The 71,080-nt window shown below is 45.9% G+C and overlaps 4 protein-coding genes across 6 annotated transcripts; 2 read left to right on the top strand and 2 right to left on the bottom strand.

The window, feature by feature from the left end:
• Window positions 1-30,358: 30,358 nt before the first annotated feature.
• On the bottom strand, window positions 30,359-31,723 carry LOC127344025 (uncharacterized). The gene has a single exon (XM_051370252.2). It carries the CDS (start codon window positions 31,489-31,491, stop codon window positions 30,664-30,666), a length of 828 nt encoding a protein of 275 aa, XP_051226212.1. The 5' UTR covers window positions 31,492-31,723; the 3' UTR covers window positions 30,359-30,663.
• A 15,960-nt stretch (window positions 31,724-47,683) lies between these two features.
• On the top strand, window positions 47,684-54,810 carry LOC127344026 (katanin p80 WD40 repeat-containing subunit B1 homolog KTN80.2). Of its 3 annotated transcripts, none has more exons than XM_051370254.2 (17): window positions 47,685-47,931; window positions 48,755-48,885; window positions 48,980-49,097; window positions 49,366-49,695; window positions 49,972-50,042; window positions 50,455-50,529; window positions 50,603-50,746; window positions 50,814-50,979; window positions 51,087-51,740; window positions 51,830-51,886; window positions 52,003-52,139; window positions 52,605-52,730; window positions 53,303-53,377; window positions 53,460-53,572; window positions 53,849-53,965; window positions 54,252-54,320; window positions 54,467-54,810. In XM_051370254.2, the coding sequence occupies exons 1-17, from the start codon at window positions 47,901-47,903 to the stop codon at window positions 54,534-54,536; spliced, it is 2,484 nt and encodes an 827-aa protein (XP_051226214.1). In that variant the 5' UTR covers window positions 47,685-47,900; the 3' UTR covers window positions 54,537-54,810. The 3 variants fall into 3 exon arrangements, with proteins under 3 accessions (XP_071684577.1, XP_051226214.1, XP_051226213.1); XM_051370253.2 differs by having other exon boundaries at window positions 47,686-47,931; window positions 51,827-51,886; XM_071828476.1 differs by lacking the exons at window positions 53,460-53,572; window positions 53,849-53,965; window positions 54,252-54,320; window positions 54,467-54,810 and having other exon boundaries at window positions 47,684-47,931; window positions 51,827-51,886; window positions 53,281-53,368.
• A 520-nt stretch (window positions 54,811-55,330) lies between these two features.
• On the top strand, window positions 55,331-61,397 carry LOC127344028 (secretory carrier-associated membrane protein 2). The gene is made up of 12 exons (XM_051370256.2): window positions 55,331-55,592; window positions 56,401-56,514; window positions 56,718-56,780; window positions 58,703-58,736; window positions 59,000-59,122; window positions 59,619-59,681; window positions 59,770-59,863; window positions 59,947-59,992; window positions 60,074-60,141; window positions 60,500-60,548; window positions 60,844-60,909; window positions 60,988-61,397. Exons 1-12 carry the CDS (start codon window positions 55,536-55,538, stop codon window positions 61,072-61,074), a joined length of 864 nt encoding a protein of 287 aa, XP_051226216.1. The 5' UTR covers window positions 55,331-55,535; the 3' UTR covers window positions 61,075-61,397.
• On the bottom strand, window positions 61,398-65,060 carry LOC127344027 (BTB/POZ domain-containing protein At5g03250). The gene is made up of 4 exons (XM_051370255.2): window positions 64,716-65,060; window positions 63,565-63,634; window positions 62,193-63,497; window positions 61,398-62,111 (listed from the first exon to the last, which is right to left on the bottom strand). The coding sequence occupies exons 1-4, from the start codon at window positions 64,772-64,774 to the stop codon at window positions 61,614-61,616; spliced, it is 1,932 nt and encodes a 643-aa protein (XP_051226215.1). The 5' UTR covers window positions 64,775-65,060; the 3' UTR covers window positions 61,398-61,613.
• Window positions 65,061-71,080: the final 6,020 nt, after the last annotated feature.

Genomic DNA, 71,080 nt, shown 5'->3' with positions numbered 1-71,080 from the left:
ATGATGATGCTCTATTTAGTGTAAAAGCGGTAGTCACTAAAGCATAATCCACAAAAATATAATAGCATCAATATTTTATCTCATCATTGACCCAACAAGGTTTGGATACATCTCTCGGATACTCCATCATCACTATGATACTCCAAGAAACGTGAGTTGTAGAACAATTTCATAACTCTCTTAGATGTTCGCTAAAACTCGTAATTCAAATATTTCCACTATGATCCAATCATAGATATTTGACTTTTCTATTACGATGATTTCCACCTCATGCTGAAATTTATTTGAATCCATTCAAATGTTTCAAACTTCTTCCTTATCGAATATATCCACATATATATACTCAATTCATTGTTGGAAGTTTTTATGAAGTAGCAGAATCTCCCGCACAACCTATGCCCAGTGAACCACATACATCATCATGTATTTTTCACTAAGTTAGTTGCCCGTTCAACTCTTGGCCTATGAACGGTATTTCAGTCATTCTCTTTAGAAAAGATTTGCAAGCGCCAAACGATTCAAAAATCGAATGACTCCAAAAATCCATTTGCATGGAGTTCCTTCATGCGTTCCTTTCTAATATGACCTAAATTGCGGTTCCATAAATAAGTGGAATTCAAATCATTTGCCTTATAGCATTTTAGCGTCAGTATTATGTATGTGTGTTTCACCATTAAGATTTATAATAACTTATCCATCGTACATGGAGTAATGTCATAATTTGAACAACTCATTGTTTTCATTTGACCAGAGCAAAATAACAATTATTAAGTTCTTTATTATAAATTCTAAGGGCTAGATAGGATGCCAATGACGAACATAATAACACTTTATTTTTGTTCCAGAAGTGCATTCCTATCATATTCCTTGTCAGTCACTTAGGCCATTGTATTCTTGTATTGCGTTGTTTTGTATGACATTTCATACCAACCAATATGGTACTAATACCCAAGAATTTCATTGTGTGACCAAACTAGGAATACAACCATAACATGTATATCATGTATATACACCTGAGCTAGACTTTCTAGTCTTCTCTTTTCTTTCTGCCAAAATATCTTTTGTAGTTTCTCTTTTAGCTTTCCTCATTATTCAGAAAATACTTCACCTTCAATAACTTCTAGGTTTGTTGGTCAAATACCAATAACCTTGAGGTTCTTACTTTGAAGTTGATCATCATATGACAAGTGTTTCAGATTTCACTATTAGTAACTTTGTAATATGATGAACAATTTCACTCATAATTTTATCCATCATATCATGACGACTTTTCCGAGACCATGTCTGTACATGCTAGGCTCGTAAAGTTTAACCTCAGTATTCGCATGTGCAAATCTGGCTTGCACCCGTTGTATGCACACGTAGAATCTATAACACCCGATCATCACGTGATGCTACGAAACGACGAGTCTTAGCAACGGTGCATACTAAGGACGATCACTTCATGGATATGCGAATATCGTTAGTGCCCCAATAGTTGGAGGATTGGGACGCCTTGCGTCTTCAACCTTCCTACATTCCCATAAAACTTATGAGTTTATGTAGTCTCACCAAATTATATTCTATCATCTTGCAATAAGGTCTTAGATATCACATATATCTCATACCTTGATTATTTCTGAAAACAAAAATTTCAGCTCCTTACTTTTCAAACAGATTTGAATTTCAAGTTTCACGGAGACAAGATAACTTTAGGTACTAATTGAAACCATAGCTCTTTGAATCAACAATGTGAGGTTTACTAAAAGTTTGCAATAGGACTTAATCATTTCTTGATTCTTTAACAATACGGTACCAGTCCGTAAAGTTTCTTGTCAGATTTTAACAGTATTTCTATCTCAATTATAAGACTAGCGCTTGGTAGAAAACGGATGCCAATACTACAAATTAATTCAAAATACTACTCAGACTATGTTTATGATAATTAGTTCATGTTTTAATCTAATTACTAATGAACTCCCACTTAATACAACATCCCTCATAGTTGTTAAGTGGTACACGATCCACATCCACTACACCAAAACCGATCATCACGTGAGATGATGTAGCTTCAATGGTGAACATCAACATGTTGATCATATCATCCATATGACTCGTGTTCAACCTTTCGGTTTCCGTAGTCCCGAGGCCATGTCTATACATGCCAGGCTCGTCAAGCAAACCCAAGTATTCCGCGTGTGCAACATGGCTTACACCCGTTGTATGTGAACGTTGAGTCTATCACATCCGATCATCACGAGATGCTTCGAAATGATGAACTGTGCAACGGTGCATACGAGGGGAGAACACTTTATTATCTTGATATTAATGTGAGGGATCATCTTATAATGCTACCGTCGCGATCTAAGCAAAATAAGATGCATAAAGGATTAACATCACATGCAATTCATATGTGATATGATATGGCCCTTTAGTCTTTGCGCCTTCGATCTTCATCTCCAAAGCACGGACATGATCTCCATCATCAACGTGCATGATCTCCATCATCGTCGGCGTAGCGTCAAGATCCATGGCGCCGTCTTCATGATTGTTCACCTCATGTAGCAACTATTACAACTACTTTGAAATACTACTAATCATGAAATTTAAAGACAACCATAAGGCTCCTGCCGGTTGCCACAATACAATAATGATCATCTCATACATATTCATCATCACATCATGGCCATATCACATCACCAAACCCTGCAAAAACAAGTTAGACGCCTCTAATTTGGTTTGCATATTTTACGTGGTTTAGGGTTTTCGAGTAAGATCTAATCTACCTACGAACATGAACCACAACGGTGATACTAGTGTTGTCAATAGAAAGAGTAAACTGAATCTTCACTATGGTGGGAGAGACAGACACCCGGAAAGCCACTTATGCAATACAAGTTGCATGTCGAACGTGGAGCAAGTCTCATGAACGCGGTCATGTAAAGTTAGCCCGAGCCGCTTCATCCCACCATGCCACAAAGATGCAAAGTACTCGAACTAAAGACAACATAAGCATCAACGCCCACAAAACAATTGTGTTCTACTCGTGCAACCATCTATGCATAGACACGGCTCTGATACCACTGTAGGGATTCGTAGCATAGAAAACAAAAATTTTCCTACCGCGAGAACGCAATCCAAGCCAAGATGCAATCTAGAAGATGGGAGCAACGAGGGGATGAACGAGACTTACCCTTGAAGATTTCCAAAGCCTACAAGAGGAGGCTCTCGTTGCTGCGGTAGACGATCACTTGCCGCTTTCAAAAGCGCGTAGAAGATCTTGACGGTGCCACAATTGGACAGCACCTCCGTACTCGGTCACACATTCGGTGTTGATGAAGACGACGTCCTTCTCCCCGTTCCAGCGGGCAGCGGAAGTAGTAGATCCTCCTCGGAATCCCGACAGCACGACGGCGTGGTGGCGGTGTCGATGGAGAACTCCGGCAGGTCTTCGCCTAAGCGTATGCGGGAGAAGTGGTGGAGGAGGAGAGGCTAGGGTTTGGGGAGAGGGGGTGGCTAGGGCGCCGGCCATGGGCAGCCCTAGGTGGTGCGGCCAAGAGTGGCTGCCCCCCTCCCTCTCCTCCTCATTATATAGGTGGAAATCCCCAAGAGTTGTAGTCCAAGTCTTCGAATAAGACCCCAACAACAAAACCTCCCATAAGTGGGAAACCTACTCAAGGGGGGAGTCCTACCCAAGGTGGGACTCCCACCTTTCCCTTAGGTGGGGTGGCCGGCCACCTATGGTGGAGTCCACCTGGGACTCCACCCTTTAGGGTTTGGCTGGCCATGCAAGGTGGAGTCCCTTCGGGACTCCACTTTCCATGGTGATTTCTTCCGGACTTTTCTAGATCCTTCCATAAATGCACCGGATCATTTCCAAACTTGGAATATGACTTCCTATATATGAATCTTATTCTCCGGACCATTCCGGACCTCCTCGTGATGTCCTGGATCCCATCCGAGACTCCGTACAAAACTTCGAACTCCATTCCTTATTCCATATCTACTTAAACGACATCAAACCTTAAGTGTGTCACCCTACGGTTCGCGAACTATGTAGACATGGTCGAGATCTCTCTCCGACCAATAACCAATAGCGGGATCTGGAGATCCATAATGGCTCCCACATATTCAACGATGACTTAGTGATCGAATGAACCATTCACATACGATACCAATTCCCTTTGTCACGCGATATTTTACTTGTCCGAGGTTTGATCATCGGTATCTCTATACCTTGTTCAACCTCGTCTCCTGACAAGTACTCTTTACTCGTACCGTGGTATGTTGTCTCTTATGAACCATTCATATGCTTGCAAGCTATTTAGACGACATTCCACCGAGAGGGCCCAGAGTATATCTATCCGTCATCGGGATGGACAAATCCCACTGTTGATCCATATGCCTCAACTCATACTTTCCGGATACTTAATCCCACCTTTATAACCACCCATTTACGCAGTGGCGTTTGATGTAATCAAAGTACCTTTCCAGCATAAGTGATTTACATGATCTCATGGTCATAAGGACTAGGTAACTATGTATCGAAAGCTTATAGCAAATAACTTAATGACGTGATCTTATGCTACGCTTAATTGGGTGTATCCATTACATCATTCACATAATGATATAACCTTGTTATTAATAACATCCAATGTTCATGATTATGAAACTAATCATCTATTAATCAACAAGCTAGTTAAGAGGCTTTACTAGGGACTCATTGTTGTTTACATAACACACATGTATTAATGTTTCGGTTAATACAATTATAGCATGGTATATAAACATTTATCATAAACATAAAGATATATAATAACCACTTTTATTATTGCCTCTTGGGCATGGGATAGAGCTGCGAAAGCTTTGGATGGCTCTGAACCAATGGAGACAACCGCCACGGTAGAAGAACTGCAAGCATATCAATATAGGCTCGCCAGAGCAGGAAGGGAATTGGAAAAACAGACAGCTGCTCTGAATAGAAGAAGGGAGGCAGCTTCCGCGTCAAGCAGGCGAAGAGCGGAGTTAAGTCGACAGTCAGGAACTTCGGGAGATAGCCACAGAGAAGCTCGGAGGAGAGCAAGATCTCGGCTGCAAAATATACCGGAGGCTGAAAGAGAGACTCTAATCCAAAACCTCGACATGTCCTTCATGTCAATCGACACGAGGGGGAATATTATCCCAAAAACACCGGAAGCAGGGTACATGGCGACACAAGCTTTCATCCTGGCGTCTAGACCACCTCCCGGAGATCCAAGAGAAGCGTTGTATAACATGGCCATGTCAGGATGTGGCGCCATGGGAGCAGCGTTCGCAGCTACACCTCCCGAAGGAACTGCAAGGCAAAATAGTCCGAGACCTACCGCAGCAGTGCAAGATCCACCGAGAGGGAGTGGAGCCAGAGACACAACGACTCAGGCCAGAGTGGATAGAGCGCGACAAGAAAGAAGGGAACGTCGGCATTCACCAGAACTTGCTGAAGAAGATATGTGTGGACTCCCGTGTTTCACACGACGGGTCCGAAAAACTCGAGTTCCATCAGGATTCAAGCTACCCGATAGTTTCAAGAAATTCGATGGCCTGCAAGATCCCGAGGATTGGCTAGTCGACTACCTCGAGACAGTAAAACTGATAGGTGGAACAAGAGCAACAGCCATGCAGAGCATTCAAATACATTTGAGCGGAGCCGCCAGATCGTGGATAAAGAAGCTTCCCCCAGGCTCCATCGACAGCTGGGAAAGTTTTGAGGATGTGTTTATCAAGAATTTCCGATCAACCTACAAGAAACCTGCGACATTAGAGGAGCTGAGGTCATGTCGACAAAAGCATGATGAATCAATGAGGAAATACATCCAAAGGTGGAACATCATCAAAAACTCGGCAGAAAATATATCTGACGAGAGAGCGATAGATGCGTTTGTAGCAGGAGTTCGACGAGGAGATTTCGTGGAGGACTTGGGAAGGACAAACCCAAGGACAGTATCAGCATTAATGGAAATAGCAAACAGATGGGCAGATGGTGAAGATGCAGTACATAACAAACGACATAGGTCCCCAGAGGAGGACCGCAGTCGAAATTTTCAAAATAGACGCCGATTTCCTCGACAATTCTCAAGTTACGACGCACCCGGCCAAATATCAGCTGGTTTTCGGGGAAACAATGGAGGAAACAATAGAGATGATTACCAAAGAAGTAATGCACAACAAGGCGACAATAGAGATAACAGGCAAAATAGCGGATCAAGGTTTCAGAGATCTTTCGTAGCTCCCGAAGATATGATGAACGGGCCATGCCAGATGCATTTTTATCTCGACAGCAATGGGAAAAGACAATCAGGACATCTGCAGAAAGACTGCCGCAATTTCCAAGCAATGCTGCGGGTTGCAGGGATGGCTAATGCTCACGCAGCAAATAGAAACCCCCAAGGGCCCAGGAGTGAGATCCACTTGCCACCTCCTCCCGCGATCACGGACGAAAATTGACATCAGCTCAGAATAGCGGCAGCACCACAACCACCTCCATATGTTGATCCGAACAATAATGGTGTGGTCTCGATGATTCAAAAAGCTAGGCCATCTAATAGGGCTCAGAAGGTAATCTCGCGGCAAGTGTTTATGGCAGAGAAGATGCCTCCACCAACGGTCGAGTACCTAAATTCGTCAGGGCAAGACATTGGCTTCACAATAGCGGATCACCCGCAGCAAGTTCCTCGACCAGGGAATCAGCACTTATCTTATCAGCAGTAATTGCAGGGTTCGACGTATCTCGAGTGTTCATAGATGGCGGCAGCAGTTTAAACCTTATGTACGCATATACGCTAAGGAAGATGAACATCTCCTTAGCAAATTTGAAACCAACCGACACACGTTTCCACGGCATCACACCAGAGAAGCCAAGTTACCCATTGGGGAGGATCAATCTCGACGTTCAGTTTGGGACCCGAGAAAATTACAGGATAGAAAGGTTGGAATTCGAAGTTGTCGATTTCCCGTCGCAGTATCACGCTTTGTTGGGACGCCCAGCGTATGCCAGGTTTATGGCGGTGCCACACTACACATACCTGCTTTGGAGGTTGCCTGGGCCCAAGGGACCAATCACAGTCAAAGGAAGCTTCGCGCTAGCCGATAAATGCGACAAGGACTTTCATCGACTATCAGAAACCTTCGGAATGCAAGCGGAGTATGCAGCGTCAAGGCTCATGGCTGATTATGATGTGCTGCCAGATGTAGGGAGACCCAACAAGGAATCAACTTTCAATACCGCAAAAGATTCTAAGGAAGTGCAGATCCACCCGACAGATCCGAAGAAAACAACGTCCATCGCAACAAACATGGACCTCGCATAGGAAAGCGCGCTCGTCGAGTTCCTCCGTGAGCACTGGAAAATCTTCGCATGGTGTCCAGCTGACATGCCAGGAGTACCCAGGGAACTTGCCGAGCACCACCTAAACTTGGATCCAATAGCAAGACCAATCAAACAACCTTTGCGGCATTTTTCGGAACCAAACCGCAAAGCCATGCTGTCAGAAATTGATCGACTCAGAGAAGCTGGTTTCATTAAAGAGATATCCACAGAGGCCACCTGGGTAGCTAACCCAGTGATGGTGCCGAAGAAAAACACGAAAGTCCTTCGCATGTGTGTCGACTTTACGTGCCTCAATAAACATTGTCCAAAGGATCACTTTCCCCTCCCAAGGATCGATCAAATTATCGACTCCACGGCAGGATGTGAACGTCTTTCCTTTTTGGACGCATATTCTGGTTATAACCATATCAGATTAAAAGAAGATGACGAAGCCAAGACAGCGTTTATTACACCGTATGGCGTATTTTGTTACAGGACAATGCCTTTCGGGTTGAAAAACGCGGGAGCAACATATCAACGGATGATGCAGAAGTGCTTAGCAACACAGATTGGGAAAAATGTACAAGTGTACATCGATGACGTCGTCATCACATCAAAAAAGGGGGCAATATTAATCGAGGACTTGAAGGAAACCTTCGACAACCTCGACAAATTTTGTCTCAAGTTGAATCCGACGAAGTGTTCTTTCGGCGTCCCTGCAGGAGAACTTCTCGGGTTCCTAGTATCAGCAAGAGGGATCGAAGCTAATCCCAAAAAAATCCAAGCTATCGTAACAATGAGGAAGCCAACAAAGTTGAAAGAAATACAACAGCTAACTGGGCGAGTCGCAGCTTTAAGCAGATTCGTCGCCAGGCTGGGAGAAAAGGCGCTACCGTTCTACGCTTTAATCAAACAAGGAGAGAAGTTCCAGTGGAACGAAGAGGCAGATAGGGCCTTCGAGGATCTCAAACGAAAAATTTCGACACCACCAATCTTAGTGGCGCCAAAAGAGAAGGAACCACTCCTGTTATACATTGCGGCTACACCTCAGGTGGTCAGCACGGCGCTAGTTGTCGAAAGAGAAGAAGAATGAAAACTCCATGGAGTGCAAAGACCGGTATACTTCATTAGCGAAGTTCTATCGCCTTCAAAACAGCGGTACCCGCAGTACCAGAAGCTAGCATACAGAGTGTTTACAACCGCAAGAAAATTGCGGCACTATTTTTCGGCGCATCCGATAATAGTGGTCAATGAGGTGCCTTTATCCAATATACTCAACAATCCAGAAGCTACATGCCGTGTCTCCCTTTGGGGAATAGAACTTTCTCCTCAGGACATCACGTATGAAAAAAGAAAGGCAATAAAGTCGCAAATTTTACCAGACTTCATCGCAGAGTGGATGGAGTTGCAAAACATAGGACCGCTGGATTTATCAAGAACCTGGACTATGAACTTCGACGGGTCCAAAAGTTTAGAAGGAGCTGCAGCAGGGGTGATACTCATATCACCTGAAGGCGACAAATTGAAATATGTCTTGCGGATGACGTTCCCAAACGCATCTAATAACGAGGCAGAATATGAAGCCCTTATACATGGGATGAAGATGGCAAAATCCTGCGGCGCAACTCGATTAAAAATATTTGGCGACTCACAATTGGTGGCTCAGCAAGTCATGAACCAATGCGATGCAGTCAATGATAGCATGGTGGCGTACAAAGAGATGTATAATGACCTGGAAAAGCTGTTTGATGGATGCGAAGTAAACCACATCACTAGGTTGAGCAATGATGAAGCCGACGTTCTTGCAAACATCGGGTCGCAGTGCCTCGCAATCCCTCCAGGTGTGTTCTGGGAGGAGATAACAGAAAGATCCACAAAGCCGAAGAAATCAGCAAAAAAGGAGAAGAACGAGAAACCCTCAGGGACTTCGAAAGAAACACTGGAAGAAGAAGAAGAGGAACAGGATCTAGTACTGATGGTGCAAATCCCATGGATGCAGGCGTACATATCATATATCCTAAGAAAAACAATACCCGACGATCCAGTTGAAGCAAGGCGAGTTATCAGACGATCCAAAGCTTTCACGGTGTTTAAAGGGGAGTTGTACAAACGAAGTATTTCGGGTGTGTTACAAAGGTGCGTCACACCCGAAGAAGGAAGGATAATTCTGAAGGACGTGCACGAAGGAGTATGTGGTCATCACGCAAGCAGTCGAGCTATTGCAGCCAAGGTTTTTCGAGCTGGATTTTACTGGTTGACAGCAATCGAGGACGCGAAAGAGATCGTGCGCACTTGCGATGCGTGCCAGAGATTTGCCGCAAAACCCCACTCTCCGGCGGCAGAATTGATGCCCATACCCTTATCTTGGCCTTTTGCTCAGTGGGGTCTCGACATGGTGGGAAAGTTACACAAAGCCTCGCCGAGAGGATACGAGTATATGCTCGTTGCGGTCGACAAATTTACCAAGTGGATAGAAGCAAAGCCGATAAATTCACCGGATGCAGCGTCAGCAATAAAATTCGTGAAGAGCATTGTCTTTCGGTTTGGAGTACCTCATAGCATCGTCACGGACAACGGCAGTAACTTCACATCCAAGGAATTCAAGGCGTACTGTGCAGAGGTAGGCATCAAATTGCACTTCGCCTCAGTTGCACATCCCCAAACCAATGGTCAAGTCGAGAAAGCCAACGGTATCATCTGTAATGGCATCAAGAAGCGTTTGTTAGGGCCACTGGAAAAAGCTCGACACACTTGGCCAGAAGAGCTGCCGAGCGTGTTATGGAGCATCCGAACAACGCCAAATACAGCGAAACAGGAGACTCCGTTTTTCTTGGTCCATGGGGCAGAGGCAGTGCTGCCGATAGAAATAGAGCACGACTCTCCGAGAGTCACGGAATACAATGAAGAAACTTCCAGAAGAGCATTGGAAGACGACATTGACGCACTCGACGAAGCTCGAGACGAAGTACTGTCAAGGGTCACTAAATATCAGCAAGACCTCAAAAATTACCACAGTCGACGTTTGCGACCAAGGTCCTTTCAGGTTGGAGACTTAGTTCTGCGACTCAATCAAGATCGCACTGAAAAACTCGAGTCGCCATGACTTGGCCCTTACGTCGTTACTGAAGTCACCGAAGGAGGAGCGTACAGGATTAAGGACAAGAAGACAGGGACTCCCGAGAAAAACCCCTGGAACGTGGCACAACTAAGGCGTTTTTACGCTTAGTGTCAAAATATAGTCCTCCTTGTAAAAATACAATGTACTGAAACGCCCGCGAGTTTTCAGACGCACTCTTTTCCTTTTTCGGGGCACCGAGTGGGGCCGGGAAAGGTTTTTAATGAGGCGGGCTCGCGGTGCTGCAATATAATAAAGATAGTGGAAATATATATCTGTTCTTCGACACGGTCGGGGGCTTATGCCTCGAAGTTACAATATAGATGAGTTTAATTGATAAAATTATCTCGCCTTGGTACCGAATACCTCGCCAGATAAAATGAAGTTAAAAGATATCAATCAAAGACAAAACACTCGGGGGCTAGTACCCGCAAATATAGTATAAAAACTTGGTTGCTTTGGTTTAAAACCTCGCATACACAATACAAGGATTCACCACCGAAACACTCGGGGGCTTGAAGGAAGAAAAATATATACAATTTACAATGTACATACAGCAAAGATATAGTTCTTATCGACAAACTGCAAACTCAGTTGCGACCCAACAAGTCGTCAATGTTTACTCTGGCTTCTTCGGGAGCAGCACCCAAAAAATCGGCATAATGGCCGTCTGAAAAAAGTCGACGTCCATCCGAAGAAGGTCATCAATTATTTCCTCAGCTATTGGGGTGATCCGTGCATTGATTTTATCAACACCTCTTCGCCGTTGCCTCAGCTTAGTATGAACAGTCTCCACCACCTTTGTCATATCAAGTTTGGGGTGGTAGATTTGAAGCATAATAAGGGTAACCTTGGCACCAACTATCAGTTAAGCTTTTACAAAGCCATGGATCTTCTGCACATCCTTAAATTTCTCCATCAGTTCAAGGAGAGATTTTGGTTGAACATTCCGAGGAAACATAGCATTGAAAATCATAGATAAAGTGCGGGAACAAAACTCAAGAAATCCCCGAACTTGACACGAGCGGTCTTGGAATCTTACAATTTGTCGGGTACGCTCAGGGGTGGCCCAGAAGAGCCGCCATGATCAAGACCTAAGTTAATAAGCAAATTTGATCTTGTATTCACTCTTTGATCCTCGGCCTCAGCATCAAAAAAGGGACCTACTTGGTGACAGTACATCAGTTAAAGGCAGAAAACAGGCAAAGTACAAAAAGGGAGAGAAGGATTAGCCCAAGAAGTATACCCGCCATTTCTGAGCTTGCCTCAATCATCAATTCAAGCAAGGTGTTCTCTCGAGAAGCAGCTTTCGCAGCTTCAGCTAGAGCAGTTTCTTTGGCAGCTATGGCATCTCGAGCCTGTTGAAGGGCAATTTTCTCCCTTTCGGATGACTTTTGGGACTGATCCATCATCATAAGTGTTTGTTTCTTCATGGACTGAAGTTGTTGGCGAAGTTCTTGCAAATCTTGCGGGGAGTGTTTACTTGAAGAACCTTCGACAAGGTCATCAGCGACAAGTATTTTCTTCGAGAAGGAGGAAGCAGGAAAAGTGTCGGCAGGTTGAGGATTTGCGGAGTAGTTATCAAATATCAACTGGAAAAGAAAATTTCAGTATCAATGATCACGCAAAATAGAATTCCATTGATCTTCGGGACATTTACACAGATATTACAGGAGGAATCTTCAAAAGAATTACTACAACAGTTATAGCTAAAGCTACTGTAGCGACAACTTCAGAAGGAACAAGAAAATAAAAAACAGAAAAAGATAAGGCATTCTACTAGACCTCCGGCTTTGACGAGCTAGGGGCAGGAGTAGGCTTGAATCCAAGATAAGCGAGGATCTTCTTTGTGTTTGGCTTCGCAGCCTTGATCAGCGATCGCCACTTCGTGGTCTCCATCTCTTGTGTGTCGCCAACTTTGGTCCAGTCGATGTTTTGCTGGCTGTCAGCAACCAGGGCGACAGTGCTTTCAACAGCGACCTTCATATTTTCTGGCGCAGCTTCAGTCCAAGATCTTCTGGTGGATTAAAGCACTTGGCAAGAGCAAGAAAAGTCGCGGGTTCCTCTTTCTTCGGGAAGAAGTAGGGGAAGAGCCGCGACAGTCCTTCCTTGGCCTGGTTAATGCTGTCGCGTGTTTCTGTTCCATGAAACTCAAGGAACGCAAGTGCATCAAGAAGAGGATCATTGTCGGGATCTTCAAGTTCAAATTCCTGAGATGTTGTATCTGTCGAGACAGAAATTTATTGATCAACAAACGAGTAAAGAAAAGCAAGTCCAAAGAATACAAAATGGTTCAGGTACTCACTGACAAAGCGACGGTTTTGCGACTTCAGACGTTTAATAATCGCCTCTTCGCGAGCAGATTGTGCGGTTATATGCTCGCTCAGCGAAGTCTCGGCGTCGTGAAGCCTCTTCCTAACTTCTTCGACACCAGCAGCGTCAGCTTTGGCCTTGTCAGCCTCTGCCCTAGCCTTACTAGCATCTGATTCAGCCTTCTTACGAGCCTCCTCACTTTGCTCTAATTTTTGAGCAAGTGTGTTGGCACGCTCGTTGGCCTCCGCCAGTTTTTCTGCCAAGATAGTTAAATCTAGTTAAAATCACGACAAGAAAGGAGTGAGAAGGCAAGGGTAAAGAGAAGCAGAAAGATATTACCTTCAGCTTTGCTAGCATAATCGCGGTACCCAACGAATTGGGCACCGAAGCGGATGAATTCCTTAATCAAAGGCTATTAAAAGAAAGATAGAGAAAGAAAGCGTCGGTAGGGGAAAAAGTGCGACAGCACAAAATCAAAAAGAAGCAAACAGAGAAAACATCAACAGCATCAGAAAGCAGTTGAGGACTTACATCATCCAAAAGAGGAGTCGACGAGCTACCCAATTGCAAGGTAGGCTCCGTGATTGTTTCAACCCTTGCCCTTTTTGGAGAAGGGACAAGAGGGCTTGCAGGAGGAGTAAGTGCGTCGGTGTTTTGTTGAGGAGGCGAAGATTCTTCTCCTTCAACTGGCACTTCAGAAACAACTAGAGTATGCGACGTACTCGTTCGAGCAGGCGCATCAATAGCTGGCATTTCTTCCTCGTCACCACTACAATTAAATTGCGGAAGTATAAGAAGCTAGATAGACGAAAACCTTCAAGAATTAAAACAGCGAGAGCCAAGGAGTAACTTACAAACTGACGAGGGCGTCAAGGTATGGATTGAAAGCCGCCTACTGACGTGAAGGAGCAGCTTCTTCGGCTTTAGAGGTGCCGGAATCTTCGACGTCTGTCCTCTTCCTTTTGTTCTTTGGAGAAACAGCAGGAGGAGGAGACTGTGCTGATGTGGTAGCTTCAGAGGCAGCCTCCTTTTCAGAGGATCCCGCAGATTTTCGAGAACCTGCGGGTTCATTCTCAAAAGAAGGAGCATCTTGGTTGTCATCAGTGACAACGGCTCGTTCTTCGAATTCTCCACCCTCAGGACGGGGGGGGGGGGGAGAGAGACAAGGTTTGGATGGTTCTATAAAAAAAATAAGCAAAAGGAGATGTCAATAAAAGAGTTATGAAAAATATGTCAAACAAATATGAGAAAATCGACAAAGGTTACCTTGGGAAGCGCATTGGTGGCGCTGTATGGTTTTACGCGACAAGAAGAAGGGACAGGATCTTTCTTGCTGAGGGAGGAGATTTTCCGGACAAGTTTTTCTAAATCCTTGACCGATAAATCCAACGACAAACGATCCACCTCATCGTCGCCAGTATACTTCCAGAGGGGATTTTTGCGAGCCTGCAGAGGCTGCACTCTGATTCTAAGGAAATATGCCGTGATCTGGATACCCGACAGTTCTTTGCCGCGGGTGTTTTGCAGATCGTGGATGCGGGTCATCAATGCCTCCGTCGCCATCTTTTCTTCGTCGGTAGCCTCTGCATCCCAGGAGCGGTGGCGGAAGATTTTCTCGGCACCATCAAAAGGAGGGATATTGTCTTCAGCACATCCATGGTTCTCCTCATGAATGTACAGCCATTTTTTGCGCCATCCTTGAACTGAGTCAGGGAATTTGACGTCGAAGTACTCGACATCAGGGCGAACGCAGATAACAACGCCGCCTATGTTATAGGCGACATTGGGAGAGCCATTGCGGCGACAGAAAAAGATACGCTTCCACAACGCCCAGTTAGGCTGGACGCCGAGGAAGGATTCGCAAAGGGTGATGAAGATGGAAATGTGGAGGATAGAGTTGGGTGTGAGGTGATGAAGTTGCAGTCCAAAAACAAAAAGCAACCCCCGAAGAAAAGGGTGAATGGGGGCAGAAAGGCCGCGGATAAGATGATCGACGAAACTAACCCGATACTCCATTGGAGGGGTTGGGTAGCTCTCTTCGCTGGGGAAGCACAGCACCTTCGGTTTCTTGCTGATCCCCAGTTTCTTCAGGAGGTTGATGTCTTGGGCGGAGATTTTGGATCTCTCCCACTCGGCGCTCCCCAGATCTGTGGAAGCCATCGCTGATTCCGGCGTGCTGTGCCTGTCAGTCTGCGTGGTGGCATCAACAATGGCGCAGGAGTGCAGCTCGAGAGAAGTTGAGCTCAAGGAAATGTGGGGCGCAAGAGGAGATTTTTGCAAGAGGAGAACAGGGGAGCGGCGCGAGCGAAAGTGCTGGAGGAAGAAGAAGGGGACCTTAAATAGAGGTGCGGCAAAGCGGCGTACCGTTGGAACAGGGATAAAAAAGTAATTTCACCCTGGGGGAGTTACAGTACGTGCGCCAGGAAAAGCGGAGGACGTGTGTCCCCCACTTGCACGACGTGTCAACGTGGTAAAACTTTGGGCCCATGAGACAGAGGAAGAGAAGTTCTCGCGTTTTCCTGATACAGTGATCATGGCTATCGTCAGCAATGATGTCACCTTGATAAGAGAAAATTTCGGCTACGAAGGGTTGTAAGAATGGCGACAGCAGAAGATTGTTGATTATTTCGAGAGCCTTTGATCAAATACAAGTTTTTGCTCAAATGCTCGGGGGCTACTTTGGAAAAAATGAAAAGTTTGAGAAAGACAAAATAGAAATGGTGTGAGCCTATGATCAAATACAAAATATTTGCTCATAGCCTCGGGGGCTACTCCCATCGGGAGCGCTGTTCGCGCACCCGAGAGATTTAAAAATTTCGGGAGCGAAAGAGAATATAGCGGCATAAAGCGTGGAGCCTACACCCAAGCACAAGTCCTTGGCTGTAGCCTCGGGGGCTACTCCCATCGGGAACGCTGTTCGCGTGCCCGATGAAATTATAAAAAAAGAAAGATAGAAGAACAAGAGAGTATATTTCGAGTTAAAGTAACTCTACATATACTCCCATCGGGAGAGCAATATAAGTCATCCGTTGACTCAATAAAATGTGCCATTCCAACAGCCGAATAAGCACTCGACAATATATTCTCAGAACGCCAAAGTTGCGAACAATTTCTGAATGCCGCAGAACTTTGCGAAGGTAAGACCCCAGATCCGTTCTGAGTGGCGTGGCGCCGTCTCTGACGTCGGTTTGCTACTTCTATCCGTATCAACAGATACGAAGAAAAATCCTAACGGACGCGTTAGGTACCCGATAAATATGACTGGGACTCGACAGAATGGTAAGACCTTAAGCGGCACCTGTCGAAGTTTACACCAGTATCCCGAGATCATGTCCGGGGACGTGATCTTGAAGTAGGTTTTTGCGGATTGCCACTAGAGCAGTTAACTAGTACCTGATCCGTCAGATGAACTAGCCCCAACTACCATTATCCATGTACAATATAGAAATTCATATGAAGAAATATAGAGAAGATTAAAGTTGTGGAGTAAATATAAACAGGGGAGATTTTCCCTGACTCTGCGATTCAAGCAAAATCTCGGGGGCTACTGACATAGGCATCCCCAATGGGCCTGCCGAAGATAGTACCAGGGGTTTACTGAAGGCCCATGACTCGAAGAATAAGAAGAATCGGAGGCTCAAGTTGTTATTAAGGAAAGCTAGAGTTGTATTAGGAGATGATGTTTGTAATCTTGCGGGATGAGTTGGAAACCCTCCCGGACTCTGTAACTTGTATAATACGAATCTCTCGGCTCCACCTCCTATATAAGGGGGAGTCGAGGGACAAAGAAAGCATCGAATCTACTGTCAACACAACCCTAGTTTTTACATCGTCGAGTACTTTTCGGCTGAAACCTTCGAGATCTACTTGCCCTCTACATCCAACGAAACCCTAGTCTACTATCTGTAGGCATTGACAAGTTAATACCTTGTCATGCGGGGAGCGGTGTGTTGTTGAGTACTGCTGCCCTGGCTGCTGCCCACTCCTCGTCCGCGATGGTGTAGTCGCTATCGTGGTTGCTGGCACTGTTTTCAAAACTTGCCCTTCTACTTGAACGGGGAGTATGGTCCCCATCTCCTCTGCGCCTTGTGCTTCCCGTGTTATTGGCGACATAAACCTGATGGTGTGCCGTTCTTCGGGTGGTTCCCTGGACGATGCTATCGATACTGTCCTCTCCCGATGAATACTGGGCATTGCAGATGAACGGTGTGTCACTCGATCCCAGCCCGTGCCTGGTGTCGCAGTTCAGGCAGTAATACGAAGTTAACTCCAAAGACGCGGGATCGTCGGATCCTACCGACATGGAAGACACGGAGCGTGGAGTCGAAGGCACGGGTGAACACGTCGATCCTGTCAGACCAGCCGATAGGTCGAGTGACGATGACGCGCTTGGACTCGTCGATCCGGAGGTGGGCGATTCCAGTAATCGAAGGATTCCTTCCGCGTTGACGTTGTAGTGGACGCTGCCGAAGGTCATCTCCATGTTTCCTTGTAGATCTGAGAAGTTTGAACGGGAGGAATCGCTGTGCGGAGTAAATTCGTAGGAGCCGAATCGAATCGGGCTTCCCAGGATTGGCGACGATGGTGTCGATGAAGTTGCTGATGAAGTTGCTGGTGAAGCCGCCGGTGTCATGATTAGATCTGCCGATGACCGATCTTGTGCCGATAGGGTTCCCACAGACGGCGCCAATTGTCGAGGGTGCTCCTCGGCAATGCCCTCCGATAGGGGCTTAGGGTTGATGGAATCCTGCAAGCTGACACGAGACATCGGTTCACAGACAAGCGGGGAGAGCGATTTACCCAGGTTCGGGGCCCTCGATGAGGTAAAACCCTTACGTCCTGCCTGTCTGTTCTTGATTATGATGATAATGGTTTACAATGGGGTGCCGAATAGTTCGGCTGAGATCTCGTCGAGATAGCTAAGTGCTAGGGTAACCTAGATCTAAACTTCTGTTGGCTAAGATCGCTAAGATTGATTGTGTCCCTCGATAGCCGCTCTCCTGGCCTTTATATAGGAGGCCAGGTCTCGAGAGGTCTAGTCGAGTACGACTAGGTTTACAGTAGATTTATCTCTAAACTTTCCTTGTTCGGCTCCTTCCGCGTCTTGTACTTCAAGGAACCTTCCGCCGCACCGTCCTAGTGGCCCATCTTGCCATCGAGTACCTTCATGGGCCTCCAGCTGGACCGTATAGGGTAGAGCGACATTGGTTACCCGAAGGGTAATGCACACATCACCGGACAATGGCAAATTGTGCTTGAAGCACACCAAATGCCCGCTCGACATCCTTCCTGCAAGCCTCCTGTCGCGTAGCAAAGTGAGAATTCTTCAGACCTGATGGATTCGAGATTGTTTTGACAAAAGTGACCCATTTTGGATATATACCATCAGCTAGATAATAGCCTTTGGTATATTGGTGGCCATTGATCTCATAGTTGCATGGTGGAGCATACCCTTCCACTAGTCTCTTGAACACCAGAGACTGCTGCAACACGTTGATGTCATTGTGTGATCCCGCCATGCTAAAAAAAGAATGCCAAATCCACATGTCATAATCTGCCATAGCTTCAAGCACCACACTACAATATCCATGACACCATTTGTATATACATTGCCAAACAAACGGGCAGTTCTTCCATGACCAGTGCATGCAATCGATGCTTCCAAGCATTCCAGAAAATCCTCTGGCAGCATTTTGTGTCATGATCCTTGCAGTCTCTTCCTCAGTTGGCCCTCTCAAGTAGTCGTTATGTGTATCGGCAGTAGACTCACTCATGCGAAGGTAGTCGTCCTGTGTATCGGCAGGTGCTCCGTATGCAAGCATCCTCATGGCGGCAGTGCACTTCTGAATCGACGAGAACCCGACAACGCATACAACGTCGAGCTTGAGATTGAAGTAGGGGTCGAACTCTCGAATGCCGTGGAGGATATTCATGAATAAACCCTTGCTCATCATGTACCGGCGCCGAAAATTGTCTTCATGTGTTGCACCATCTGCGAAGTAGTCGTTGTGCAGCATGGTATGCTCCTCCATCCTCTACCGGGGCTTGGACTTCTTTCTCCCCGGCCTTGATCCACCTCGGTGCGGCCTCTTCCTCTTCTCCGCCTCGGCGTCAAGCATGTTCTGGAGGGACGCGGTGATCAGCAAATGCTCCCGGTGGTCGTCGTCAAAGGCTTGCTCATCCTCCAGCAGTAGGGCAAGCATCTCGTCGTCGCTATCCATGTCTGAAGCAAAATCAATGGTTAAAATGTTGGAGATATGCCCAAGAGGCAATAATAAATTGGTTATTATATATCTTTGTGTTTATGATGAATGTTTATATACCATGCTATAATTGTATTAACCGAAACATTAATACATGTGTGTTATGTAAACAACAAGTAGTCCCTAGTAAGACTCTTGTATAACTAGCTTGTTGATTAATAGATGATCATCGTTTCATGATCATGAACATTGGATGTTATAAATAACAAGGTTATATCATTATGTGAATTATGTAATGGACACACCCAATTAAGCGTAGCATAAGATCACGTCATTAAGCTCATTTGCTATAAGCTTTCGATACATAGTTACCTAGTCCTTTCGACCATGAGATCATGTAAATCACTTATGCGGGAAGGGTACTTTGATTACATCAAACGCCACTGCGTAAATGGGTGGTTATAAAGGTGGGATTAAGTATCCGGAAAGTATGAGTTGAGGCATATGGGTCAACAGTGGGATTTGTCCATCCCGATGACGGATAGATATACTCTGGGCCCTCTCGGTGGAATGTCGTCTAATTAGTTTGCAAACATATGAATGGTTCATAAGAGACTACATACCACGGTACGAGTAAAGAGTACTTGTCAGAGACTAGGTTGAACAAGGTATCGTGATACCGATGATCAAACCTCGGACAAGTAAAATATCGCGTGACAAAGGGAACCGGTATCGTATGTAAATGGTTCATTCGATCGCTAAGTCATCGTTGAATATGTGGGAGCCATTATGGATCTCCAGATCCCGCTATTGCTTATTGGTCGGAGAGAAGTCTCAACCATGTCCGCATAGTTCGCGAACCGTAGGGTGACACACTTAAGTTTTGATGTCGTTTGAGTAGATATGGAATATGGAATGGAGTTCGAAGTTTTGTTCGGAGTCTCGGATGGGATCCAGGACATCACGAAGAGTTCCGGAATGGTCCGGAGAATAAGATTCATATATAGGAAGTCATATTCCAAGTTTGGAAATGATCCGGTGCATTTATGGAAGGTTCTAGAAGGTTCTAGAAAAGTCCGGAAGAAAGGCACTATGGAAGGCGGAGTCCCGGAGGGACTCCACAACCATGGCCGGCCAACCCTAGAGGGAGGAGTCCCAGGTGGACTCCACCTGTGGTGGCCGGCCACCCCCCCCCCCCCCACCAAGGAAAGGTGGGAGTCCCACCTTGAGTAGGACTCCCTCCTTGAGTAGGTTTCCCACCAAAGGTAGGTTTTCTTTTGGGGTCTTATTCGAAGACTTGGGATACAACTCTTGGGGGCTTCCACCTATTTAAGGAGGGGCAAGGGGAGGGGGCCGACCACCCCAAGACCACAAGCTGGCCGACCCCCTTTGGCCGGCGCCCAAACCCTAGCCGCCTCCCCAACCCTAGCCGCCTCCTCCTCCACCACAACTCCCGCATACGCTTAGGCGAAGCCCTGCCGGAGTTCTCCACCACCACCGCCACCACGCCGTCGTGCTGCCGGGATTCCGAGGAGGATCTACTACTTCTGCTGCCCACTGGAACGGGGAGAAGTACGTCGTCTTCATCAACACCGAACATGTGACCGAGTACGGAGGTGCTGCCCGATTGTGGCACCGTCGAGATCAAGATCTTCTACGCGCTTTTGCAAGCGGCAAGTGATCGTCTACATCCACCCCGAGATCTAATCTCGTTAAGCTTTGCGAATCTTCGAGGGTTAGTCTCATCATCTCCTCGTTGCTACCGTCTACTAGATTAGATCTTGGCTTGGTTTTCGTTCTTGCGGTAGGAAATTTTTTGTTTTCTATGCTACAAATCCCATCAGTGGTATCTGAGCCGTGTCTATGCATAGATTGGTTGCACGAGTAGAACACAATTGTTTGTGGGTGTTGATGCTTTGTTGTCTTTAGTTCGAGTACTTTGCATCTTTGTGGCATAGTGGGATGAAGCGGCTCGGGCTTACTTTACATGACCGCGTTCATGAGATTTGCTCCACGCTCGACATGCAACTTGTATTGCATAAGTGGCTTTGCGGGTGTCTGTCTCTCCTACTATAGTAAAGATCCAACTTACTCTTTCTATCGACAACACTAGTATCACCGTTGTGGTTCATGTTCGTAGGTAGATTGGATCTTATGCGAAAACCCTAAACCACGTAAAATATGCAAACCAAATTAGAACCGTCTAACTTGTTTTTGCAGGGTTTGGTGATGTGATATGGCCATAATGTGATGATGAATATGTATGAGATGATCATTATTGTATTGTGGCAACCGGCAGGAGCCTTATGGTTGTCTTTAAATTTCATGTTGAGTAGTATTTCAAAGTAGTTGTAATAGTTGCTACATGGAGGACAATCATGAAGACGGCGCCATTGACCTTGGTGCTACACCGACGATGATGGAGATCATGCCCGTTGATGATGGAGATCATGTCCGTGCTTTGGAGATGAAGATCAAAGGCGCAAAGACAAAAGGGCCATATCATATCACATATGAATTGCATGTGATGTTAATCCTTTTATGCATCTTATATTGCTTAGATCGCGACGGTAGTATTATAAGATGATCCCTCTCACTAAATATCAAGATAATAAAGTGTTCATCCTTAGTAGCACCGTTGCTAAGACTTGTCGTTTCGAAGCATCACGTGATGATCGGGTGTGATAGATTCTACATGTGCATACAACGGGTGCAAGCCAGATTGCACACGCGGATACTAAGGTTGCCTTGACGAGCCTAGCATGTACAAACATGGTCTCGGAACATGGGATACCGAAAGGTAGAGCATGAATCATATGATTGATATGATGAACACTTGGAGTGTTCGCCATTGAAATTACATCTTGTCTCGTGATGATCGGACTTGGTGTGGTGGATTTGGTTCGTGTGATCACTAAAGCAATGCGAGGGATATTGTTTTGAGTGGGAGTTCATCTAGTTTTTAATTTTGTTGAATTAAAATTTGAACTCAATTTGTCATAAACTTAGTCTAAACTATTGCAAATATGTTTTGTAGATCATGGCGTCCCCATCAATCAATTTTAACCAGTTCCTAGAGAAAAGAAAAGCTTAAAAGCAATGGTAGCAACTTCACCGACTGGTTCCGTCATGTGAGGATCTTCCTCAATGGCGGAAATCTGCAATATGTGCTTGATGCACCGCTAGGACCCCCACCACCTCCTGCAGTGTCCGAGGAAAAAAAGAAATGCTTTCGAGAATCAGACTAAAGTGTACTCTCAAGTTCAGTGTGCCATCCTGTGCAGCCTAGAGGCAGAGCTCCAAAAGCGTTTTGAGCTCCATGACCCTTGTGATATGATCAATGAGCTCAAAGTTATCTTTGAAACTCATGCGGCTGTGGAGAGCTATGAGGCCTCGAAACAGTTCTTTGGCTGTATGATGGAAGAGGGCAGCTCCGTTAGTGAGCACGTGTTCGCTATGTCCGGACACGCGAAGAAGCTCAGTGACTTGGGGATTATCATCCCTAACAAGCTGGGTATTCATCGTGTTCTCCAATCACTGCCACCAAGTTACAAGAACTTCGTGATGAACTACAATATGCAGAACATGAACAAGGAGTTACCTGAACTCTTCTCCATGCTAAAATCTGCTGAGGTTGAGATACAGAAAGAGCACCAAGTGTTGACGGTCAACAAGACCACCAAGTTCAAGAAGCAGGGCAAACCTAAGAAGGACCTCAAGAAGGGCGGCAAGAAAGCTGCCGCGCCTCCTCCTGAGAAGCCTAAGGGTGGCCCTAAACCTGATATTGACTGCTATTACTGCAATGGAAAGGGGCACTGGAAGCGTAATTGCCCCAAGTACTTGGCTGATCTGAAGAGCGGCCTTGTCAAGAAGAAGAAAGGTATATCTGATATACATGTTATAGATGTTTATCTCACTGGTTCTCGTACTAGTGCCTGTGTATTTGATACTGGTTCGGTTGCTCATATTTGTAACTCGAAAAAGGAACTACGGAATAAACGAAGCCTATCGAGGGATGAAGTGACGATGCGCTTTGGAAATGGATCCAAGGTCGATGTGATCGCTGTCGGAACGCTCCCTCTACATCTACCTTCGGGATTAGTTTTAAACCTCAATAATTGTTATTTAGTGCCTGCGTTGAGCATGAACATTATATCTGGATCTTGTTTAATGCAAGACGGTTATTCATTCAAGTCTGAGAATAATGGTTGTTCTATTTTTATGAATAATATCTTTTATGGTCATGCACCTGAGAAGAATAGTTTATTTCTATTAAGTCTCGATAGTAGTGATACACATGTTCATAACATTGATGCTAAGCGAATTAAATTGAATGATAATTCTACTTATATGTGGCACTGTCATCTTGGTCATATTGGAGTGAAACGCATGAAGAAACTCCATTCCGATGGACTACTTGAGTCACTTGACTTTGAGTCACTTGATAGATGCGAAGCATGTCTAATGGGAAAAATGACTAAGAATCCATTCTCTGGTATTATGGAGCGAGCTACAGACTTATTAGAAATCATACATACCGATGTGTGCGGACCAATGAGTGTAGCCTCGCGCGGTGGTTATCGTTATGTTCTAACCTTCACAGATGATCTGAGTAGATATGGGTATATCTATTTCATGAAACATAAATCCGAAACTTTCCAGAAGTTTAAGGAATTCCAAAGTGAAGTAGAAAATCAACGTAACAAGAAGATCAACTTTCTGCGTTCTGATCGCGGAGGCGAATATCTGAGTTATGAGTTTGGCATGCATTTAAAGAAATGCGGAATACTTTCACAGTTGACACCGCCGGGAACACCACAGCGCAATGGTGTGTCCGAACATCGTAATTGAACTCTCTTAGATATGGTTCGTTCTATGATATCTCTTACTGATTTGCCGTTATCGTTTTGGGGTTATGCATTAGAGACAGCTGCATTCACTTTAAATAGGGCACCATCTAAATTCGTTGCAACGACACCGTATGAATTGTGGTTTAATAAGAAACCTAAGCTGTCGTTCCTTAAAGTTTGGGGTTGCGAAGCCTATGTAAAAAAGTTACAACCGGACAAGCTAGAACCCAAAGCGGAGAAATGCGTCTTCATAGGATACCCTAAGGAAACTATTGGGTATACTTTCTATCACAGATCCAAAGGCAAAATATTTGTTGCCAAGAACGGAACCTTTCTTGAGAAAGAATTTCTCACTAAAGAAGTGACTGGAAGAAAAGTAGAACTCGACGAGGTTACTGAACCTTCTCTCGTTGATCAGAGTAGCGCAGTACCGGAAGATGTTCCTGTGCCGCCCGCACCGGTAACAGAGGAAGCTAATGATAATGATCATGAAACTTCGAACGAAGTAGCTACTGAACCTCGCAGATCGACAAGGGAACGTACCACTCCAGACTGGTATGATCCTTGTCTAAATGTCATGATTGTGGACAACAATGATGAGGACCCTGCGACGTATGAAGAAGCGATGATGAGCCCAGATTCCAACAAATGGCAAGAAGCCATGAAATCCGAAATGGGATCCATGTATGATAACAAAGTATGGACTTTGGTAGATCTACCTGATAGCCGCAAGGCTGTTGAGAATAAATGGATCTTCAAGAGAAAAACAGATGCTGACGGTAATGTTACTGTCTATAAAGCTCGACTTGTCGCAAAGGGCTTCCGACAAATTCAAGGTGTTGACTACGATGAGACTTTCTCACCTGTAGCGAAGCTAAAGTCTGTGAGGATTTTGTTAGCAATAGCTGCATTTTTCGATTATGAGATTTGGCAGATGGATGTCAAAATGGCGTTCCTTAATGGTGACATTGAGGAAGAGTTGTATATGGTACAACCCAAAGGTTTTGTCGATCCTAAAAATGCTAACATGGTATGCAAACTTTAGCGTTCCATTTATGGACTGAAGCAAGCATCCAGGAGTTGGAACCGACGCTTTGATAAGGTGATCAAAGACTTCGGGTTTATACAGTACCATGGAGAGGCCTGTATTTACAAGAAAGTGAGTGGGAGCTCTGTAGCATTCCTGATATTATATGTAGATGACATATTATTGATTGGGAATGATATAGAACTATTAAGCAGTGTAAAAGGTTATTTGAATAAGTGTTTTTCAATGAAGGACCTCGGTGAAGCAGCGTACATTTTAGGCATCAAGATTTATAGAGATAGATCAAGATGCCTAATAGGGCTTTCACAAAGTACATACCTGGACAAGATTCTAAAGAAGTTTAGAATGGATGAAAGTAAGAAAGGATTCTTACCGATGTTGCCAGGTAAGGTCTTGAGTAAGACTCAAGGTCCGGCTACGGCAGAAGAAAGAGAGAGGATGAATCAGATCCCCTATGCCTCGGCAGTAGGCTCTATCATGTATGCCATGCTGTGTACTAGACCGGATATAGAACATGTTGTTAGTTTGACTAGCAGATATCAAAGTGATCCAGGAATGGAACAGTGGACAGCGGTCAAGAATATCCCGAAGTACTTGAAAAGAACTAAGGATATGTTTCTTTGTCATGGCGGTGACCAAGAGCTCGTTGTAACCAGTTACACCGATGCAAGTTGGAACACTGATCCTGGTGACTCTAAGTCTCAGTCTGGTTATGTGTTTATATTGAATGGTGCTGCGGTAAGCTGGTGCAGCTCCAAGCAGTGCACGGTGGCAAAGTCTTCAACAGAATCAGAATATATAGCGGCTTCGGAGGCTTCATCGGAAGCGGTATGGATGAAGAGGTTCATTGTTGAGCTTGGTGTGGTTCCTAGTGCATTGGACCCACTAGTCATTTATTGTGACAACATGGGTGCCATCGCCAATGCACAAGAACCAAGGTCACACAAGAAGCTGAAGCATATCAAGCTGCGTTTTCATTCGATTCGCGAGTACATCGAAGATGGAGAAGTAAAGATTTGCAAAGTACACACTGATCTGAATGTAGCAGATCCGTTGACTAAAGCTCTCCCTAGGGCAAAGCATGACCAACACCAGAATGCCATGGGTGTTATGTACCTTACAATGTAATCTAGATTATTGACTCTAGTGCAAGTGGGAGACTGTTGGAGATATGCCCAAGAGGCAATAATAAATTGGTTATTATATATCTTTGTGTTTATGATGAATGTTTATATACCATGCTATAATTGTATTAACTGAAACATTAATACATGTGTGTTATGTAAACAACAAGTAGTCCCTAGTAAGCCTCTTGTATAACTAGCTTGTTGATTAATAGATGATCATCGTTTCATGATCATGAACATTGGATGTTATTAATAACAAGGTTATATCATTATGTGAATGATGTAATGGACACACCCAATTAAGCGTAGCATAAGATCACATCATTAAGTTCATTTGCTATAAGCTTTCGATACATAGTTACCTAGTCCTTTCGACCATGAGATCATGTAAATCACTTATGCGGGAAGGGTACTTTGATTACATCAAACACCACTGCGTAAATGGGTGGTTATAAAGGTGGGATTAAGTATCCGGAAAGTATGAGTTGAGGCATATGGATCAACAGTGGGATTTGTCCATCCCGATGACGGATAGATATACTCTGGGCCCTCTCGGTGAAATGTCGTCTAATTAGTTTGCAAACATATGAATGGTTCATAAGAGACTACATACCACGGTACGAGTAAAGAGTACTTGTCAGAGACGAGGTTGAACAAGGTATCGTGATACCGATGATCAAACCTCGGACAAGTAAAATATCGCGTGACAAAGGGAATTGGTATCGTATGTGAATGGTTCATTCGATCACTAAGTCATCGTTGAATATGTGGGAGCCATTATGGATCTCCAGATCCCGCTATTGGTTATTGGTCGGAGAGAAGTCTCAACCATGTCCGCATAGTTCGCGAACCGTAGGGTGACACACTTAAGGTTTGATGTCGTTTGAGTAGATATGGAATATGGAATGGAGTTCGAAGTTTTGTTCGGAGTCTCGGATGGGATCCAGGACATCACGAGGAGTTCCGGAATGGTCCGGAGAATGAGAATATTCCAAGTTTGGAAATGATCCGGTGCATTTATGGAAGGTTCTAGAAAAGTCCGGAAGAAAGGCACTATGGAAGGTGGAGTCCCGGAGGGACTCCACAACCATGGCCGGCCAACCCTAGAGGGAGGAGTCCCAGGTGGACTCCACCTGTGGTGGCCGGCCACCCCCCCACCAAGGAAAGGTGAGAGTCCCACCTTGAGTAGGACTCCCTCCTTGAGTAGGTTTCCCACCAAAGGTAGGTTTTCTTTTGGGGTCTTATTCAAAGACTTGGGATACAACTCGTGGGGGATCCACCTATATAAGGAGGGGCAAGGGGAGGGGGCCGGCCACCCCAAGACCACAAGCTGGCCGACCCCCTTTGGCCGGCGCCCAAACCCTAGCCGCCTCCCCAACCCTAGCCGCCTCCTCCTCCACCACAACTCCCGCATACGCTTAGGCGAAGCCCTGCCGGAGTTCTCCACCACCACCGCCATCACGCCGTCGTGCTGCCGGGATTCCGAGGAGGATCTACTACTTCCGCTGCCCGCTGGAACGGGGAGAAGGACGTCGTCTTCATCAACACCGAACGTGTGACCGAGTACGGAGGTGCTGCCCGATTGTGGCACCGTCGAGATCAAGATCTTCTACGCGCTTTTGCAAGCGGCAAGTGATCGTCTACATCCACCCCGAGATCTAATCTCGTTAAGCTTTGCGAATCTTCGAGGGTTAGTCTCATCATCTCCTCGTTGCTACCGTCTACTAGATTAGATCTTGGCTTGGTTTTCGTTCTTGCGGTAGGAAATTTTTTGTTTTATATGCTACGAATCCCATCATAAAATTGCGCCGAGGCAGACGACGCAACGAACAGCGGCCAATCATGCCTACCTGGCAAGTCGTCGAGCACCTTGTGTGCGTGGAGGACGGGCTCGGGGTGCCGGACACCGTATCGGGGGGCGCCGGACAAAAAAGGGCTTTGGGGGACGCGGCTGGAAGCGTTTTTTTGTCCGGCGTGCCCCAAATCGCTTTGGGGGACAGTTTGGGGGACGCGACTGGAGATGCTCTTAGGCTCCGTCCGGTCCGGTCGTCCTCATCGTTTGGTTGTTTGGTCGCGCGCGTTCGGCGCCCCTGCTCACGTCGGCACCCTCCTTCCTGTCTCGCCTCCGGCTCTCCACCTGCCGGCCGGCTGCCGGCCTTTCCTCTCCACCCGAGGCCTTAGTCCCCTCTGGCTTCACCGTCCCTTCCGGCCTTCCCTAGTTCCATTCCCCTAAACATTAGGAGGGGCAGGGGTCATGGAGGCCGCCGCCGCCCCTCAGGCCACAGGTCTGTTCTGGGCTCCTGGCTACCGGCTCTCATTCCGGCATGGCTCCGACACCGTGGAGAAGGCCAACAAACAGCCCGATTCGTCCTCATACTCTCCAAGCCGAGCTAGGTAATTTCAACTCAAAACTATATATGTTTTAGAGCTTATTTGAAACTTAAATATGATCAATTGTTTAGGATTGGATTGATGTCCAATGAATTGCAGCCAATTACTAAAATAGGTTGAATAAGTTTGATGTAGAATTTTTGAAGAATGAAGAGGACATGGCGTCAATGTCAAGGATCACGTCTCTTTTGGAGGGCAAATAAGGGCATGAGCAATGGAAGCAGCTGTCCAACTAGGCTTGGATAAAACTTTTGACATATGCATGCCATGTTATGGTCCCATTAATATGTCTTTCTCTCAAAAGCTGATTTGGGTTTTCTCTTTCTCTCTCACATTTTCACTCACCTTTTCACTTTATGGCTGAAGAGGCTGCCTCCTTATCCGAACCTAATTTGGACCACCCGAACCAAGATAAAGCCCCTGGGGCTATGCATTGGCCATGCCCTAAGAGGTCAGGCCGTTCGGATGCATGCTTTCAACATGTCACATTATTTTGCAATAAATAAACATTTCAAATCCTGCGATGGAGGATGATTATGTGCCTTATGGAAGATGATCTCGGTTTCCTAGACGTCAAACAAATTATGTGTTAAACTATATGCTATTATTTTGATATTGACCTATTTGTGTCAAAGAAATTGATGACTAACCACCCTGCTTCAGAATCCTAGATCCGCGACCACCGCCATAGTTGCTTGGATGCTACCAAACAACCAACATTGCATCGTTATACTTCCTCCTTCCCAATAGAGGCGCAAGCATTTTTCAAGATTTAAGTTTAATGATTGATTTAATGAACCAAACATGAATCATATGCTTTGCATATTATACCATTAAATTCATATTTTAATAAAATTTCGAATGATATAATTTTCATAATAATCGACAAATGTTTGAATGGTCAAATTAGTGGTCAAAGTTTGGACCAGCAAAACAAGGGCGTCATCTGCATTGCACGGAGTATGCATCTTTTTTATGCAGAATTCCGATTCTCAACCTCCTTTTATATACTAAAAAAAACTCCATGTACCTGGTCGGCTGGTGCTCGGCGACGATCGCAATCTACACTGTTTGCCGCTGGTGGCAAAGATAGGCGCAAGTCAATCTGATTGGCTGAAGAAATTGTCGTGGGGCTGGCTATATAGAGAAACAGAGAAAAATGGGTCAAACAGCTCGATTCTGGTTTCGCGGCTTGGATCAACCGAGCACTGCAGTGGGACGTTGAGACGCGAACCAACAGTCCAGCGCAGTCGTGGCTGACGGCTGCAAGGTGCAAGCAACAGTGCAGTACAGACAATGCGGGACGCGAGCAGAGCAGTTCAAGACAAGAGGCCCGCGCTGCCTAGCGAGCAGGCTGCCTGCGCCGAAACGTCAATTCTGCTCTGGTCTTCTTTACCAGCAAGCAACAGGTATAGGACGGTGCAGCAGCGGAAGAAAACAAGGCGAGATCCCGTGATCTCTCTCATATGGCGCGCGCGCACGCCCCGTTTTCGCGCCACCCACGCGACGCATGAGACACCTCTCGTGGCCAAATATTTTAACACCGGCGCATCATCATGCTCATCACATCGGATGGCGATGCAACGCAACGCATGGGGACGGGGGGCAATGCGCTTTGCAGATCTGTTTTTTCTGCCTAGGTTGATGTGTGCTTTGCAGATCTGATTCCTTCTGATTACATCAGAAAGCTGCGTGGATGTTCGTCAGACCATTGCTCGATGTCGATGACACCCTCCATCCACAGTGGGAAAGCATCCGATGTCTGAACTCTCAGGACTGATGCACTTGTTGAGCAACCAAGGTCATCAGGCCGACATCTCAAAAAAAAAAGGTCATCAGGCCGAGGCATGCACACTGGTTCAATTGGACCAAAGCCAAAGTGCTTCTTGCAATGTCTGAGACAGTATAGCTCTGAGGCACAGCCGAGTTTTCTTTGAAATTTCCCACTCTCTCGAGGATCGGTTAAAGGTCAATTAAGCTCTAGCGATTGAAAGCAGGAAGTAAGCTTGACAGTCGGTTAAACAGCTCGGCAAAATACAAGTAGGATTAGTACCCACAAACAAAAGCCAAGATGACGCCCCCACCGAACGCGACAGCCCAAAAAGCTACCTGCATTTCGACTGAGGATGGCGGCAGCGTTACAACACCGCGAACCTGCTAACTTTCGTTTCTACTGGCTACTGCTGCTACTACACGCAGCTTGATTAATCAGCACACAACAGCGCCTAAGCGATGGATTAGCCGGGACATTCGAAGGAGAACAGCGGGAAATCAGGATCGGCACGGCGGCAATCAGAGGAAGATGAAGCATTCCATGGATACCAGCGGATTCTCCAACGACTCCTTCCCCTCCCCGTCGCTGTCGCCGTGGCCTTGACCATTACCGCTGGCATTGTCCTCCGCGACTCTGTCCTCGGCGACGGCGTCCTCTTCCGGCTGCGGTGGCGGGGATAGCGGCGGCGGCGGAGGCGGAGGAGGAGGAGGCGCATCCCGCGCCCGGTGCGGCGACGCGCGCCTGCTCGGGACGGGCGGCTTCCGCTGCAGGGGCGCAGCCGGGCTGGCGGGCCGATGCTGCTCCGTCGTAGGCGGCCGTTTCGCCGCCGGCGACGGTGACCTCCGCACGGAGCGGTCCCGCGCCGGCTCCCGCCGCGGCGGAGGGGACGGCGAGGCGCGGCAGCTGCGGGACCGGACGCCGTAAGCAGCGACGGGGCCAGCGCGGTCGCGCCGGGCGAGCTCGCCGGAGACGGGGCGCCGCCTGACCGCCGGCTTCCCCGGCGACCGCTCCGGCCCGGCCACGGAGCTGGTCGCGACCGACGACTCGGACGCCGCCTCGGACCGCTCGTCGGTGGCCAGGGACAAGCAGCTGCCGAGATCGCTCGCCGCGGCATCTCCGCTAGCCTTCACCTTGAGCACCACCTCCTGCTCCTCCACGGCCACGGCATTGGCGACGGGCTTGGGATCCGCCGCCGGCTTGGCGCTCGGCGTCTCCGACAGCACCTCCTTCACCTTCTCCTCCTCCGGGGACGGCGGGTCGCGGTCCTCCGGCCTGTACCTGCCAGGGAGGTGGGCCGCGGAACCGTCCGGATGCTTCTTGCGCTTCTTGCTGAAGCAGCAGCCCATGGCTTCAGCTGCCGCCGGCGCACTGGCCCGCCGTGGCGATCGGTAGAGTTCGGTACTTGGATTCGGAAAGGCTTCGTTGTCGATACGGGGGCGCTTCGATTTGGGCGAGCGAGAATGATAGAGTGGCGTGGGGACTGTCTAAATACTGATGCTCCAAGTGGCAACCGATTTACTTGATGGCGTTGTCTTAAAATACCGGTAATCGGCCAAAGTGCAGATCTATACCACACCTTAGAGCATCTCCACTCGTCCCCCGAACAGGCCCCCGGCGAGCGTTTTTTCCATCCGGACGGCGTAATTTGGCCCAATCGCGCCTCCGGTTCCTCGTTTTCGTCCAGATTTGGGCCTAAATCCATCCGGCGATCCCACGACATCCCCGGCCCCCCGGGGAGCGCTCGGGGACTCCGGACGAAACGAAAGCGCGCGTGGCCCCAACTTGTCGGCGACAATGGCCTCCGATCTACGGCAAAACCCTCGTCTTCCCGATCTACGGCAAAACCCTCGTCTTCCCGATCTACGGCAATACCCTCGTCGAACGAAAGCTTTGAACTCTCAAGTGGTGCAACATAGATAGATTATATATATATTTCGAATATAATTCGAATAAACATAAAAATTACATATAAAAACTTTAAAACTAAACTACTTCTTCTTCTTCTTAGAAGGCCCCGCCTCATCGTCGTCGCGGCGACGCTTCCGGCTTGCCACCTCCTCGTCGGAGGAAGTTGAGTCCTCGTCGTCGTCCTCATCAGCTTCTTCGTCCTCCTCCTCCTGCTCCTCCTCCTCTTCCTCGGCCTCTTCCTCGGCCTGCTCCTCGGCCTGCTCCACGGCCTCTTCGTCCTCCTCCTCGTCGTCCCACTCGTCCGCGCCGCCCGGCGGGGGGGAATCGTCGCTGGACGATGCACGGTGGTTCCCACCAATGGCGCCATCCGTGCGGCTTCCTCGGCTGTCGGTGTCCGATGGCCAAGAGATATCGCTCATGGTTGACGGAGGATGGTGACGAGAGAACAGATGAATGGCGTCGCCCGTCGAAAACCGTATATGTAGGTCTCTCGACGACAGAGAGCGCCGGTTGCTCTTCCGCGGAGTTCGTGCTCCATTACGGCGGTTCTCGCATCGAGGCCACTTCGACCGTTCCCGACGAGTCGTTCCGGCTCTCCAGTCCACTTCGCGACGGTTCAATGCGTCGAGGGAACTCCGACGATTGCCCTTCCCGGTGAGGTGATCGCGCCGTCGCTTTGCACGCGGTGGGTGCGCGTCCATGGGCTCGCGGCTGGAAAAATGGGCCTCCCCAGGCCAAAAACTACATCCATCCGGCGCTAAATTCACCCGGATTTGGGCGTGGGGAGCCCAAACGAGTGGGGATGCTCTTACTTCCTTCCTCCGTTTCATAACTTTTATCATGGTTTAGTCTAAATTAAAGGCGCGTTTGGATTTTTAAGAGCAACCACATACTTCATTAATCGAAAAGCAAGTTACATAAAGCAATACATGTGAAAAATAAAAGACAAACCAGAGTAAAATGATTATCCTAAATTTGCAGGTAAAACTCTAAAAGATCGAGAAAAACAAAATGATTTTTAGGATTTTCTGCAACCACCGAGGCGAGCGGCAGCCGCCCAACTCCACCGCGTCGAGACGGACACAAGAATATATGCTGATCCGACACCATTGCGAGATCAAAAAATGAACCATCGCCAACGAGGCTTTATAACTCGATGAACATGCATGCTGCAAGCAGCGAGGCACATGTCGTTGTGGCACGTCGACCGGGGGACGGCTCCATGATGACTTGGACAAAGATACGCCGAGCGCCAAGCCAGAGGCGGATAAATCATGATAAATATTATAGAACTGAGAGAGTACATTGCAAGATGATGCAAGCACTGCAAGTTGTCACGATCAATAGCTATGACCCCTTATTGTTTAGTTTAAATTTGAATTAAAATCATGATAAATATTATAGAACACATGGAGTACATTACAAGATGATGTGAGAACTACTAGTTGGCACGGTCAATTATGAACAGGTGCCCACGGTTGTAATGGATAGGAAGAGGCAAAAAGGAGGAGGGCCGGATCAGGGCCGGTCCTAAGATTTCGAGTACCTAGGGCAAAACTAGAATTAGGATCCTTGATATAACTATTAAAAAGATAATAAAATATTATATATTATATCTGTTAAGAGTATATATCTAAATTATATCAAGCGCGTAGTTGTTAATTTAGCAAGTCTCATCTCGCCAACTCAACCTCTCGTCTCTCGGCCTGCATTTGTGGCAATCACAGAACCATCAATTAGCCATCTCTCTCTTGTCCAGAAAAAAAATGAACAATGCTAGCGCACAATAAAGAAAATTAGGTTTGTACCTATTCATTTGAGCACTGCCAACTACTTCCTCTCTACAACATTAAGTGACTCCAATTTTCTAGGTTCACGTGTAACACTGTACCTTTATACATGTGAATCTACAAAAATCTAAATCACTTAATTTGATATCGATGAACTATTGAAAATCAGCGCTGAACGAAAAAGGAAACGCACCATTTTTTATCGAGCATGAAAATTCTCGTGAATAGTGTTGTATCTTTTCTTGAGAAACCGTGTTGAATTTTCCGGATCAGTCGGTCTCTAGCCATGGGATGGACCCCATTTAATCCTTGGTATCAGACAAAAGTGAAAAAACGAAGCTAACCAAGGCCCATCTAGTCAAAGGTCCGCTGCAACCTATGAATAGCTAGCTAGGACTTGGGACCCCCTTGGTTCCGGGGGCCCGGGGCGCCCCCCTCGAGCCGGCCCTGGGCCGGATAGGAGGAAGGAAGAAAGCAGACCCACTGTCACCTCCACTCACTACCGATGGCATCGGCCTCCACTTGCAGCCGGCGTGTTCCTTCAGCCGTTTTACCACCCTGACTTGCCTAAAGCTTTGGCTCTGCTAGTCCGGTATTGTGTCTATCATCCCCTCTAAGCCACCCCCCTCCTCCACACACACACACACACACACACACACACTTTTTTCTTCTTCATCGCTAGCAAGCCCACCTCACACCCCTAAGATTTGAGGAGCATTCATATGTACCTTCAATACATCATCATGATAAAGAAAGGAAGGAAAGATGGATAGTGGATCAACACAGTAAACAATAAATAGTGAACTCAAGTTAATCAACACAGAAAGCGTAGATATTGTACCAATTGGGAACAAACTGGTCTAGAGGTATGGTCAATAATTGCCAATTGTGCTTTGTGAACCAATTCATGATCTATGTGTGTGTGGTGCTTCTGTGTGGGATTAGGTACCTTTTCATTGGCTTGGATCAAAAGAAAAATCATACAACCCATGAGAGAAGAACGTCAAGTCTTGATCATTAAGAAAGTTGAGAAGTGCAAGTTCAAAATGAGCATATTGAAGCAATCACATGCCTCTAACTTGCCTTCTATTTGGTGATAATGAACATCTGAAGATATTCCTAAATGATGTTGTGCCATAGTGGATTATGGAAGAGACCACAATCAAACAAGATGTTCCAACTTGAGGCGGACATGATCATCTTTGTCTAATTCAAGTGGAATATACTGAAGCCAAAGGCACATATGAACTTCATAGGTTTCTATTTTACCGGTGTCAAGGTGGTTGTTGAGAGACCAATTTATAGGATTGGTCGTCCTACTATCAAGGAGGCTCCCGTGTGAGTAGCTTGCTCGCATCGTTCATAGAAATCTCAAACCACTGCCTCATTGGTATCATCTTTCTTAGTTGTTATTTGGCTTAGGTTTTAGAGCTTGTTGTTTGCTTCAAAACAAGCCCAAGTTCATCTGAAAGGATTTCATATGAAATAATTTTTACAGTTTTTATATTGAAGGTTTTGCATGTTCTTCTAAAGCTCATTCTTACCTTTCCGACAAGACCGAGTTCAAAAACAATTAGAGGCCTGATATATACTCAAGACATGACATTTTCCTGAAGACCATTGTTGCCTTTTCTTGGACCACAAACCGGCCACCCTTTGTCTGTGGTGCTTCTGTTTTGCATGCAGGCATTCTATGGAATGTCTGCACTTTTGGTTGTAGGTACTCGACGGAAGGTTCTATATATGTCCATTGGTACAAGAAAAATACAAGTGGGATGCCATCGATCCTATGTTTGGGATCTTGGACGTAGGTGAGTTGTATACCATGTGACAATTCTATTACTACAAAATGACTGATAAGGGCTTTGTAGTTCAGTGGGATCATGAGGTACAATGAGTTAATAAGTATGTTTTTTGGGGCATCATTGTCAAGCTTACTTCCACATGGATAAATTTTGCGGCTTCTCTTAAGCATAAGAGACATTACTTTTTTGTCACGAATCTCATTGGGTGTCTTCATGCCATAGTGAAGGATCCCAAACTTCGTGGGGTCTCAAGGAAAATTAGGTGGTCATCGTGGCTTGCGGGAAAATTCATGATTCCCGCACATCTCCAAGGTGATTAGCTTCCGTGTGTGGAAATGAACATGTGGATAAATCTTTGTCTCTGGGTATCTTTGTTATCTCTATTCATGAGTTCCTCATTTGTATTTTTATTGTGATAATCTTTCTTCTAGATGTTATTCATATGATATGGTACTATGTTGTGTTGTTAATCTTGTCATGTACCTTGTGCTTGCTAGTTTTCTCGTGCTCATCTTGTTTCGCTTATGTTGCTGGTGCATTTAGCTGAAGCAAGCATATGAAGAATTAGAGTTTTAAAAATTGAACAAGTAGTTTATTTCAGCATTCTGTGAAGTTAGATCTGTAATTTTCTAAAATAGTCCATTCACCATCTTCTAGGCAAAATCTCGATTTTTTCAATTACTAGGGTTTAGATGTAACTTTCGTGATAATTCTAGTATGTGTGAACTATTTAACGACTATAAAATCAGAATGGTGTTTGCCACTTGTGAATTTAATGTCATTTTGGCACCTAGTTGCCGGAGCACCTTCACATTCCCTCTCTTCCATCTTTCCAAGCTATCCTAATAAATTATGAAAATTATTGAATGTTGGTCAAACTCTATTATGTGCATGTTAGAAAAGTACAAATTTCAAATTATGAGCATTACTATTCCGAATCTTGTTAGAAAAGCCGCCGGCCTGACATAAACACCGTCGAACGAGCTAAACCGGGTGATCACTCTTTTGCGAAACTAAGAGGGCCGCCTGGTGTTTTCTTTAGAATTTATTGAATTCTCGTGGTTTACTGAAACCCTGGCCTGAATTTGAATTTTCACTCTTTTTTTGGATCGCCAAAGGTAATACTTTTGATGAACTTTTGCAAGAGCACGTGATATAGCACTACTAGTACTCATGGACTATTGTACACTTTTAGAAAGATAAGTACAAGAAAGAATATTTATTACACAAACAAGTAGATGCAGTCTTGCAGAGTTGCTATTTTTCCACGTGATGCGATTTCATCTCTTCATCTACGAACAGATAGACAAAGATTATGCACAAGTGTACCAGTGCCTCATGTTGTACGGTGACATGTATGTACAGTACCAAGGAGGTGCCAACTCGAGCACAAGACCGCCGTGCACGACGATGTGTGTGCTCACATCCAAAATTCCAAATCACCCCCTGCTCGTGGTGTTGAATATATTAGCAATTCTTCCCATAATTTAATTAAAGAAAACAGTAGATAAAACATGACTAAACAATTTGAGACTAAACTAGTCATGCAAATCACCATAGAGTAAAGGAGTAACAAGTCTAAACAGACTGATAAGAGCAGTGTGTTTCCTGATAATGAGTCTGAACATGTTGCTACGAGAAGGAAGAACATCATGATCTTATAAAAAGAAGGCAAGAATACATACGGTTCAGAAGAGGAACCATCGGTGGTGTTGTCGTCGTTGAGAGCCATGTTGCTGAAGAGGTTGCTGATGTTGGGGAAGAAATCGTCGTTGGAGCAGTAGTCGTCGGCCTCCGTGTCGATGTCAAAGCCAGCAGTCGCGCTAGAGCGCTCCCCAAAAACCTTGTCGCTTCTCTCCCGTACAGGATCACAAGGATGGGGTTCCGGATGCCTGCTGTCCCGTCCAGCGGTGCACGCCGGTTGATGGGATGGAGAAATCTTGAGCGGCGGCGCAAAGCTTTGGAACCGAGTGGTAGGCGCATATGGCGTTCTGTCTCGTAGTCTGTCTCTGGAGAGGAGCGACCTCTTTTATAGGCACAGAGAGAGGAGCCGAACAAGCCACACGAGGAGATGAAACGAAGGGTCAGGGAGGTGAACCGAACAACCCACTGAAAAAACGTTTCCGATTCTTGCTTCTGTTCATATATACCCGTTCATAAGTGGCAAAAAGAAGAGAGAGAGGCTCTCGGCTCGAGGCATTCCCGCGGCGCGACATGTCGAGGCGAGCGAGCGGCGGCGGCGTTGTCGAGGAGGAGCGCGCATGTGGTCAGTTTCTATTTCCTCCTATTATTTCTCTCATACAAATGGTACGAAGAGCTCTTTTTTTAAGCTGCTCTAACTTTTCTTCAATTAGTAATGTGAGACTAAACTTTTGTCCCACCCCTGCCATACATGAATGGATCAAATAGACCTCTAAGATTTATTAGAAATTTATGAATGTTTACTGTGTTGATTCAATATGGACCGAAATTCCAACACGTGGGTCGTGGTTCTACTCTCTAGCCCAGCAGCTAGCTGCCTAGCTAGCTCCGGCCTCTGGTTTGACCACTCGCACCCTCGGGGCGTGTGCCGTTGATGGGAGGAAGAACACGACCGTACCGAGTACTGGCCCTATATTTCGTAGGACGTTGCTTCTGCCCAAATGGTCACATGTGTCCATAGGCGCAAACGCAATGTCAGGTCGCCTTGCCCGGTCGGTCATCCCCCGCAGGCTCGCACGACGATGTACTGCGCTGCACGGTTGGACATCTTGGACATCCTTTGTTGCAGAGGCCTCGGAAAAGTCCGGTTTAAATCTGGGTGCACGTGAATCCTAAATATGAAAAAAATTCTGGAATAAAAATATCCGGCTACGTACGCATGTTTCATGTGTGCGTAGAAAGTTTTCGCGGAGAAACCACTTTTTTTTTCAGAATCTAAAAAATATAGCCCTGCAAAATTTCACTTTTTTGCCGTGACAAAATAAAATGTTTTTTTGTCACGAAACTCATGCCCAGGGCACATATTTGAGATCATCTGGGAAATCATTTTGTGTTTCGATTTTTGAAACATGTTTTGACATCACAAACGGAACTTTTCAAAAAGTGGGTTCACATGCCCCCATGTTCACAAAAGCCGGTCTCCTGTATAGGATGCATACATCATGCAGTACTCGCACGTACGCTATTGAATGGGTCATGCTCGTGCAAACACGCAATATAGTCACCTGGTATTTTTTTTTTATAAATACGACTCCTCGACAAAACTGATGCACCCCTCTCCACAATTATTTCGAAATCTAGGGTTTATTTGGTTGCTCGCTAAGAGGTTCCCCGCGCGCCTGTGGATAGAATTTGGCCCGTTTGCTTTGCTTGCTCGCCACAATTATTTCAAAATCTCCTCTAAATTCTATACAGGGAATGAAGTTGAAGTTGTTCATGTGAGAGCCAAGATTTTTCGTTGCCGCATGAGTGACCGCGCCACACCCTATGGGCTATGGCACCGAAGCTAGGTCGGCGCCAGGGCCGGGCCGGCAAAATTTGGGGCCCTGTGCCGAGATAGAAAAATGGGTCTAACATTCCAAAAAAAAAAAATGAAGGTGGAAGTTGGTTAATCTGTTGGAGATAGCTAAGGTATCTAAATGATAGGTACATCATCACAAAAACACGATCGCATAGTTGGTTAGCTCAACGTCTCCACCCTATTTCACTTGGTGGTGGTGTAGAGATCGAATATTACTGTGACCATATAATTTTTACCAGCTTAAAACCATCTACTGTAGTGTAAATGGGCCGAATTTGGGCCCCCGAAAATCCGGGGCCCTGTGCGGGCTGCACTGGTGGCACACCTGTCCGCCTGGGCCTGGTCGGCGCCAAACCACCTAGAGCGTCTCCATGTCAAGAAATAGTTAGGCTCCCGATCTACACAATTTGGCTACAACCTCCATGGCGCCGAACTACCAAGGGGCTAAGAACGCTAGAACAGGGTTCATGCAACTGTTACATTTTTACACGGGGATGTGGCGAACTAAACATAGCTGCCCTCGGCACTTCAATTTGCAAGCTAGGCCGGGCTAGAATGGTATGCTGTGAAGTTCGCAAAGAGTATCTGCATTTCTTTCATTTCTGAATGCGGTTCTGCAATGTAATATACTTCTTTTGTGCCATCAGAAGTGTCTTACCTTTGTCGAAATCTAGATGTATTTAGACACTATCTAGTAAGTAGATACATCTAAATTTTAATAAAGTTGAGACACTTTTGGTGTGACGGGAGTAGTACACTGTCAACTGTTGCAACAATACATAACCTTTGGTACTGTTCAGGTTCAGCTCGCAGTCGCAGCAGCAATGGTCGTTTCGCCCTCCGGGGCCCCGGCAAAACCCGTCTTGATGCCTCCGAGATCGAATCGCGTGCGGCGACGCTACGGCGCAATACCAGCGTAGCGCGCGCCCGTGACTCGCTACCACCTGCAAACCATTGCTATCTGTGTGACTGTCTATCTACGCAATGCCGGAGGGAGGCAGATCCAACGCCCGGAAGGACATGATACGGCCCGAAAAAGAGTCGGACTGCCATAATAACCACAGGGAAGGCATCCATCCATCAATTTCTGGTTTCGTTAGTCGCATTTTGCTCTCCTTTCTGTTGCCAAGTCCTCCCTCACGTCAGCCTCAACGACTCGTCCAGATAATGAAAATCAGGTCAGCTCCCAAGAGGCCAAATATCCAAGACCCCTCCTGTCAAACCTGATATGAATTAGCACAAGAGATTCAGCGAACCACCGGGGACTAAAATGAATCTGTTACTCAGCTCCGGAGTCGGATCAAGGTTCGAGCACATCAAACCATGTCTTTTTTCGTTTCTTGCCAATCATGGACTGCATTTGCAAATGTTTCAGTTCTTCAGCTTTGCTCTATTTGTGAAACAATAGGTTTTTGTGTTAATATTTGCCTTGTAATGTAAGAAATTAATGTGTTCTTAGTACAACCTGTGGACAGTTTAGAACGCTGCTTTTACCACGTCTTTCTTCTTAATGTGAAAAGGCATATGCCTAGGACATGCTCCCTCTGGCCTCTGCCCCATAAATATTGTCTGAGATTTATTTAAATTTAGATGTATCTAGGCACTAAATAACATCTAGATATATTCAAATTTTGAAAATCTTAGACAAGTTTCATGAGACGGAGGAAGTATATAAAAATATGTTCCAGTTGGGCCTCATTTTGCATTTATCAACATGGCCTCCGACTCATATCTACGGCCATGGCCCATGGTACACTATATGAAGAAGAATTGCATGTAGTAACATGAAAGAACATACATTAACATGTGAAGTGCACACATCGTATCAAATACACACACTAATCTAACACGAAAATACACTTGTACCCCCAAAAACCATGAAACATGTCACAATGAGATGGAGATCTATTTTTTGAAGATATCGATGCAAGTAAAATAACAGTGTAATGGTTTGTTATTCAGACAAAGGGTTCAATATATTGGGGTCTAATTTTTTTTTGTTTTTAGAAGAGAAATACAAAGAAAAAGAAGCATCTATGTATCACCCCACATATGAGAAGCACAAACTAACACACCAATTACTCACATTATATCAACTCCACAGAAATATGAACTACCTGCTGGTAAAATCGTACGCAAATATATATCTAAAAGCTGGAAGTAATGAAGACATTGGTGCGAGAAATTTCGATGGACGGTTCAAAATATTCCGGTCAAATTTTACATATATAGTAAATGTGCGAAAGAACAAGATTCATTTATTTGTCTGCATGAAATGTGGTAACCCATGAACTAGACACTAACATGTAAAGTACTCACAATAACATGAAAGCCCACGCACACTGACAGGGGAAATGAACAACTAGTGTGAGATGTACACTTGCACATAAAATTTTCACCATAGACTGCCAACGTGAGATCTAGTTTAGCGACTTTGATGTACACAACGAAAGTTGAAAACATAGTGGACCTACGCGCTAAACATGCCCGACCGGCGTGATGTATTGCGGCAAAAATCACAATCCAACAATTGTGCTTGAGGTAGTTACTTTCGATGACCTATGAACTTGTCATTGTTTTTTTTTTTTGGATTGTTGGGTTCTTTCAATGATATCAATGTGTTGCATAGGTCTCGTCGTCTTGTCGGGCTAGCTAGAGGCGATCCTCCAGTGTGCAACTACATCGTCATTGGCCATGACAACGAAATGGGCTACTATCTTACCAATGACATATATCTGGATTGGTGAACAATTGTGAAGACCGTGAAGCTACCGAACAACCGAGCTGAAGCTGAATTTGGAAAGGCACACGAAGCAGCCTGAAAAGACATTGAGAGAGGTTTTGGTGTTTTGCAGCTAGATGTGCAATAGTCCGAGGTCAGTTTTGAGAGAAAGAAACCCTCAATAACATCATGGCCACTTGTGTGATTTTTCACAGTATGATCATTGAGGATAAGAGGGCTTTGAACTTGAAGTTCTTTCAAGAAACCGGATAAAAGTCCAAGAAGAAAGTCCAATTCTCATCCTTGAACTCTTGGGAAAGTTCACTTTCAATCCTAGAATTTATTTTTAGTCTAGAATGAACCTTGAACTCTCATAATAGTTCATTTTTCATCCCTTTGCAGTTGAGTTGAGCAAATTACTGGCGTGGAAAGAAAAAAATAGGGAACCAACCAAATTGGTTTAGAACCAGATCAAGCCCAAACTAGTTGAGATGTTAAACCAAATGTCACAATGCAAAAAACAACGAAACCTTTGGGTCCTTGAACCAGTCTCTCACTTGATTTCTCTCCCTTCTAATTCACATGAAGCGTTGCGCCACAAAGGTCTCCTTGTTTGCTTATTAACATCGTCTCGTTTCTCTACCTTTGCACCGTTACCTTGAGTTTTTGGGCACCTATGGCAAATATTTGCCTAGCTCAACCAGGGTAAGGACTAAAAGTGAATGATTCTGAGAGTTCAAGGTCCATTTAAAACCAGACAGAAGTTCTAGGACCAGAAGTGAACTTTTACTAGAATTCAAGGATCAAAAATGGACTTTCTTCAAAGTCCAATAATTTCTTGAGACTTACTGTAACATTGAGAATGACAAGACCCACGATCAGTTTGTGATCTCATTAAACACCGTGCGCAGAGGGACGTCAGTCATAGTTTGGCACTTTTATTTAATTAATTTTATATTTATGTGTGATTTGAATCATTATTTGTGTTCTAAACCATTCGTTATTTGTTTAATTATTTGGATTTAAACTATTGTTGCAATTTGGATTATTGTTGTATTGTGTGGTGTCTAAACATATCAAATTTTAGCTTATTGTTGTCGTGTTTGTATTTTTATAAACCATCTCACACATGTATTGAAATATTGCATGCGAGATTTAACGTCTCGCGTGGAATCGCACATTATTTGTGACTCGCAAAATATATTTTCTGTGCCCTGCTTCTGCGACTTTGTGGGCTACGGGATGCGGATCTGCTGCTAGAGATGCTCTTAGAGCAAGTCTAACAGGACCTGTAAAATGCCCAAAATTATATAATAACCGTTGGAATACGGCTTTCGGCGCTTCCGCGGTGTTTATCAGGCCCCGTAAATCTCTCGACCGTATTAAATTTTTCCAGTTCCGCCCGGGGGTCCGCTCGGGAACCCGTAGGTGTGCGGGTTGGCAGCCGAAACTGACCGCGACCCTCACTTCTCGCGCGAAGGAGATTTCAGCCCGCCCAACTACCGCCCCCCGCGCCGCCGCCGCCCCGGTCTCCATGCCCCCGCCCTCTCCGGCCACTACGCGGCCGGATCTCGCCGCCATGGACCACTCGCAGGTCCCGCCGACCGCGGAAGGCGTACCGGAGGCGCGGATGGTGGTGGACGTCCCGTCACCATCGCGGGAGGCCAGCCGACCCCCGGAGAGGTCGGACATGGTGTCCGCCACCATGCCGGGGAAGAGGAAGCGGGCGGTCTATCAGCCCCAGGCGGAGGTCGGAGCTGCGCCGGCCGTTGCTATGATGGCGATGACTCCCGCGCCACCAAAGACGGGTCGCTCGAAGACCAAATCCACGGGGCCGAGGGGAAAGCCGCCGTCCAAGGCGAAGGCCGCGAACCGTGTCGGTCTCGCCCCCTCCCCCGCCGCCCAAGGCCGTCGTCCCTCCTACGTTCATTCCGCCGCCTCCGCCTCAAGCCGTCAACGACGCCCACAACGTGTTTGCTGATTCGTCTACAATAGAATTCTTAAGCGCCCTCAACGACTCCTCCGTGGACGTGGGTGTGGCTGATGGCATTCCTCCGTTCGATGAGGAGATTGGCGATGAAGAGTACGACGAGGAGATTGGCGATGAGGATGCTCGCACTCAAGGAAACCAAAGCGATGAAGGAGCTCTTGGCCGAGGAGAAGGAGATCATGATGATGCCAACCAAGGACATGGACGAGGACTAACTGGCATGGTGGAAGGAGACCAAGGAGGACATCATGACGAGGAAGAGGCTTTTGCGTCAAGGTCGCAGGGCAAGCGGTGGTGGTGCGTCTACTCCGGTGAGTGGTGGTGCTGGTGGTGGCGATGGCGTCCTCGACCACTCTGCCGGTGCCGATGATGATGCTTGACGGCGAGGTGTAACTTTTTGGTACCATCGTGGCAGAACTTTGCTAAGATCGCAACGATTTGATGTAAAAACTATGAACTATGCATCACATCGTATTCATGATCATGTTTGATATAAAAATCTGTCTAAAACCCTGCTTTTACGGGCCGAAAATGCGTCCCAAATATCAGACCCCGTATAAACCATTTACATGGCCCTTCACACGTCCGATACAGGTCGAGTGAATACGAGACCTGCTAGAGTACTTGCTCTTAAGCCGTGAGATTTTATATGCCAAAGTCGTTATAACCGGTGTAACCACAATGATTAACATCCGTGCTGATCGGCTGATCCCCCGGAACTCGTTCGTCCGCTCCGAGTCCGAGTCACCGGAGTCCGGCAAAGCATAGGTGTCGCCACATGCTGCTCCCTAGTGGAAGCCCTCGACGGACCACCGGCCCCCGGCCGCGCCGCCCATCTTCCCGGCACACGACACCCACCAGCACGGCATGTGCCAGCGAGCCACCCCTTCGCGTTTGATAATACAACTAGGCGCGACCGGCCACGTCGCAGACTAGCAGCTGACGCATGTCTCGGCTCCTCGGATTTTGTCAGCGTGCGGGAGGGTGATTCTGTCGGCCCCAACCCGAGCGACTGCTCACCAAACGAGCCCAAAACGTTTCTTTGTGCTTGTTCACGGGACCGGCAACCGGCAGGTAGCCCAAGGCTGAACCTATCGTGCAGAGTATCACTGTTGTGCACCTGCGTTGGCATGGACCCAGCTCATGCCAGCTCTGTGGTACTCTCTGGTATAGTAGGAGTGACACAATTACTGGTGCTGGCACGCACTTGCGTATCGACCGTACATTTAATTTACTCAACAGTGTGTTTGGTTGTATTTTGCCACAAAACGGTTATGTTTAGTTGTCAATGACCTGCTTTCCAAGAGATTTTATTCGAAAAATGACTGTTGATATATGGATAATCATCAACAACATCAAAAGTAATAAAACTTACAAATAGGCCTTTGGACCACCTAGCAACGACTAACATCACGGTAGCGGGCCGAAGGGGTGCCACCGTCCTCCATCGCCGGAGTTGGGCAAAGCTCGTCGAAATACACCTTGTTGTAGTAAACATACGAGAAGCCGCTGCTCTAATAATCCAAAGGACCACAATAGATCAGCAACTAGCGCTAGTGAAGAGAATCGTAGATCGGAAGAGTTAAACTTGTAACCGCACCGACAAACACGAAATCGGACTAGATCCCAAGATATTCGAGCATACACAACACCACGCACCCTCCACAAGTGCTAGGCGCATCACCGGAGTGAGGACATGGTGATGATGACCTTATTCTTCGTTCAGGATGTAGCTGCACACCATCTTACCATCTCGAAGAAGACACTGAAAAACAACCTAAAACAAAAGAACGAAAACCTCTCGCCAGCGAGGGGTCGTGATCCGCCACGCCTCCATGGTCCCAAGGACATCGGAGGTAGAGCAGACCGCCGATGTCACTAGCGAAGGGCTGGAACCATAGATGGGTTTTACTCGATCGCCGCCTCTCTAGTGTAGCTGTATGTACCCTCTTCAATGGATCTTTATTACTACTACTACCTTCTAAAAATTCATGTTTTATGAGTACACCACCTTAATTTTTTTTTTGATAATTCATCATCTTTATTAGCATGCCTCGCAGAAAGTTTCGCTCTTTCAAAAGCATCTCTAGCGAAACCCCTACCTCATACACGAGCCAGAAAGGCATTTGGAACTTGGCCTACATGTAGCTATTTATTTAAAAATATGCGAAAATGATGTTTCAAAGTTTAAGAAATTCTAAAAATGTACATACGAACATGAAAGTTGATGTTACGAAGATTCCATGTTGCAATAATAAGCATCCACTATTTCTTAGAACTATATGATGGAAGGCGCATAAAACGACAAGAGAGGGGTCATTTTTCATGGCTCTTACCATTGCCTTCCTTTTCTTTCTTCACCCCGACTATACCTTCTTTAAACTTGTTGCTTCCTGCACGCCTTCCACCGCTCGTGATATAATCTCGAGCACCTTCGATCAGTGCCCAATAGTTCATATTATATCATCATCCACCCTGGTAAGTAACATCGAGCTTAGTTATCTTATTGTTACATCTTGCAGCTCTTTTGTTTCATATAATTGGAGGGCAATTGCTACCGACAAGAAAATTGATGCCAAGATTTCATGTTTTATGTTAATGTTGAGCGCCCGCTGCTTGTTAGACCTATATAATGAGCAGGAGCGGATGCATGATAAACAAATAAGGGGGCCTGAATCAAAGAAAATGACTATGGGGGAGGGGTAAAGTACAAAAATACACGGCTAATTTACATTATGTAGTACTGAATAGCAGAGGCCTAGACAGAAATACATAATCTTAGAGGGGGGCCAAGGCCCCTGCTGGTCCCCTGTCTCCGCCACGGATGATGGAAGACCCATACGAGCACCCGAGCGTCGGTAACCTCTCCTATGAGTACTTGGATACGGTAATGGTCCTTGGGCTAACCGCTGGTCTGACCCATATGGCGACACCCAGAAGCTCCAAGCACACGCTACAAGTACATGGGAGGATGCAACGACGAAACCATACAGTTGGATCACATCAAAACGGTGGTCTTCTCTCCCTCCTCCGGCTCTACTCCTTGGATCCCCTTCTTACTGATTACTCTTGAATTCTTGTATCATGGTTGGTATCGATGAACTAATATCGAATCCTACTGCAACTACTGGAATTGGTACAAGTTGTTGATACCTAAGGGATTTTTTGTGCCTCTAACCATCTCCTTCTTTTCCATTCCCACCCCCGCCACATCCTCTTTGGATTTGGTGCTCCCGGCAACCCTTCCACCATCGATGCCCGCTCTTCCGCCACCCATGGTTGGCTACGACCTTGCGACGCCATCTTCTCCCAGCCTAGCACCCCGTCGAAGGAAATCATCACCGTGGTTGCTGACCGACCATCTTCTAATCATCCTCCTTTACCCCCACATATGCATCACACTTACGCGATACGCACGACAAATATTTTTGTAGACCAAAGTGATGATGTTAGTAGAGAGACTCCATGTAGGCGATAGCCCGAGGGTGAGGCGAGAGGTTGAAGACAACGCGCTGAGGTGGAGGCGCAAAAACATACCTTATATCTTTTTCTCCATGATACCTCTTATTTTACCATACACTCTCATCGAATTATCAGGTCACGACACAAAAGGTACAGGATATTACCCTCTTTCCATAGCAAGGCTGTGCACGAGAGGTTTTCTTGAGCAAGATTCGTATGAACTTTTGGGTCGCCCTCTTCTCTTCCCAACACTGAAGGAGAACCTTTCCTTTATCGCGCTTTGGTATGGTACAAAAAAGAAAAGAAACGAGACCAAAAAGCTAAAAGGGAAAACGACGACAGAAACTCCACTCTCCCACCCACCCACGCCGCTCCACACCTCTCGTTTTCACTGCTGATAGACGAGTAGAGAGAGGAGAAAGCCGAAGCGGCTCCCGTCTCGCTCGCCATCCACATACATCAACTCGGATCCCAAATTCCAGTCCCGCCCCCGCTCTACTCGTCGTCGTCGACGCCGCAGCCAGCGCGTCCTCGCGCCCGGGGGCGGGTGGCCCGGTGCGGGGGTCCGGCGGAGGGATGGACCCTGAGAAGCGCGGCTACAAGTTCCGTATCCTTTTTTTTTGTGTCGAGTGCCTTTTATCGGGTTTATACCCCTCTTCCTGATCCGATTTAGCTCTCGGGGGAAGAAGCAGCTGTTTCTTGAAGCAATCTGGGTAGGCATTTGCGGGAGAAGTGGAGGGCGAGTAGTATTTCCCCCCAGATTCTTGTATTCTGTTCTTGTTTCGCGGTTTGTTTGAAGCGACGGAGATCGATTCTCCGGAAAAGATTTACCACCTGTTTTCTCTGTCTTGGCAATATATTCGACCGAAGGCGACCATTTCTTGATGAAACCAAGCTAAACATTCAGGGTTCCGCAAAAAAAATCAGGGGTTGCAGCTTTCCCCCCTTTGCCCCAGTTTAGGTCAGCAATGCTAGATTATATCAAGCCCTCCGAGCAACTATAACTAAAGGGATCCCGTGACTGGTTGCGCCCCAGAAAAGAGGAAAAATAGGAGAAAAATAATCAAATGCTGATATGCCAATTCAGTTTCCCCCTCTAGTTTAACCAATTCTTCGTTGACTTAATCTGACAACCAACCATAGTCATGCGAACTTGCCACTAGTTGCGCTACAGGAAAAGGCAAGAATGTGTTGAAGGATGAGGTACTTGCCATAGCTGGCATAGACACAAAGGTTACAATGAGGTTGGACTCAAAGGAAGTTATTCTTCCATGCAATGTAGCCTGCAGGGAAAATTCCGTCTTCATTACTACTAATGAAAGGAACAGTAATCGTCCGAAATTCATATGGTTCCCTTTTTGTATCAAAGAGGTCCTGAAAATCTGTATTGCTCAAACTTGACTTCTCCTTAACTCGTAATCCGAAATTAGAGGAGTTCGTGGCGCACGATGCTGAAGTTAGGTCCTTGGCAATTGGCAAGAAGTCGAGCCGCGTTTTCATTACTGGCGGCAGCGACCGCAAGGTCAACCTATGGGCCATTGGCAACCAGACTCCGCTCCTGGTTTGTGCCCTTTGAAATTTTATAATGATACTACACTTCTCTTTGGCTTTTGACTAATGTTGAGATTTTCAATGGGTGTTTATTGTTTGCACAGAGTTTGTCTGGCCACACAAGCTCGGTTGAGGCTGTAGAGTTTGATACAGCAGAGGTGCTTGTGCTTGCTGGCTCATCAAACGGCTCCATCAAGCTCTGGGACTTAGAAGAAGCTAAAGGTGTGGTTGGTACTTAAATAAGGCCTCAGAAGAGGGTTATCTATTTTTTTTTCCTTATGTATTTGTTTCTTCATTGTTGAATAGTTCTAGAGCATGGCCATTACATAGTTTACATTATGTGATATCTCTGTGTTCACCCCAAAATTTTGATAGCAGCTGAGAGCATAGGCTATTTAATGTGTCAGTAGACAGTAAAATTCGTATTTACACTGAGAACTATGCTTTGCTGAAACTGGATGTCTGATTATTGTCTTCAATTGAAGTGCAGCTGTGCGGTCTCTTACTGGGCATAGATCGAGTTGCACTGCTGTTGAGTTCCATCCATTCGGCGAATTTTTTGCATCTGGTTCTTCCGATACAGATCTCAAGATCTGGGATATAAAGAAGAAAGGTTGCCTCCATACATATAATGGTCACAGGGGTGCAATTAAATCAATCCGGTTTACACCTGATGGGCGATGGATTGTCACCGGTGGAGAAGATAACGTTGTGAAGGTGTGGGATCTGACAGCTGGAAAGCTTCTACATGATTTCAAGTTCCACAGTGGACAAATACGATGTATCGATTTTCATCCTCAAGAATTTTTACTTGCAACAGGTACTGACTTATCCTTCCAAAACTTTGAAGCGTTGAAATTTGATATGAGAACATGTTTTTAGTTTGTAACATGAATCATCACGAATCATTTATTGTTTGGTATGATCTAAGAACAAAGTTGACTGTCTGAGGGACTCCATTTAATTGTCTACTAGTTGGAAACACCACATAATTTTTTAATAAGAAAAAATATGCATCCCTGTTGGACTTGCCTATAGTGAGTGAAGCTGTAGGAAGCTGGAGTATATTCTCAGTCAGTTCACTGCTATTTTCCAGGCTCAGCTGATCGAACTGTGAAGTTTTGGGATCTTGAAACTTTCGAATTGATAGGTTCTGCTGGACCTGAGGTACTTGCAAGTGCTTTTTTTATTCCATTTTAATTTTTGTGCATGTCTAACTTTCAATAAACCATAAGCTATGCCCCCTTAGTTACAGAATTACTCTGTATCCAGTATGCATGGTAACCAAGTAGAGTACATGGCCACTGCAGCTCACTTTTCGGCATCTATTTTCTTCTTTCAAATTAGCACGATAAGATTTCCTTAAAACAATTTTGAGGACAAGAAATTGTATTCTATTTGAAATACTTGAAATTCACATTTCTCTATGATTATTTATTTGAGTTATTTCCAGTGACGCTCTTTATCTATTTTGAACTTGCTTGTGTGCGTGTTTTCCTTCATGTGTTAAAACTTGCATGATGAGCACACACATCTTGCTGTTATGGTACCATCTCTTTACATGCATCTTTTCTTTCAGGATACCGGTGTACGTTCTATGGTCTTTCACCCAGATGGAAAAACCCTTTTCTGTGGGTTAGACCAAAGCTTAAAGGTAGGTATGATTTTCATCTGTTATATATTGATATTAATCACCTGGCACTTACTGACTGCATGGGCATTATCAGGTATTCTCTTGGGAACCAGTAAGGTGCCATGATGCTGTTGACATGGGGTGGAACAATTTAGCTGATCTTAGTATTTATGAAGGAAAACTGTTGGGATGCTCGTACCATGAACGCCGTGTTGGTGTTTGGGTTGCTGATATATCAGTGAGTGTCACTCTAAACATGCAGTATGTACTTTCTTGTATGTCCTAACTTTGATCTCTTAACCCAGCTCATTGGACCTTATGCTCTTGGTGTTTTGCCGAAAGCAAATTTCTTTGCTGAGCTTGCACATTCCATGGATGATAATCCTATGAAACCGAATGGTAGCACTACAAAGTCTATTCGTGCTGTAGCAACGCCACATCCAAAAAACTCATACAAAGTCAAAGAATCTGGTATGGCTTTAAACCATCAATATAGTTTCATTATGCATTGGAAGTGCTTACTTCGCCTAAGCACTCTATATCAACAGTAATAACATCTCTTCCTCTTATGATGGCAGCTGAAAGTGGAATTCGGGCCTTGCATTTAACTCCAGCAAGTACAGATAAAACAAAGAAAGATAAGAGCAGCACCATTCCTCGAAGATCTGATTCATCTGTCAAATCATCTACTCCAGTGCGACGTATGAAGCTGGCTGATAGTCCTTCCACCAATCCAAGAACAGCAGAACGCAATTTCGGACAGCGAGACATGCCATTACTATCTCGTGCAGGGGTAGCTAATAAATCTTCAGCCACTAAGAAATTTCACCCTGCAGAGTTGGCGGATGTAAAAGATATTTACACCACACAGTCTGTTTCCATGCCTGTTGCTGGTCCCAGAGACATTTTAGAGGACAAGTCAATTGGCAGCGTTAATAGAGGAATTGGAGGCAGAGCTGCAGTCCCAGATGATTTTTGCAGTCCAGTTCACTTAAGAAAACTTTTACCTAGTGGTGGTACTGTTGATAGTGTCAGCTCAGTAAGATCCATGCTCAGTGAGCCCGATGCTTGCTCAGAAGGTTTGTCTGGCTTGAAGTTCTCATTTGGACTAACTCCATATGACAAGAAACAAGAATTTGATGGTACAGATAAAGGAGCTGTTACACAAATAGCAGAAAAGATGGACAAAATTGTGTCATTGGAGCATCCCGTGCAGTCAAATAGTGATACGTGTATAGCTCTTTTATCCTTTGTTCTTAAGCATTCATGCCCTGCAGTTTTTCCCATTTAGGTGATTAACATTACAATTATTTTGCAGCAGCATTTGAATCACCATGCTCAACAACAGAAACAGCCAGGGTCAAATATGTTAGAGGAGGTATGTGTCTATGTTAACTGATGTTATCAAGGGCACAGTCTTGCATCCACCCTCAAACTTGAAATCTACTTGTCCTAAAGATAGTTTTCTAATGATATTATTAACTCCTTTTGCAGTCGCTGTGCCATTAGGAAAAACCAAGTCCATTGTTGATAGATTTGAAAAGAGAGAGAGCTCTAGCATTGATTGTTCACCACCAACTGGCTCTCGCGGTGATCGTACAGTGAGAGTTGACAGCCCTCCCACCAGTTCAGTACGTACTCATGTTTTTTTTTTAATGTGGTTAACTTCACGTTTTTTATGAATTCTCAGTATAATGGTATTAAGACATTTGTAATGTCAAGAACTCCTTACCTAGTTACCATATCGGTCCTCAAAAACGAAGCTAAAAAGAATATTCTCCAAATCTGCTCTTGAAAAATATGTCCACTTTCCAAGGCTGCTTAAATCATTGCTGCTATCCTGGATTATTTAGTTCTCAATGAATAATTTCATCCATACTTTGTTTTTACATGTTTGATAATGTAGAATTCTGAATCCTGAGTCCCTACTAGTTATTTGGAGATAGATGTATGGGGGCAGTAATGATTTAATTTATTTTCAGAAACTTGTATACAGCAAACAAATATGACTACCCATGTTATTACTTGTGCTCTCTAGTGTTTACCGTTGATTTGGCTGTTCAATTTATTTGGTTTCTGGTGATTGTTATTAACAGACAGAACCAAGTCAGACATATGAAAGAGACTTGTCAACAGTGGATGAGGTTATCAATCCAATTGATCTGGTGCGGAACCATGACGAATTCATAAATGTTCTAAAATCTCGGTTGACAAAGCTAGAGGTGATCCTTCTGTTCTTTACTTGCTGGCTTTGTTTCTTACCGACTCAGGGAGCTTACACCCAACAATGGGATGCATGATCTCCTCCTCTAGTTTATGTGGTAATGCAACATTTGGGTGGCTAACCTTTATTTTACACCTTACTACATGTGAACAAGTCTTTTAATATTCCTTAAGAACTTTAGCTTTATTTCCTTGGGACTAGAGAAACAACTGATATTTTATTCCTAGGACCAACAAATGTGAAACATGTCTTGAGTCTTTACTAAGAAATCGAAATACACACTTTACGCTCTAGAGAAATTCACACCATTAGGTGAATTCCTAGTACTGGAGATATAGGAATTGGCTTAATTTTCTCTCAGCTCTTAGAAAGCTTTACATTAAGATGTGCTTATATTTATTCATGTTGATATTTATCAATGACATTTGGTAAATGCAGTCTGTTGTCCTTCACTTCTTCTAGGCCTGTGTATGGAAAGTACATGTTCTTTTGAACTAATGTTGATTAGCTCTGAGACCAAAATTGCTATTTGTGATTGATTATTGTAGTGTTAACTCCTAATGTGTTCAGATGATGCGGCATGTGTTTAACCAAAATGGTATCAAAGGAGCAATTGCTGCAGTGGCGAAGTTGCCTGATATTGCGGTAAGTTTTTCTTGAGATGTATGATGGCTGTACATCATGTTATTCACATTATATTTTTGCTACTAATGGTTGGTCTGTTCAGGTTCAAGCTGATGTTGTTGGTACCCTCAAGGGAAAGATTGGTCTTTTCAATCTAGATGTCTTCTCAAGCTTTCTTCCTGTTCTTGTTGGGTTACTAAACAGCAAGACTGAAAGGTAATATATTGGACGTATAATTTCATTGTATGCTGGCTCTTAGTGGACTGTGGTATATAGGAAATAACAACATAGATGCAGATGCACCCATGGATGCCCATGATGATGCCAATGCATTGAACTACTTGTATATCTTATTGCAAGTCTTTACCATTACATGTTTTTCAGCGCCATATAATTATCCTGCAATATGCGATGAATGGACCATGCACATATTGGCATGCTAAAGTAGAAAAAAATGATTAGCTATTTACTAACTTTGCCTCAAATTTTCAGGCATGCTTTTGTTTCCTTGGAAATATTATTGGATCTTATAAAGATTTTTGGGCCAGTTATCCATTCAACACTGTCAGCTAGTTCAACTGTTGGAGTAGATATTCAAGCCGAACAGAGGTATGGTCACTAACTTTACTCTGGGAAGGGAGCTGGGTGTTGTTAAAACCAGATGCTGCAAAGACTTGCGTGTGTTGCATTCAAACACTGGGTGTTGGATCTTATAAAGATTTTTGGGCCAGTTATCCATTCAATTACAAGGAACTCTGAAGGTGGCAAGTTGGCCCCAAACTTACATGCTGGCAAAACATTTGTCCTAAAGCAAACAGCATATTACGCCAGCTGTGGCCTAGATAATGTTCTAACGATAAACATGGTAGTGACCAATTTCTCTGACCTCGTGCAGGTTGCAGCGTTGCACCAGGTGTTTTAACCATTTGCAAAAAGTTCTGCAAGCGCTACAACCGTTGATGATGTAATCCCTTCCCTTCCTCATCACACTACCATTTGTTTTCCTTGCATGTTTTTTTTTTCACCACTGCAAGTAGAGAACAATGTGCCACCGTCAGCAACAACCATATCTGATGCTCATGAATTTATTTTCTTGTTCTGTTGGCACAGGCGGGGTGGTCAATCGGCGCAACTTGCTCAGGAGCTAAACATGTCCTTGCAAAACCTGGTGGTCTTCTGAAATTAGCTGCAAGTTCGTCCATACCGTCAGAGTAGATACCATTCTTTTGGCACAAAAGCACACCGCGGGTTACTTAGCTCTGTTGTTGTCATCGTAGCTCCGCAAGTGAGCCCTTGTAATTGTCTGTTGGCCTGCCTTGGAGGATCCGGCAACTGTTGTACATGTGAGCTCGGCTGTTCATCAGTCTGTAATTAACCCCCATTTTACTGCATGGACAGCCCCGGGACGACCGGACGAGGGAGTGGAAATGAATGAGAAAAACGTTGGCTAGTTAGTATTGTGTCTGGTCTTCAGTTTCTGTGGTGTTCCTTCATTTCCACTGTTAGCCGTGTGGCTGAATTCTCTGTGAGCTGAAGAAGACAAACATGTTTCCTCCAGAGTTTGGTATGGTACGGTCAGGATGTTTTGACCCAGCCTTGGTTTAACGTGCCCCAGCTGGTTGTCAAGGACTGCTCATTTGAATATTTCCTTGGCTGCTAAGAAAACAACCTTCTGCAGCCTATGACCAGTTGGCTGGTTGTTTTTCTTGGTGTTTATTTAATCTTTTTCATTTTGTCCTTTTTGATGCTCCAGCTATTCTTTTCAAAAATGTTTGGAATGCTCTATCTAACGCTCCGTTCAGTTCTTGAATGCTAATGTCAGGACAGATCTGTCTTCCACGCTGAGCTTCCATTTTCTTAACTTACCTTAAAACGAGATTTAGGCCTGGGCCCACCTGTCGGCCACGAGACCAGCACGCGCAAGAGAAGGGCAGTCAGATTTGCGCAGCAGGTGCAAGTACAAAAAGAAGTATCCACATTCCAAACCCACCGAGTCACGGAAATAACACCGACTGAAAAGCGCCGGTCCAAGAGAAAGCAGTTGGTCTTCTCGCCGGACACCGCCGCGTTGGACTAGACTTCTGCCCCCTTCCCCTCGCCGGAGACCGCGCCGCGGCCATAGCAGCACGGCCGTCTCTGCCCCGGTCTCTGGAGGAGGAGGTGGAGTAGGAAGGAGGCCATGGCGGGGAGATACGACCGCAACCCCTTCGACGAGGACGACGTCAACCCCTTCGCGGTGAGTTGCCTAGTTTATTTTTTTAGCTGGCTCGCGGTACCCCGCACAGCACCTCCAGCCGAGCTGCGGTTCGTCTAGTCTTCTGTGAGCTTGTTCCCTGGTCTGCTGGGATGGGGAATTTGTCCGGATCGCCGTTGGAGTTCGGGAGTGGTCGGTTTCTGGCTGCGGCGCCTCTTTCGCTCCCCTGCCGTGCTGGACGCGCTTGGATGGATCTGGTCGAGTTGCTGGTGCTAGGGTTAGAGGTGGATTCGATGGATGGGTGCGTTTGCCTGCGTGTCCCGTCTGTGTTGGTTGATCTCGAGGAAGAGGGGTGACGATTGCTGGTTTGGTCTATATCTGTTTTGGGGTTTTCGAGGGAGAAATGATGCTTAGATAAAAAAATTGGCGCCTAGTTTGGGATAACTTTGAAATTGTGGTCTAGTTAAAACTACGCTGTTCAGTAGATGTGTAAAACTTTCTGAAGTAGTAGGTGATTTGCCCTTCCAGTTATTTGCAGCATACGACAGAATGGAACACCTCGCTCCTTTTCGGTCTGCATCCTTGATAACAGAAGGGGATAAAAAATTGTCTTAGTACTAGTAGCATTTAGTTTGACCACTGGTAGTCACAGTTTGGCGGGTGCGCATGTGTCTATGGATCTGCTGCTGCTGACCGTGTTACATTTAAGACACGAAACATTTTATATACTCCCACTTTGGATCGTTCTGCGTGCCAACAATCATGGACAAGGATTTCTGAGTTATGCATAGGCTTCTAATTGGTTGTTTTTTCTTTAATTATTGTTTTCCAAATGTGTCATGTTCCACAGGGAGGAAGCGTACCACCGGCTTCTAATTCCCGGATGCCACCTCTTCCTCATGAGCCTGCTGGATTCTATAATGACCGTGGTGCTACCGTGGACATACCTCTTGATTCATCGAAGGTACATGTGTTTCCATTGGCCTTGTTAATTTTGTACTTACCAAGATGTGCTTTATCCAATGAATTGAAAATGCAATTGACCACCAGTGATGACGGTGGTACCTTTATTTGTGATGCTACTGATTTTGAAATTGATTTCAGATTTTTTTTTCATTCCTTGTCGTTGATTTCTTATGCCGTACATATGCATATGTTGTACTGTAGGATTTAAAGCAAAAGGAGAAAGAACTGCAGTCAAAGGAGGCTGGGCTTAATAAAAGGGAAAGGGTATGCGTCTATCTTATATTTAATTTGAGTTATTGTTTTGTTCAAACCATGGCCTTATGATTCAGAAGTTAGTTCTAGTGCATTAAACTGTTAATTTTCCCTCTGCTAAAAGTTTAATCTTAGGGTCTCCTGGATGATATTTATTGAAGCTCCCAGATGTTGTCCAAAGATGTTTATATGGCCTTTGCTTGTCCAGAGTTCTTGAAGTAGTAACCATGATGTAGTATAGAAGCTGGTGAGCTATAGTTGGCATGGATTTGCCTTAGTCAGACACCCAGTAGGCAGTAGCCTGCACCACTCTAAGCATTGATCAAATGGCAGTGCATCTTTAATTCGAAATAATGAGCAAGTGTGGGATCCCTTTGCAGACACTATGAGGCGAAGGATGATAGTGCCTGTAGAAACTGGCTATTGTTAGCAGAAATTTTCATCTAGCCATCTCTTCATTAAATTCAGACAATCAGATGATAAAATTCTCAACATGAATGTACAATTTGCTGAATAAAAAGTTACTCCCTCCGGTTCATATTAATTGACTCTAATATAGATGTATCTAGACATATTTTAGTTCTCCCTCGGCCGGCGCGGTTGGGATGGGCGGCGGCGACCAGCGCTGCGGCCTCCCTCCTCCCGTCGGCTCTCCGCAGCACTCCGACAGGGGCTGGTGGTGGGCGGCGGCCAGGCTATGGCCTGCGCCAATTTCCCCCCGCCTCTCGCCGGTGAGTGGAAGCGATCTCGGGCTTCACCCGCGACACGAGGTCGCCCGGGGCAGCAGCCTTGGGTAAGACGGTGGAGGTGGCCCTCTTCTTCGCCGGAGAGGGTTGGCCTGCGGTTGGTGGTGGTGGATCTATCGATCTATCACCGCATTCCGGCGGCGAGATGGAGATGCTTGGAAGCCGGCGACGGAGTCGCCGGTGGAGGGTTGGAGTGGCCAGCCCGGGATGGTCGCCGACGTGGGGGTCCGACCTGAATAAAGGCGGTGGTCCTAGGGTCTCTCTTGCGTGAAGAGGAAGACCTACCGGAGGCCTGGACTCGTGATCTAGCCGGAGTGTTGAGTTCCGGAAGGCTCCGCCGGCGAATGTAACAGTGCTTTTTGCCTGGAGTTTGCTGGATCGGTGGTATTCGGTCGTGCGCACCCATGCTTTTATTCCGACCGATTGGTTCTGGAGGGAGCGGCGCGAAGCTCTTTTTCTGTGTTGACATCAAGTGACTATGGATCCATGATGAAAGTCGGAAGAAGAGAAGTTCATGAAGGCCGGAGGGGAGGACTAGCTAAGGGAGGTTCAAGTCTCCGTGTTGTTGAGGGACTTGCTTGGTGTTCCGGGCTTCACAGCAGCGGTATGAAAGTGGGGGCGACAACACAGGTGAAGTTCAGAGTCCTACCTTTCAGGGTGAAAACCCAAGGTCTGGCCTTAACTGGTTGTGCCTGGCAATGACCTTGTTGGAGGCATTGTTTTGAGAGCGGGGACTATCTTCAGGGTGAAAACCTAAGATCGTTGATCGGGCGACGATGGTGTTCGTGCAATGTTCCCTTATTGGAGGCGTCGTTTTTGGAGATTCTGTATTTCAGGTGTTGTCTTGGCGGTGGATGTATTGCTGTTGTTAGGCCCGAGATACTGTAGTGGGACTTTTGTTTCTTAGTTTTCTTTTCTTCTTTTTGGCTGTGTGCATCCGTAGTGCCATTAGGGTGGTGCGTTGTTGCAGAGGCTGGGTGTAATTGGTATCGTTTTGATATTAATATATTCCCTTTATCGAAAAAAATTAATATGAATCGGAGGGAGTAGCACAGTTTTTACTCAGTCAGTAAAATCTCGCGTCGACAATGTCTCACACTATTGAAACAGCCTAGATGTGCTCACAAGCATTTTCTCGTATTTCCGTCTTCAAATGATCTTCCTGATTTGAAATTCTCCTGAAAACAGGAATTGAAAAGAAGGGAAGAAGCTGCAGCTAGAGGTATAGTTCTTTCTATGAGTAGATGTGGTCAATTGTTCTATATTTGTAGCAATGGTTGGAAAGAGGTGGCAGAGAAGATGTTGGCCCAACAGATAAACAAGGAAATTTATCCGGAAACTTGTGGCATTCAACTTGAATTTTTGGCCTTGAATGATTTAGAAAGGCCATTTCAGCTAATTTGGTGCTTGTGCTGTTGCTGTTTCAGTTCAATTTTTCATTACCCATGCATTTCAACGTCATACTATCTTACTTTTCATTTGCAGCTGGTATTGTCATTGATAACAAAAACTGGCCACCATTTATGCCCATCATTCATCATGACATTTCAAATGACATACCAATCCACCTACAACGGATGCAGTACCTTGCATTTTGTTCACTGTTGGGTAAGTATTGGTTCTTGCTTTGATCCCCCCTCTCCCTCTTGTAGTAACATAAAGAGTAAAATACCTGGCTAAAACATCATTTTGTAGATCTTTACTTTACTTCAAGTATACCAAACACTATTCTTACTGAGGACGTCACATTCACATGCTGTCCAAGTGATGAACTTACTTTCCCTGACTATTGTGATTGCCACATTATCTCCCAGAGTGTGAATCTGACATTGTCTTCTCAGAAGTGATATGAGAAAATAGAATGATATTTCAAGACGATTTTGGTTTCAACAAACTTCTTGTATCTTAGCAATTTGTACTTCCAGGAAGATGACTAATTTATAACCAATACTTTGTTGACAAAGTATAGTTCTTAGTGATTTAAACCTGATTACTTCTTACTCTTCTCTGAGGTTGGGCTTGAAGCCTTGAACTTCTCACCGTTAGTAATCATTTAGTGGTGATGCCAGATGATTTAATTTTTGCAAACTTTGATGCCATTCAGGATTGACGCTATGTCTGTTTTGGAACATCATTGCTACTACAGCAGCATGGATTAAAGGGGGAGGTATGGCTTTGTAATACATTTTATTGTCTACATCTTGTTGATTACCTGCTATGCTCACTTAAAACAAATCCTCCTGTTTATTCGATAGGCGTGATCATCTGGTTGCTGGCCATTATCTACTTCATCTCTGGTGTCCCTGGGGCATATGTGTTATGGTATCGGCCGCTGTATAATGCCATGAGGTTGTGCATATGCATCTTGTTTGTTGTTTATATAAATAGTGTCTTATGTTTTGTGCCTTATACCACTGAGATGCATGTTACAGGACTGAAAGTGCTTTGAAGTTTGGATGGTTTTTTCTGTTGTACTTGGTAATAACCTTACCATCTGATATTGCTCGTCTAGACATATTGCTGATATTCCATTCATTGCTAATGATCTACTCCTTTCAGATCCATATAGTATTCTGCGTCTGGTCAGCTGTTTCTCCCCCATTTCCTTTCAAAGGAAAATCTTTTGCGTAAGTGTTATATATTCACTAAAACTCCTTCAGCTTGTGTCATGCATAAATGGGTTAGTTATTTGAGGCTAAGAAGCAAAGCTGGGATGCACCGAGTATGCCCGAAATTAATTTTGAGAGTGTAGTTATTCTTCACTAGCTGTAGCATACTCTACATTTAATGATCAAAGGTACTGCTACCAGATCCATGGTGGGCTGTTTTGTTCATTTCCATGATTGTTATCTGGTGATCCTATTTCTTCAGGATACCTGGACTGATTCTGTTGTTGCTCTAGACTGTTTGTTAAATCAGCTCCTATCTTCAACTCGTTAAAAATTATCTAACCTTTAATTGTCTGTCTTTTTTCTCGTTTTACAGTGGGTTTTTGCCGGCAATTGATATCATAGGCAGCAATGTTATTGTGGGGGTAAGTATTCACCTTCTTAACTTACGATTGGTCTAAGTTGAGTTAGTTTGGCAAGGTTTTCCTTACGTGTTCACAAGATACCCTGCAAAGTGTTGAGATGTCAGGATCGTTATCTAGCAGAACCCAATATTTGCATTTTAAACAGATCTGTAGCATCCATGTTAGAAGCTCTTGATGTCATGCTTTTCTGGATGCTTGATGAATCATCTTTCATGAATCAGCCTTAGCTATGCAATTTGAGTATCTCGTATTGTTAATTAGTCGCTTACACTGCCATCATACATTCTTTCGGCAGATATTTTACTTTGTTGGATTTGGACTGTTCTGTCTTGAATCACTGCTCAGCATTGTTGTCATCCAGGTATGTTTATGCCTTAACCTTTTGTCGTACCTTCTGTTGAAGAGATTGTCATTCTGAACGTGGTCATTTAAAATGCAGCAAGTATACATGTACTTCCGTGGAAGTGGAAAAGCAGCAGAGATGAGACAAGAGGCAACACGTGGTGCTATGCGATCAGCATTTTGAGTGGTTAATGGAAGAGGACTGGATGTGCCAATCGGTGACGGCGTCTTGTACATCCCCTATACATATCTCTGCGTCCTGGAGAATACCTGTAGCTAAGGATCTTCTTGCCTCCTGTAATATATATGCAGTGCTTATTCTTGCCTAGGTCCAGATGTGCTTATAGGTAGCTTAATGTTTTGGGGGTACACTTGCCTACCTGTTTATGTAGTGTGACTTGCTTATCTGTTATGTACTCCTGACAACTTCCAATATCACAATTCTGACAAGCTTTGATTGTTCTTTTTTGCGATAAAAGTATTGTTAATGTATGTGAAGTTGCTGCAGGATCCTTCTAACACTACTTCATATGCAAAGTTGAAAACCTTATTGGATTACACAATATATATCTAGTCCATTGTAGCCAAGAAAGATGAAAGCCTAAGATGAAATTGAGAATGAAAGAACTATACCACTTCAAAATAAATGGAAGAACTACCGCTTAAAACAAATGAAACGGGAGTACAAAAATCTAAAGCTGAGATTTCATACTTTTGGCGCCTCTATTTGCCGCTCATGGCAGGCTGCGCTTGCTGCACCTTTGCCCCAAAGCCGCACTTCCTGGTGAGGAGGCTCCACGACCTCCTGGGCTTCCCGATCCGCCGGATCTCCTGCTTCATGCTCATGCACTCCTTCTCCAGCTCCGACACCCTCGCCTTCACGTCGGTCATGCCTTCGCTACCCTTCCCCTCAGGCGTGACCACGACGGCTTCGTCCTGGCTGCTGTCCGCCGCATTGCTGCCCTTGGGGACGATGGCGCCGGCGTTGTTGCCCGGGAGGTGCGGGTGCGCGCCGTCGGTGGCCCCGTTGTCGGAGACGAAGAACCAGCCGGCGATGGAGGTACGGAGGCGGAGCTGCTCGAAGAAGAGCACCTGCACCACCACCCGCAGCGGCAGGCGCTCGTTCTGCGCCGCGTGCGTGCACGCCTCCAGCGACAGCTTCTGGCAGTTCATCAGCCGGCACAACTGCTCCCGCTCCGACTCCGACAGCCACGGGTGCGACTGCAAGGCAGCATTCAAATGTTACGGTAATTCGTTCTTCGCCAACGGAAAAGAGAGAGTGAGATGATAATGGTATCGCACCTTGAGGTATATGTCCATGGCGCGATAGATGCCGTCGTCGACGGGCCGCGCGTAGTCGGGCACGACGGCTGCGAGCGCCTGGAACTTGGGCAGCTTGAGGTTGGCGTCCGGCGCCACCTCCGCGAGGTATCCGTCCATGAGCTTGGCCACCATGGCGATCGGCGACACGGCGGGCGGCGTGGCCGCGGCCTGCATGGGCGCCCCCAGCCCCAGCTGGCTCCCCTGATCCTCCGCCACCAGCGCAGCCGGCGACGTGTACCCGGTGCCCAGCCCGCCGTCCATAGACGACATGAAGTAGTCCAGTATCCTCTGCACGCAGTCGATGTCGTAGAGCGTCTCCACGGTGTAGCCGAGGTTGGGCACCAGCAGGTCCTCCAGGCACGCGTCCTCCAGCTGCGCCCCGATGCGCCGCTCCAGGTTCTCCCTGCACAGCGGGCTGGCGTGCAGCAGCATCGCGGTGCGGAGCAGGCCGAGCAGGAACCTGGTGGACGCCACGCCCTTCTTCGCCGGCAGCAGCGCCACGATCTCCTCCAGGAAGTACCTCTGGTCGCCCTCCGACGCGCCGCCGCCCCCGGAGGCGCGCGGGGTCACGCTGCGGCTCCCGGCGTTGCTGGTGGCGTTGCTGAAGCTGGCGGTGCGCTTGAGGCCCGGGAGGAGCCGGCCCGCGTAGAACATGATGGCGCCCGCAATGCTCTCGGCGCGCATGCTCTTGGCCTCCATCGCCTGCACCAGGCGCTTGAACATGGGCAGGCTGAGGAACGACACGTCCTCGTACCACCAGTCCGCCGCCGCCGACCCCGCGCGCGGCGTGTCGCCCGTGCCGATGCCGTTCCAGAGCGCGTCGCGGTCGAGGCTGGCGCTCTTGTGCGGCGCGGCGCCGTGGTGGGCGGACCAGGCGGCGGCGTCGGAGGCGCAGGCCTTGGAGGCGAGCGCGGTGATGCAGCGGGAGACGATGTGGAGGTCCTCGGCGGCCTGGAGTACGGCCTCGCAGGTCTCCAGCGCCTTGATGCAGTCCTTCCAGTTGGCGAGCACGTCGGCGAGGAACGACTCCGCCTGCGCGATCAGGTTGCCCTCCGCGTAGTCGTCCGTCATGCCCAGGTACTCGGCGGCGCACCGGAGGGACACCACGTTCAGCGCGTTGAGCTCGAGCTTGACGTCGTAGCAGAAGCGAGCCGCCAGCTCGAACGCCTTGGCGCCGCCCGGGATGTCGTCCAGCTGCAGCGTGCACATGCCGCCGTCGTCCGGCGATGGATGGTACTCGCTGATCAGACGCTGCAGCACGCCGCTCCGGCTCAGCAGCGGGAACTGCAGTGCGACAAACATCAGCTTGGAAGCGATACTGCAACGGTGATTTAGGGGGCTGCTAGCTTACCTTGTGGAGGTAAAAGGACATCTCTCCTACTTCGACGACCACATCGCTGTCAAGTTCCGTCATGCTTCTCCTGGGAAAAAAAATATCCAGACTATACGTGTTAAAACTTTGGAAATACTACTGTATCAGATGTGCACGCGTACGTGCTGATCTGTTTGAACGTACGAATGTGTCACAGTGTCTTCCATCGATCAAGCAAACCGGCAAACAAGACAGAAAATGGCAAATAATAGAAGTGCAAAGAAAAATGTGGCAATTTGTTGTTTTGGGATCAGTTTTTTTTTTTTTTTTTTTTTTGAGAATAAAAGATGATCCCAAAACGACAGTTACAGTAGAGGTGATCTTGTTTTTAATTGTTCAAACCGATCAACAAGTTATGCCGTTTTTTTTGGTCTGACACACTGCATCAGTTTCATGGGAGCTTTTGAATTGCTTTTCCGTACACCTGCAGATGGTCTATGAATGACATTTTTTAATACTCCCTCAGTTCTAAATTAGATGTCGTGGATTTTATCTGTAATTAGATGCATCTACGCACTAAAACACGTTTATAAAGCATATGCATCTAGATAAATCTACAACAAATAATTCGGGATAGAGAAAGTACTAGACAACATGTACTGTCCGCATGATAAATTAAATCTAGCCTTCGAGATGCATTTCTATCGATGCCCACAATCTTCACTTAAGGATTATTTTGGTAACAGACTAACATGAATAAAAAAAGCAGAAGGAAGAACAGATGGATCTAGTAGAACAAGAAAAACAATTATAAGAAATTACAAGAATAGTTGTTTGGACAGATATCATGAAAATTTGGATGCGTCATTGCTATGTTCCTGTAAATTCCTACAATCCAAGGGCACTGAATCTTCGGACTAAATCATGGATTTAAGGACAAGTGACTGAAAACATCTCCTTCATTTCTGGCAAAATAAATATCCATGGTGATGTAGAAGTGAAAAAGGGAAATGAAATCAATTTGTCCTGAAGATCTAAATGTACTTGCACTTGAACCGTGTATGTGAGTGGTTGTTTTAAATATAAAGCGGGCCAAAAGGCTACTTCGAGAAAGATCCAAATGTACAAAAGGACATTGCCGACGAACCAACACACATTCAGAATTGAAACTGGGAATGGAGATGATTAACCATGTGAGGCCTTCGAGGACGAATATATCCGGCTTGGAACCCAGCTTCATGGTCACCATCTTCTCCTCCCAGAATTACTCCAGCCGAGGTCGATCCAGTAGAGACTGAACCCTGCTGAGTCCGGGCGAGGGGTCTCTGTTTCCTTGATGGATCTGAGGGTATTTTTTTGGAGGAAACGGAAGCCGAGGGAAGGAGGCGGGCATGGATTTATCAAGAGAGGGGAGATGGCGGTTACTGTCCTTGCGCATGCGGGAGTTCGTCGCTGAGGTGGCGCGCGCGCAGGCGAAGGTGCGTGAACGACGAGAGATGCGTGGAGGAAAGAATTCAAAGGGTGGCCCTGGTCCAAAGGGCCGAGGGATCAGCGGGACCCGGTAAATGCTTCTTCCACCAAGTTTGCAAACTTTGCATGGAGAAATAAATACATCTTCCTGGCTCCTACTACTACGTACCCATCTTCTAATTCTGAAATCGGGCCCACCTGTCAGTGAAAACCTCACCATCGTGTCGTACTTTCGTTGATCTAATTTGAAGAAATAAGGTACTACTTAATCTCCGTTCCATAAACACGTCGAAAGTTTGTCTAAATTCACGACAACTGAGTATACCTAGTTAGCATACCCACGACAAGAAGCATGGTTAAATTATTGAAGAAAATGTAAAAAAAATTATTAAGATGAGGGCACGGCTAGGAAAATGCAAAGTTGTCGTGGTTTGGGGTCAGCTCCCCCCACCGGCGTTCGACAAATTAACCCCCTAATTATCAAAAGGCTAAAAATACAAGAAAAACAAATCATAGTTCAAATCGGTCCACTATTAAAATCCAAGATTCAAGTTCAAATTCACCGACCACGCCGGTTATCAAAACGCCACCATGTCCGACTCATCATATTACAAAACGGGGGATATGGGGTAGAGATCAAATGGAGGAGGCCGGCGGGTCGTCGATGACATGGTGCTGGCTTCTTACTTGCCGAAGGTGGAAGCACTATCGTCGATAGCTGCTGCATGACTGGTGTTGGAAGCTCTGCCGCAAAGTTGCCATCATCTCCTTCATGTACGAGCTTGCGTATGTTGGATTGATGGTAGATCCTTGACCAATAGGTTTCCCACGCCCGTTGGACACGTGTGTTTGGGTCGAGGCTCATAGCCTTCCATGCGTCGGTGAGGCAAATATCCTCGAGTGTACTCCATCGAATGTCTCGGATACCCATCTTCTTGGCCTTGACCATGGCACCCATGTCAACATCCACTCCGATCCATCATCAGCACCCCCTCCTCTCCTTAGTTGGCATCGATGTCCTCATCCGATGGAGCACCCTGACGAATAGCACCCAAAATGCTGGCGCCTTCTACCTACGAAAAAAACCATTAATTTTTTAGTAGACACTGCCGACCTAATTAAACTAATCTACCAAAGGTCATCCATTTTTTTTGCAATGTAATGTAAATGCATCATATTTCAGTATACTACGCCAGCCAAATGAACCTAATCTAGCATACCCTGGCCAAATGAACCTAATCTAGCACAAGCCGGCCATTTTGCACATAATTTAATGCAAAAAATACATGATTTTTTCGTTAAATCATACATAATCGATGGTGTACTGAGAGCCAGGCATATCCTCGAACAATTTCTCACCGTTGGGGCCTTCATCATCGTAACAGCCCCCGCCGCCGAACAAACTACGACCGACAGTGCTGCTGCCCGCGTCGGGGTTATCGCTGAAGAAGACATGCGCTCTACACATCACCGACGACGTCAAGGCAAAGGAATGCTTATGGTGGAGGCCGAGTCCGAGGAGACACATATGAGGTGACGAGGTATCGACTCGTCAATGACTACAGATTGTAGACTTAGGCTTTCATGGAAAATAGAGGGCAAGTAGAACTCGAAGGTTGTCAGACGAACAAAAGCATCCAACTAAAAAAACACGGTGGCTAGGGTTTGCAATGATTCGATCCTTATTTCGACCTTACCTTCACCTTTATATAGGAGGTGAAGCTTAGATTTTTCCGTGTCGTACAAGTACAGAGTTATCGGGCCGCACTGGGCTTTTCTTTATATTATTAAAATTTTCCTATAATAACTCTACTTTCCTAATTCGAAGATCTTCATCATTCTGGGCCTCCAAAGCTTCGAGTCCATGGGCCTTCAACTCCAATCATGGATCATAAATAACATATGACAAGTATATAATCAATCTCAACCATAGTATTCAATATTCATCGGATCCCAGCAAACACAACATGTAGCATTACATAAAGATGATCTTGATCATGACAGGAAGCTCACAAGATCTAAACATGAAGCATAAAGTGGACAAGACAACCATCTACCTACTACTATGGACTCGTAGTCCAGAGATGAACTACTCACGCATCACTTTGGAGGCGGGCATGGCGATGTGGAGGCCTCCGGTGATGATCTTCCTCTCTGGCAGGGTGCCGGGAAGAGCTTCAGAACCCTCCCGAGCTAGGGTCGACGATGGCGGCCGCGATGGAGTTTTTCGTGGATGGAGGCTCGGTTTTTAGGTGTTTCCCGATCAGATGTATTTATAGGCGGAAGGGTGAGGTCGGTGGGCGCCCGAGGGGCCCACACCATGCCTAGGCGCGGCCAGGGGCCAGGCCGCGCCTAGGGGTGGTGTGGCCATCTCCTGGATCGGTTCTGTATCTTCTCTGGATTCCATCTTCGTTACAGTAAAATAAGAACTTCTACTTTTGTTTCGTTCAATTCCGAGAATATTTCCTGTAATACTTTTCTGAAATACAAAACAACAGGAAATAGGAACTGGCACTGTGGCATCTTGTTAATAAGTTAGTTCAGGAAAATGCATAAAAGTGCCACAAAGTGTAAACAAAACATATAGAAATTGGTGTAAAACAAGCATGGAGCATCAAAATTATAGATACATTTGCAACGTATCACCACTTTAGGAATTACAGAAAACTGAATTCCAGCTATTTTATCGAGTATCCAACACGTCCGCTGGGATTTTCTTCACATCTGTTGATGTGGATAAAGTGGGAGAGTGCATTTGGGTGCGATACCACGCCACCACATGACGGATCCTGGGGTCTTACCTTCGTGACCCTTTTATCAGCCACGACATCCAGAGTTTTTATCGCGATGAATGCGCTCTGAGAATATATTGTCGAGCGCCTTTGTTGATGGAATACTCCATTTCTTCGGGTTAATGTATTTTACCAAATAATATCTTGACTCCCGATGGGAGTACTTGAAGAGTTTGCAAAACTCAAAAATGTCTACCCACAACCGAAACTCTTCGGTTTCATTCTATATTTTCTTGTTGTATTGCTCTCTTTATTATCAGTTTTCATCGGGTGTGCGACCAGCGCTCCCGATGGGACTAGCCCCCAAGGCTACAGCCGAGTGTTTGCACTTGTGTGTAGGCTCAACTTTGCTGTTAATCAACTCTATAATTTTTCATTATCTTTCTTGTCTTATCAGGAGTATAGATAATAATGCTGATAAGAGTAGCCCCCGAGCCTATGATCGGGTGCTTGCAGCTTGACTCCAGATTTCATACTTCCCATCGTATATTGTCTTGTTAACTCGATTTTTTCCACATCCTTGATGTCGATGCTGACAAAAACCATGTGTTGTCACCTCGGGAAGCCACGACTGTTGGTGGACCACTGTTTTGTGGGTCCAAAACACCTACTCCTCCCTGACGTCGCACGAAGTGGGGCTCGCACGTTCTTCAAAATTCCCGGCAAGCGCGCGGTAATTCCACCATTTCCAAAATAAACTGTAAAAATAACTTTACTTCTCGGCCACGCGTAAAGCCAAGATTGTTCCGCGCACATCTAATGGTCCAACCACTTCATATTCCAGGTTAAAAGGGTTAACCCGGCCTGAACCACATTTTCCCCTTCTTCACTCCGCCACACAAATCCTCTCTCTGCCTCTGCCATTACGTGTGCTCTCTACCACCATTTGCGTTCTCTGCTTTGAGCTTTCTCACTACTCCCCGACGCTTCTACTCTGCCGCCATGCCTAGTACCAAACGCGTAAAGAACCTCTACGCTGGTGCCGCTGCCGCTCGAGCGGAAAAGAAAAAGGTGTCCCGATGGGAGAGATCCAAATTCAGCGCGCAGGACCAGCGCAAGATGAAAAAGCTGGGCCTGCTGATGAACGACGAGAAGATAAAGATCCCTGGAGATGAAGTAATTCCGAATCCTCCCAAGGTTATTGAGTAATATTCATCGACTTCCTCATTCGCGACCTTGATCTTCCCGTTCACGAGTTCCTTTGGGGACTTCTCTTTGTTTATGGGATTCAGCTATACCAGCTGACCCCCAACTCCATCCTCCACATCTCTATTTTCATTACCCTTTGCGAGTGCTTTCTTAGCGTCCATCCCCACTGGGTCTTATGAAAACGCATCTTTTATCTTCGCCGCAACAATTCGAGAAATGCATCTACGATGTAGGTGGTGTTTGCATCTGCGTGCGACTTGAAGCCGGGTATTTCGACCTGAAATTCGCCAACTCGGTCCCAGTTTGGCGCAATAAGTGGCTATACATCAAGGATGAATCTACTGGAAACCAGCAATATGGCATCTCTCCCTTTGATATGTCGCAAGAAATATTGAGGCGCAAATCTTTGGATGTTGAAGCTACACCAGAAGAATTGGCAGCTATAGAGTGTCTGATTACTCGGATCAAGGCACTGCAGAACATGCAAGGACAAGTACTGTCGGGTGTGCAAATCATAGCACATTTCTTGCGGATTTGCTTGCAACCTATCTAGGCTCGCCCAAATCCCCTCTGGCTTTACTCTGGTGCTGGTGATGCTGCTAGGATTTCCGAAGATCTTTCTGTGAAGGATTTGGAAAAACATGTTCGCCGCTTCACATCCCTTAGCAAGAAAGTTGAAGTCCCTGCATCTTGCCGCATGGAGCCATTCAGTGGTGCACATGCCCTTCCAGCTATAAGTTTCCTTCTTGAATTTTTCCTTTTCCTTTCCTGCCTATCTTGTATTTTCACAATTTTAACTCGCACTTTGATTGCGTAGAACCATCAAATTCTTTACTCTATTCCTCCTGCTCCCGAAGGTGGAGAAGTGCCTGAGCGAGCAATCATCAATGATGACTCGCAAGAAGCTTCAGTTCGCGACAGTGAACCCGCAGAATCGGAGAAGAGTGCAGGTTCATCTGACAAGATAACGGAGTCAACACACATCTATGGCTCCTCCTACACAAATGCCATTCCTCCTACGGCTTCTCCAGAGAGTTGCAAAAGAAAAGGACAGGTGATGAAGAGGATTTTGGTACATCCAAACTATCTGAACCTGCGGCCAAAGAATCTTCTCATGAACAACCGATGGACTTTAACCCCTTCGGGACCGCCATCGTTTTGAGCTCGTAAGTAAATTTTCCTCCGCCCAACTATTTTGACTTGATTTATTTATCCTTATGTTGAAATGTTTTTTATTCTATTGATAGGGACAATGAGGAGCATCTGGAACCCGATGCTTCCGAACCAGCAATCACAAGTACATCCCAAATACTGGTCATCTCCGAGGACCCGAAACTTTCCTTTCAAACCACGGATCTACCATCGAGCCCCCCGGTATCGAAGAAAAAACCAAGGACGGGTACCGCTGGCAAAGGGGTAGTTGTTGCCGAGAGTTTATCAACCCCTCTTTTTTGATGATGTAAGTTAACTTTTTTTGCCTTCCCTTACTATTTTTTTTATTCGACAACCATCATCTTGTTGACGCTTTCCCTTTGTTTTCCAACTATGATACAACCCCTAATGAAGGAGATGGTCGACATGGGTACCCGTTTTATCGAGTTCCGCGATGAAGCTGACTCCTTGAGAAGTAACTTTTTTTGTATGTGTAATCTAATATTCCGTTATTATTTGCTTTTGATATAACCCTTCCTTTTGTCCAGGAGGTTTGCACATTGCTCAGGAACGTGCCAAGGAGCTTGAAAAGAAACTCGATAGTTGGCGGAGGTGCCATCACTGCCATGTTTACCTGCCGAGTAATCAGCTTTTACGACCTGTTCGATGATCTTCCCTTTTGGATCATTGTTACCGCTCCCTTTTTTGTGTGAACTCCCCGTCAATGTTTGGAGGACCCGTAATTTGCAAATGATGTTGGTTTCCATTGGTAATTGCTGGTGGTGGTAGTGGCAATGGCACATGCACCTCGCTCCTAGGTCCTTGGACATCTCCGTGACCCTTCGCAGAGCCTGAAACGTTCGACAATCCTTTTGGAGGTGACCCGATTATCTCATCCCTTCAGAATATATGTAGAAATGTATCTGGCATGGCCCGTTCAAGATTTCCTCGGGTGACATATTGTATGGTCATGGATACCTATGTCGATTACT

Source organism: Lolium perenne, chromosome 3 (assembly GCF_019359855.2).
Source record: "Lolium perenne isolate Kyuss_39 chromosome 3, Kyuss_2.0, whole genome shotgun sequence".
In the NCBI taxonomy this organism is placed as follows: domain Eukaryota; kingdom Viridiplantae; phylum Streptophyta; class Magnoliopsida; order Poales; family Poaceae; genus Lolium; species Lolium perenne.
This window is presented reverse-complemented; position numbering and strand designations above follow the sequence as displayed.

Excerpts from the sequence above, each read along its gene's own strand:
- LOC127344026 (XM_051370253.2), top strand. The coding sequence starts at position 47,901 with ATGGACCCTGAGAAGCGCGGCTACAAGTTCC. Across the intron at positions 48,886-48,979 it reads GCAACCAGACTCCGCTCCTG|AGTTTGTCTGGCCACACAAG; the intron begins GTTTGTGCCCTT and ends TTGTTTGCACAG. Across the intron at positions 49,098-49,365 it reads GGACTTAGAAGAAGCTAAAG|CTGTGCGGTCTCTTACTGGG; the intron begins GTGTGGTTGGTA and ends ATTGAAGTGCAG.
- LOC127344028 (XM_051370256.2), top strand. The coding sequence starts at position 55,536 with ATGGCGGGGAGATACGACCGCAACCCCTTCGACGAGGACGACGTCAAC. Across the intron at positions 55,593-56,400 it reads ACGACGTCAACCCCTTCGCG|GGAGGAAGCGTACCACCGGC; the intron begins GTGAGTTGCCTA and ends CATGTTCCACAG. Across the intron at positions 60,142-60,499 it reads TTCAAAGGAAAATCTTTTGC|TGGGTTTTTGCCGGCAATTG; the intron begins GTAAGTGTTATA and ends CTCGTTTTACAG.
- LOC127344027 (XM_051370255.2), bottom strand. The coding sequence starts at position 64,774 with ATGGTGACCATGAAGCTGGGTTCCAAGCCGGATATATTCGTCCTCGAA. Across the intron at positions 63,498-63,564 it reads TGTCCTTTTACCTCCACAAG|TTCCCGCTGCTGAGCCGGAG; the intron begins GTAAGCTAGCAG and ends GTCGCACTGCAG. Across the intron at positions 62,112-62,192 it reads CCATGGACATATACCTCAAG|TCGCACCCGTGGCTGTCGGA; the intron begins GTGCGATACCAT and ends GCTGCCTTGCAG.
- LOC127344025 (XM_051370252.2), bottom strand. The coding sequence starts at position 31,491 with ATGGGCTGCTGCTTCAGCAAGAAGCGCAAGAAGCATCCGGACGGTTCC.